Here is a 71,355-nt window from a genome sequence, read left to right as displayed (position 1 = left end):
TCCTGTGGCTGGAGCAGGACAGCTCTGTGCAAGGGCAATGTACTAGTTCCTGATTTTGTTCAGCAGTACATCTTACTGGCTTCTTTTTCTCACTGAGTGAGACTGAGCAGACAAGAAGAAGCTGGGGCATGGAGATGGGGACTGGTGTGGGAGGTAAAAGGCATTTCAGTCCTCTCTGATCAAGAAAATCCAAACTTTGCCTCACTCGTGCAAGTTACTGCCTCTGGTTTGAAGAAATCGTTGAACCAATGTGTATTGGTTTGGCTTGGTTTGGGGGTTGTTTTTTGTTTGGTTGGTTGGTTTGGTTTTGTCTGATTGTTGGGTTTCTTTGGGGGGTGGGGCTGTTTATACTTTTGAGAAGGTATTTTTAATGCTGATTGCCCAGAGTCTACATGCTGTCACATACTAAAGCTGATGTGGTTTCTTTAATACCCTGCACTCCTGCAAATAGAGAATTATTTGCTCTCCAGCTTTTGAATAGAACAGTAGTATGTATATATATATGTGTAGATGTGTTCACCTACAGTAAATGTGGAAATAGGGGAGACCTGAGAAAGATAAATGAAGAGTCAAAAGTGAATCTCAGAGGGGATAAGTGGTGAAAATGGATAAACAGAAAACTCCACTTCTGTGGGAAAACATGGAGGAACCAAACCGCAAACAGGAGAGGAAATGGCCAAATCTAAACAATTAACTGCAGCAGCGAGCTGCAGCAAATGTGATTTTAAAGAACAGAGTGTTTGCAACAGACATGCGTCACTGCTGAAGATGAAGCATGTGAGCACTGCTTTCCTGCTTCCCCATCCCCAGTACCTCCATGGAAAGCCCAGCCTCTCCTGTCCACCTTATTTGTTCAGTAGTGGACTTCATACGACTGATTCCGTTCTCATTAAACTGATTTACTGGGCTCGCTGGCTCTGCTCAGCTTCAGTTTATTCCTACTTTGTTTAAAATTCGGGAAGTGCTGGGGGAGGGGACAGGACACTAATGGCCGTTCTCGTGCAAGTGGAGTGGTAGCTGATTTATTGCAAAGGTTATAAAGGAAAAGTATTAAGTGTGTTCCATTCTGCTTGGCAAAGCCATCCTGCACAATGTCCAACAAAACCCTGAGAGCGCTGGTTTGTACCAAAAAAAAAAGGGGGAAAGAAAAAGGAGGAGGGCTTATGCGTGTGTGTGGAGGGGAGCGGGGGGGGGGGAACGCTCCACCAAAGATGTGCTCTTCTTCTTTTGAGCATTAATTAAGACTGTAAATCACAAGCAACATGAAACAACTGTATTCGACAAAACGTGGACAGTTCTGGAGCTCTGCTGTGCTTGCGCGATCAGTTCGAATACCTCCACCGAAACGCTAATGGGAGAGCAAACTTCAAAGAGAAATTTTGGCATGAAGAAGCGGTCTGCAGGACCATTACATGGATAAAGTTGTAAAATAGACTCCTCCGTGCAAACTGGGAAGGGAGGTGGAATGAAAGCTTGAAAGGTTTATAGGAACTCAGGCTTCTTTTCCTTTCATGCACAGTCAGTCTCGCATTAATTTGGTCTCGGCTTGAAATAGGTTTTGTGTGTTCGTGTTTTGAATAACAGGGGGGAGAAGAGGGAGACAGCAAAAAAAAAATCTACTTGGGTAATGAAAAGCTCAGTTAATACTCTTTAAAATTAGTTTTCCTTTTCTAAGAAATAGTTGAGGGAGCTCTTTTGTCACCTTATAAGCAATGGTGGGTCACATTCCCAGTTTTATAGAATTTAAAGTCTAAATTTGTTGTGATTGGGTAGTTTTATCTCCAGGAGAACATCAGCTGTAGAAATTCACACACTATTTCCTGCACATGTCCTAAATGAATGTGCTAAAGCTCGTTTTTAGGATGCCATCTAATTTTGACTTAAAGGCATTACATAATCAAGAAACACCACACACACACACACTCATGTCAGGTTGTTCACTTCGTTATTTATTTATTTAAAATAAAAATCCTTAACATATCACTTTATTTCTCCATGACTTAATCTAGTTTTGGTTTCTTGCTAACGTGTCTGCACCAGGCTGCAGTGGAGCTCTAGTGTAGTTGAGAAGATGATTTTCACCCATTGTAGAAGAATGTGGTCCATTTGTTCCTCATTTTACTTTGGTGTAAAGCTACTGGATGGAAGTAACATCTTGATGAAAAATGGTCTGCCCTTAATAGTTACTTCACAAGCAACTTATTTCCCAGCACAGCATATTTACGTAATTATAAGTAGACTTCTGGCCAACTACTTGTCCGGGATTCCTCAAAGCATTTTTTTGTTTGCAAAGTGTGGTTTGAGATGTAATTCATAATGTGGGGGATTCCAGAATGGCTGATGAGGTTAATTTCCCTTCTTGTGGAATATGGTATTGTTACAGATATCTTCTCCTTAAATATGCAAGATGACCAAAAAACCCCCCAATATAAAAACCAGAATAACTTTGAAACAAATCTGGAGTTATTTATATTTAGTATATAGAAATCAGGAGCCTTGTTTGCAGCAGTAGTCCAAATTCTTTGCATAAATCTGCTCCTTCCACTGACCTTACTAATTTTATGCCATCAAAAGATAACCACCTGATGTCATGATACTGCTCTGAAGCCTATCCATTAATATAGATACATTATTTCTATATCTAAATATAGTATAAATGTTTTTGCGATAAGCAGGGAAAAGGAATTTTCCCTATTACAGGAATGTGCATGCTACAGGTTTTATGGAATAAGAATTTGAGTGCCTTAAACCAAAGGTAGGGTTCAGAGTAGTTGGGCTTGTCCTAACTTGCAGAACGAGCCAATTGATCTGTATGCTGCCTGTGTTGCCAAGGGAAATACTTGATGTAAAGCGCAGTGTGTCCACTGCTTTGCCACTGTACCAGTACTTCAAATCCGTACCCCTCCTTAATGATAGAAAATGCACATTAACTGACTTTATAGTACATTTAAGACAGCATCTTTTTTTTTTTTCTTAATTGGGAGCCTGGATTGTACTGGCTTAGCACACGGTGCCTTTCAGAGGTGGTCTTGAACAAGAGTAAGCACATGCTGTTTGCGAAAAAGGGTTGAACCATGGCACAGTCATGTGTTTGAAAAGGCTTACACTTGCATGTAAGACACATGCTTGCCTGTCCAGATGTAAATAGTTGAAAGGGTGCACGGTGTTGAACTGTACCTAGGCTGGAAAAACAAATAGTCTTGTCAAGAAGCTTGAGATAACCATAGACACCTCTGTTAGTTCCCTGCTGCGCTCCCTCTCTACTAAAAAAGGGGGCACAGCGCAAATGAGCGCTGTATTAGTAATTCTTCCTTTGAAAGAGAATTATTAATTCCTTTAGAAAGAGATTTTTCAGCATTATTACAGAAGTTCATACAAAAGGCACGTTCTCAGCTTCTCAGTGCATTGCTGCTGATTTCCAGGGACCTAAACCAGTGTTTCTCACATCCAGCCAGCGTGGCTGCGTTCAGTGTGTCATATGCAGCCAGCATGCAAAGACACACTTCTACTATTCAGCTGACTTTCTGGCAATGCTAGTGGCCAGTTTAGATTGGCTGTGGCTAAATACGTGGTCACAGGGAAAACATACTTAAAAACTTCTGACCTGCAATGGTTGGTAGATGCAAGGGATCCAGCCCAGGTTCTTAAAAAAAAAAGCATACTATACCCTTGATCCTTAGTTGCCCTGGTGTGCATGCATGCATGCACGTGCACATGTGTGTGTGTGTGTGTGTATATATTCCTGTCAATTCTTGGACTTTCCAGGAAGAATACCTATAGACCATGAAATCCAGAGACCAGGGATTTATGTCAGTTCACGGGCACTTTGTTATAATGTATGGGAAACAGGCAAACCATTTCTGAGCGAGAGGTGATGAAGGGAAGTGAAACCCAAGGAAAGTGCTGGGTTTTCAATTTGTTGACTTCAGATCAAGACCCGGTGCATTCCTGGGAAACACACTCCATGCAAATGAAGTGCATGGGATTACTGGCCGAGTGAAAAACATCCTGAGTGCTATGTAAATGAATGGGCTTTCTGCCCGATGGCTGAATCTGGACAGCACAACAATTGAGCCCTTCAACAGCTTCTGTTACCAATGTGTTTGCTGCTCTGCAGTGATCTTCTATCCATCTACACACACAGGTAAGCGTGCTGTAAGTCTCATCTTGTGGCAAGCATGTTGACTCGGAAGAGAGAACATCCAAACTGAATTTCATGGTCTTCCTTTGTCTCTAGTGTGATTCTGGGCAGGGAGCTGGGTGGCCTATTTTTCACCCAGCTTCACATGCCTGAGTTTCAGTCAGTTCTCCCAGAGCTCCCTTTACCATCCAGTGAGAAAACCAGCCCACATTTACAACACGTGGATCAATCTCATTCAGACATCTGCAACAGAGAAGTTTCCATTTAGTCAGATGAAGCTGCTAGCACCAGGCTTTAAAATGCATAAAGATGTCTCATGATGCAGATGGATACACACTGGACATACCAAAAGATGGTCGAGATTTCACTCTAGGCTGCTCTCTGTTCCCCAGTGATTTAAATAGCTTTAAAACCCAGCCTCTGAGTTAGTGGAGGTAGCCTACTGGTCAAAGGAGCCCTCGGTACATGAAATCTGTCCTGCTGACTGTTTGAGATGTTTGAGATGATTGCTAGCAGTTTTGCCCTGACTCATACAGCACTCATTTGGACAATTCCTGGGCACAGTTCAAGTGTTAAAAGACAGACCAGGGTTCACTGCTGGTAGGTGACTTGGATGCTGCCCCATCGCAGATGCTAAAAGATGCTGGTAGGGTGGGCACAGTTCCTTGTGGGCAAGCCGTCTGCAGTGCTGGACCATGGCTGCAGCTGTGGCTGTAGCCTGTGTGTGTCCTTGGGCCTTGTTTATTAAGTGGTGGCCATAGTGTTCCCTGCCTCAGAGTTGTTTATGAGCGCGAGTGAAAGCTTGTGGGAGAGCCCCATCCAGGGTAGTTTACAGCCGGAGCAGTTCCATTCTGCACACAGCTGTACAAACGCTGGTGTCTTTATGGCTGGGGAAGACCATGGTGGGGGGAGGTAAAGACCTCTGCAGGTAGGAAGAAGGGGGTGGCAGCAACTGCTTTAAACCACCTTTGCTGCCAGAAACTTGTTCTTCAAATGACCCCCGTCTACTTCACCTGCCAATCCATGATCGTTTGCATAGCTTGGTGTATTGGCTTCAGGGAGCCCCAGAACAAAGGCTCTCCTTAAAAAAACTCAGACCTTACTCAGATAAAACTCCCACTCACGCCCCAGGGAGTTTTGCATGACGAAGGATTACGGGATGGTGTCTCAGCTTTGCAGCATGTACTGCTTGTAGATGGGTTTTAGTTCTGTGGATGAGTAAGGCTCTCCCCATCTAGAGGGAAACCCGGTTTCCGTTTGCTCCTGCTCAGTTTGCTAGAAACATTTTTTTAGCATCCTTTTTGTAGGATAGAGGTGGGGCTTGTGAGAAACCTTCAGGTGAAGAGGAAGGGCACCCACCAGAAGGAGGGGCCTTGGGTAAATGTGGGCTCTGAAGAAAGCAACCAGTTGCATTTAAGTTTCCTAAATTGCCTGTAGTCTCACCCACACCGGCATCGAGGTTTCAGAGGTGACAAGTCAGTTACTAGCTCCAGCTGTGAAGCCCAAACTCAGACTGTGCATCTCTTCAGTGTTCTGGGATGCAGAGATCCTTTTTCCCCCTCCTTTCCTGGAGTGGCAGGTATACTGTGTCATGTCTTTAGTTTCTCTTATTCTGCAATTACTCATTGTTATTTTGTGTGAGCAAAGCAGGCAGATGTTACAATACCTTCATCAGCATGTCCTGCAGTTTCTGCTTCCTTGGAAGCAGTCACTGTGGGGACAGAGAGCTGGGCTGCGTTTCGTCAGCTGGAAGGTGACTAGTTAAAATCTAACTAGCAGTCTCACACCCAGCGCCTGACAGGAACAGTCTTTGAAGACTATTAAGAAAATAAAAATTCCCTGCTCTGTCATATAATGGAAATGAGTATACTTCAAACAGCCATCCCCTCTAATCTGTTAGCCAGCCCTTAGCAGCTTACCAAGCCTGTATTTAACCTATTTCCCTAATGGCAATTAAGAAATGTTTTCATTTCCCAGGGAGAGGATTGCCAATGAAATCCCCCTCTCCTCCCCAATCTCCCATCCTGTGGCTTCTCTCTCTCTCTCTCTCTCCCCCCCTCCTCTTCCCCACACCCCAGCTCCTTCTTCCTTAGCCCAAGGCATCCAAAGCATTCCCCCTATGTTTGGGTAGCATGCAGTGAGGAAGAAATGATTAAGCAGCTGAATGTTTGAAATCCAGCTAAATGCACCGATTATTATCTGCTTAGGGCTTTCTTATCTCGAACTGTGTGGTGCTTAATGGCAGGGCCATTGTTTTCAGCTCAAAGGTATTAATGAAGGAATCAGGGCAGCAGGCTGATGTCATAGGTGGCTGAAAGGTGACTTGCTGCACTGATTTCCCTTGCTCCACCCCTTCGTGGGTCCCTTCCAACTAGTTCAGGAGAAGGGTTAGTATTTTTAGAGTGGAGAGGGGGGGAGAAAAAAAACCCAAGAAGAAAAAGCAGCCAGGTTGCATTTGTGTGTCTGGTAAAAGGATTGCCGAGGCTCCTAAATATCCTGCTTAAAAGATGTACTCTCTGAGCTTCTGCTCTACTTTCTCACTTGATAAAGAAGCTGAGCTGCTGGCGAGGGTCTCAGTGTGAAAGCGGCCGGCCGGCCTTCTTCACACCTGCCCCAGGCACTGGCCAGCAGACTACGCTTTATGTTCTGACCTATATCCAAGGTGAGATTTCCACTTTGTGTTTTCCATGGAAAGAAAGCGCTGTGAGTAAGTAGCTGCCACCAAGGGTTACCTCTTCTGCCCCCGAGATGATGTGCAACTTAAGGAAGTGCTGATGTAGTCAAGAATCGGTTGTACTTTTTGTCCCTCTTGTGGGTTAAACGACTTTTTGTTGTTTCCCCCTTAAAATGTGCATAGTTATTAGATGCAGAGCAGTGTCTGATGTGTGAGGAGAGACTCGTCTCTGGGGTGGGATGTTGTGAGTGGGATCAGTTTTCGATTACAGGGCACAAGCAGAGAAGAGGTGAAGATTCAGAGTAGATGAGATTTTGTTGTTGTCGTTTGTATTTCAATCATCCATTGTTATTTCTGTAATTCTTCTTGTGACAGACTTAATCTGATAGTCCCTTATTTTTCTATCACAGACTTGAAAACCACGCTGCTTTCTGTGATTTAAAGCTTTAGAATTAATAATACTGCTCTGCACTGTAGAACTTGGCATCGCACTGCCCACGGAGATTGTAAACTCAAATAAAACTCCAGCCAGTTGTGGGGTTCTTTTTTGTGGACCCAGCTAAGAATTTGGAGAAGGACGTGTTACCAGAAAATAACATGTGGAGCTTTTGGGATTTATGGAGCAGTGAAAGAAAAATAGCTTTTACACAGTGGTATCATAAGGTAGCAGGTAAAGAGTTCTTGTGGACATGCACATCCAAACAGGTCCCAGACAAGAATAAGAAATAATGTGGGTTTTGATTGTTGTTGTTTGGGTTTTCTTTAATTGGATGATCTTTTGGTGTAATACGTTATTTAATCAGAGTCTGACTACAGTTAAAATTAATGTCTTTGCTGGCATGTCATTAAGAAGTCAGGATTTCTGTCTTACCTAAACAAATGAGTGAAGAGTTTACTAATTTTTTTTTGTAATTATTCTTGTTTATTTTCCTCCACTTGAGTTTAGTTTTGGTCTGGTGAACACATAGTGGCTTTCAGTGGTCACTGGAGTATTTTGTGCCTGTTGAAGCTGTCTGAATAGTCCACTAGAAAAGGCTAGACCTCAGAAGAGAAAGCAGAGGCAGGAGTGGCACTAAATACCCATATATGCATCAAAGCCAGCTGCTGTTCTGATGAATAAGATTTGCTTAACAGCAAATCATCAAACATGGAAATGTTACCTTGAAGTTTGGGGGTTTTTCCTTCGGGGAAAAAAGTAAATTAAATTATATACCAGTACGTTTTTGTTTTCCTTTTGACTTACTCATGGTTTGGTTTGTTTGCTTTGGAGGTTTTTTTTTGGGGGGGAGGTTTGTTTCATTTTGTTTGTGGGTGGGTTTTTTGGCCACTGGAAATGAAGTCAGGTAACATTCTAAAGGAAAAACTCGAACTTTGAAAAAAATGCTAGCTGAGCTTAACTGAAAGAGTGAACTGACTGGCACTTCCAGCCCCATCCTCTCCATCCCTCCTCCCTGTTTCTGTAGGTTCAGCAGTAAAAGCCCGCTGAAATGTGAGATTACCAAACTGAAGCAATCAGTCTGAAATGATTATGGAGGACGACTATTCTCTTCTTCAGATGACCAAAAGTTATCTTGTTCAGAGTTCCTTATCTTCGAGCTGCTATTTCACAACTGGCTCTGTCTCTAAGTTTGTATTTCCTGTTAAAATCTAAGAGAGCTTTGCCTCCTGTGGAAGCTTGTTTGTATAAATGGTCACTAGTCGTTATAAGAAATGGGGTCTGCCTTTCTCCTAGAGTTCTCTTGAGTTGTTGCGTTTTTTTAAAGAAAAAATTGTTTGTTTATTTCTTGAGTAATTTAGCAGATTATTGTGTCAAACCCAGGGTGAAATCTCGTTTGCTGAACTTATCTTAAACCTCAGGAGGGGAGGAAGGTTCCGTTTAAAGGTCAAAGTGTTTCAGGATTTCAACTCGGTATATTTTTTACCCTTAAAAGTTTTCCCTTACACACACACACACACACACACACAGAGAGCAGCTTTTCAGGTGCCCTGCACGCATTTCATCTTGCCTGGAAATTTTTGAAACGGCTCTAAATTGAATCCCAGAATACTCCATTCTGTATGTACTCATCATCATCCGCTGGGCACAAACATCGCTCCAGGAAGAAATCGGGTGTTTGAGGTTAGGGGAGAGCGCTGGAGCTGACAACATTCAGATGCTGATGATAATTAATTTATGTAGTGGCAAAGATAGGTGCGCTGCCAGGTGCTGCACAGGCAGATAAGATCTGGTTTCTGCTTCAGTGAGTTTGCAATCTGAGGCCCTGGTTTTGCAAATAGTTATGCACATGAGTTATGCCACGGAGGGCAGCGACACTACTCATGCGTGTAAAGTTACTCACCTGGAGTGAGCGTGCCTGGGTACAGTTTCATCTGCGTTAGCTTTTCGATTGATTCCGCCCTGAGTCAGTAATTGTTTAGGGTGATAATTGATGTTGTTTAATAAGCTCTGCCAGTCAGAAAGAAAATACAGGAGTCACCTTTCCCTTAAGGGAACTGAAACCCAGTGCTTTTCTGGGAAGTATTTTGGGATGCAAGTGCTCCACGTGAGATCTGGTGCCTTCCTGTCAAGAGGGCCTTAAAAAAATAATGAAATCATCCGATGAGTGGAAGGGAAAAGTGTTACTCCCCATCCTCATTTGTCGTGATGCTGATCTTGGGGGCCACATTAAGAGTGTTGCCAGTGAAATTACTTTCAAGTCTGGGAAAATTTAATCAGCAGAGGCCTTGGTAGCTGTAAATTTGTGGCAACAGTCCCTAATTCATCTTGTAATTCTATGACAGGCTCTGAATTGCCCGTATTTGGCCAGGGATCACCTCTGTGGACAGTTAATGAAAGAGTAGAGGGAACTTGAAGGTCAGTTGCACCAAATTCTTCTTTTTCTTTTTTTTTTTTCCTTCCTGGATCTGTCTCTCTTTTTTTTTTTTTTTATTACAACCTGTCTTTCTTTGTATAATTTATTAAACAAAGCCCTTGTTTTCTGCAAAGGAAAAATCCATCCCTTTTTGTTTATCTGTCTTCTTTTCTTGAAGCATTTATAAAATAGCCCAGAAAGTCTCAAAATGTATGTTTCTGGTGAAACTGCTGGACAGAATTACACTCTAGCAAATTTGCACCTCTTGTCTGAGTGTGGTCGTGAGATTAAAGCTGTAACAGATGCTGCAACCAGGTAGGGTTTTGTGAGAGGAATTTGTACATCGATGTGTAAGTCTAATTTCAGTGTAATGAGAAGACTTTGGTTACTGGCTCAAGCTCAGAATAAATTAATTTGAACTTCAGAAAACTGTGAGACTCTCATCACCATAGCACCAGAAAACACATTTGGATCTGCTGGATTCTGACTAAACCAGCAGATAAACCGAAACAGCTTTTGTTTATTGAAACACTATAGTAAATGGGTGCTGACTTAGCAAAACACAGGATTTTCTTGTGGTGGATATCTTGAAAATATGATTGAAAAAAAGTGAAAACAAAGAGAGTGGCATGGAATAAAAGTTATAATGACCTTGGGGTTTTTTTCATTCCTGTTTCTTATTTAATAAAGTAAGTGCCTGTTGACACCATTTTCTCTTTCAGGATCTTTTCTTTCTTTGGAGGACATCAGCCTTACCTCTTGTTTTATCTCATTTGTTCTGTCCCTCAGAATACCTTGTGTCTTAATCTTCTCCCTCTAATTTACCACTCCATCCTTTTTGCCTCCCATTTCTATCCTTTTCCTCTTGCTTATGTTTTTCCTCCTTCATTTTGACTTCCATTCCAAATGCAGCATCTTCCCACCTCAGAGTTCCCTTCCCCTCTTCAGCCTGTGTCAGAAAAAAAATTTGTAGGGCTCACCATCACTTGACACTTCAAGATCAAGTGTTTTGAATGGCTACTCTGGCTTCAGAGGAAAAGGAAGTGTTGGTAGATGAAGCAGTGATTTTTCAGCACCTGAGCAATTAGCATCCTTTCAGTCACAAACAGATGACTTCTTCTTCCTCTGAGGTTGAATTCCAAATCCTTTGCAACTCTTGGGAAGTTTCAATTAAACCTATAAAGTGGGGAGAAAGGGGTGATGTGCAAATGCAGGTAGAGAATTCCACTTTCTGTCTGGTAGACAAGGAAATGGGGGGTAAAAAAAAGATTTAGAGGTGAGTACATTTTTCAAAGTACTTTTAATTTAAACTAGCCATAAGAATTACCTGCAATTTTACAGGTTGTAATCTAGTGAAGGGTGCCCTTATCGTAAATACAGTATAATGAGCTCTACTATTTGTAAACTTAGGATTTCATGTCACTTTTTAATAGGCTTCTGAAGCACATGTCCACTTGACTAGCTCTGATACCTCAGTGGTCATTACTAGCTGCAGGTCCTGCTATTTGGCATCCATGTGCAGTGCCCAACTGGGGTGGTGGGACAGCTCTTGTGGATGGTGTGACTGTTAGCACTACTTGTCATTTACCAGCACCAGGGGATTTCTAGCTTCAGTGCTTTTGCAGTTCACAAGTGCGGTATGGGAAGAAAAATGATACCTTTTCACTTGGTTGTGCAGTTATGTCTGCGTGGACAAGAGGGGATTTTGCCCATATTGAACCTTTCAAAATTATGCCAATGCCATCTTGGTCAGGTCTTGTGGAAAAAAACCCTCTTTGTTCTTGTACAAACCAATGTGGGGAAGCTTAAGGTGGCCTCTCACAGCGTCAGCAGCACTGTATTTCTACGCATGCTGAGTTTCCGATATCTGTACAAGAGGGCATTGGAAGGGAGTCGACTGGAAGTGAGGTGGATTCTTTTGCATCTTTAATTTGCTTATTTCTGTTTCAATCAGAATAAGTGGTCACATTTGAAAAGCTGGAGTTGGCAGTAACCGCAGAGTAACAAAATTGCTTGAAGGACCACATGAAATTCTTCTGTTTCTTTGAAGAAGGCTATTGTTAATATAATTGGGTGTCGAGCTTCAAAAAACATCATATGCTTTGTGTTTTATAAAGTACCTTTTATTAATGGTGTAAAAAACCCCAGTAACAACCCAAGAAACTTCTCATTGTGAGAGGAGAAATATCTTAGTGCCTTTCCTGACAGGGTGTCTTTTCACAAGGGATTCCTCTATGGAACACTAATCAAGTCCATTCAGAAAGGCCTTAATTAATTTAATTAAAATCTGTCAGATCAAACTGATTAGCCTGACATCCAGCCTGGCAGGAGGAAGGAGGCCGCTACGCGCGTCGCAACTGTGTTGAGGTGGGCATGCGGTCTGCAGTCAGAGAGGTACGGCCGCTGCGGTGATCAAAGCCGTCTTTCATTGTCATCAGAACAAATGTTACTGCTCCCCCAGGCAAGTGATCCAGTTTCTTTTTGTTAGGAAATATTTTATACCTCCACAGCCCTGGACGGCAGGTAGCTGGCTCTGCCTGTGATTGAAAGGGAGCACCGGGTGACCTTTCCTACCCTTCTGACAACGGGGAATACAGATTAAACGTTTTTCATCCCTTCCCCATCCTCTGTCTTAGCCGTTGGCCATGACCACTGCCCCACCGGCAGGAGAGAGACAAAGGCCACGTTGACAGGGGCGGCTGGGTGAGCACGGGTAGTGCTGCAGCTGAGCCTCCCAGGGAATCGTGGGTCCGTGTGGGGCATCTTTTCTTTCGAGGTCTGAACTGAGGGTGGAAGCTGAGGAACTGCACCCTCTGCTATCTGTTTGTGCTCATCCAAAATATGAGGAACCTCCTCAACCACATAGGCTTCTTAATCCGACAGCTGCTAATAATGATGTGTGGTTTCTATGGCAAACATCAGGATGGCCAATGCAATCTGGGTCTCTAGCCCTTTCCACTTCCCCTACCCCACACATGTACTTACAGAGCATCTCTCATCTTCAAAGCTTTCTTTATAAACACTTTTATCCATCGTTATTGTGGGATGGATCCATCAAAAGGGTAATAGCTAGTAAATGCTCAGGTTTTTAGGCCCCCAATCCTGCAGGCGCTTAGGCATATGTTTTAGCTTTGTGTACCATAATTCAGGCTTCAGTGGAACCATTCGCAGGGCATGAAGTTCAGCATATGTGTAAGTGAGGAACTGCAAAGATTAAATAGCATTCCTGGTTGCTAAAAATCAAAAGGTAGATGAAAACAGTGACCCCAGCTACAGAGGAACAGCAGTTCCTGAAGGAAGAGCAGCAGCGGCAGCTGACATCAAAGACTTGCCAACAGAAGACCTGCCAGGGACACGTGTTTGGTCTTTATTTGTGAGAAGGATCCTTCTTCTGGCAGAATGCTAATGGGCCAGTTTCTCCAAGGGTGGAAGTCATCTGAGGCATCCAGTTCCAGTTGCATAGGCACAGTAAAACATCTTTCTACAGCTTAGCAGCGTGATTTTTGTACTTGGGCTTGACCAAACTTTTTGCAAGTGAGATGCTGGAAGGAATAGAACATAAATTTAATCTGTGGGTATTTCTTGACTTGCAGCATTCCAGTGTTTCCTTGCTGTGTCAGCTGAATTGATACTGATATCCTTGAAACAGGCAAGGTGGCTTTGGTTCGAAGAGTGATCCTGAAGAAGAGAGGGTATGTTTGGTCAGTGTAGGATCTTAACACTGGAGGAGCATGCTTTATGGAATGATGCAGGGTCATGAGGGTAGGGCAGTCAAATACGTAAGGAAATAAGCCACTAGCCAATATTATTTCTGAAATAAAATAACATTTTGCCTTCTCTGCTCTCTTAAGCCTAAATTTAGGTGTGTAGACATGTTTTCCCTTACCTGCTTTCCCTTACTGGCTCCTTTGATCCTAATCATGTATTAGGTCCGTGCTGACCCAAGGATCTGCCTACGATGAGACCTTTTAGCATTGGAATATATTACACAGTGTTTGCATTCACGTGGCCTCTCTTGCTGATGACTAAACCCGCAGTTTTTTTTCCTAGTGGAGCACCAGAGTCTATATTTTCTCCCCCTCTCCCCTCCCCTTTTATTTTTTCTTGCTCTTACCATGAGGTTTCTTCCCTGGTATCTTTCCTTTTTTTTTTTTCTTAAGATAATACCAAGCTGAATTCTCTTTAACTGAGGTCACTGAATTGGATTCTGATCTAACTTTTATTTTGTACTTAATCATTGGGTAAAACAGCTCAAAAAACTTCAAGGTTCCATTCAGTAACTGCGAGTGAGCAGTCGGTTCAATGCACTGCTATAATGAATGTTTGCAGATACAATTGGGCAGTGAGAAGGAATTTTAAAAGAGATGTTTCTTAACAGGATTTTATAACATTTGTCTCTTCCCATAAAACAGCTGTACTACCTGTATGTACTGCTTGGATCAAAGTGATTTTTATTTATTATTATTTTTTCTTCTTCTTTTCCTTCCAGCTAGCCTAATATTTGTGAGGAAATAACACTGGACATTATTGATCTATTTTTTTTTCTTTTTTTCCTGGCTCCTAGGTCACAGTTTAGGCCCTAGTTCAGCAAAGTACTTAAGAAGAGGCTTATCTTTAAGCACATGTTCAAGTCTCAGCGAGTAAATGAGAATTAAGCAAATACTTAAGTACTTTACTGAATAGGGATAGAATTAAGCACGTAGTTGAATGTTTTGCTGAATCAGGGCCTTAAAATTAAAAATTAATCTTATTTGTGCCACAAAGATTGAAAAGCTAGGCACTAGATTTGGATCTTGAATTAATGCAAACCAGGAACAGGGTAGCACCAACTGTCACAAGAAGTGTGTGCAAGTGTAAAAACGGGGTGAAGCTGGGTTTGTTTAAGTCCTGGGTAGGAGAGATGTGCATTTAGTTCCTCCGTCTGTTTGAGGCTAAATTTCTGGAGATTGACAGTCCCTTGTGCTGCAGTCCTAGCACTGGTGAGCCCTGGCATGCATAAAAAGCCCTATAATGTTAATAGCTTCTGTGCTGAGTCTAAAGTTGCAGGAGAGGGGGCTTAATCTGCCTAAGCCTCAATACATACTCTTATTTGTCCTGTGAAGTGAAGGTAATGCCACTTCCCCTCTTTCACTTTGTGTCTCTTCTCTATCTGATTGCAAACTCTTTGAGGTGGTGAGGTTTCTTCCTATGCCTTCAACGTGATGCCTGGCACGGTGCTATGGGCTGTGGCTTTTAGATGGTTTTGTAATAAAAATCTGTAAGAATAAATGCTGTGGTTTGGGCTTGACAAAGTAGTTTGTGTGATGTGAATCGCTGAAGCTCAAGTTTTTGTCCAGATTTAGGTTAATGCAAATAGTGGCAGCACCAAGTAGTTTTCTGACCAGCGTAACTTGTGAAGATCTCAAGAAGAAAAAAAAGACCTGAAGGAGCATGGTAACTTTCCACTGGTTTTTAGGAAGACAAGCTTCTGTTTTCAGCCTCTTAGTCAAGTAGTTTATGGGTGAGTGTAGGGGAACACTTGCACAGACTGGTTTTAGGGATGTTCATTGTATTTGCAAAGATCTACTATGAGTTTTTAGTGCCGGTGAGTTCCTTCTGAGTAGTTTTTGGTATTGGGAATAAGCATTTGAGTTGCATATGTGAAGTATTTGACAACCAAAGTATTTGACAGCCATGGTTTCTACAAATGTGGAGCTCATGCCCAAGGCTGGCTCAGCATGTGCACCACGATGTTCTGTGCTGAGCCCTACGGCAGAGCTTTCAGAGGAGACTGAGTGACCCAAGAGCTGGTCTTAAAACTAAGCTTCGTGTAAGGATACCTTAACAAGTGAGTGTAATACGATCAGTGTGGGCGCTAGCTAATGGTTAACCTGCTCCCTCCGAGCTGTGCTCCTTAAACAAACGCTATCGGTGTGGGATGAGTTGTCGCATTTCTGCAGGCATAGCCCAGGTTGGAGACTTAAGGCTTTCTTCTTAGGAGTAGAAGACAGCAGGAGGGCTTTCACTGCCTGCTCCAAGGGGGGCGGAGGGGGCTGGAGGGCATCGCCTTACTAGAGCTGCTATTTTCAAATAAAGACAGGAGGGATGACAGTAGCGGGGTCTCTGAGTATGTCCTGAAGTTCGTAGGGTGGCTGACCTCAAATCAGCTGTTACTTTGATTTTTTAACTGACTGTTGCCTGAACAGGTGCTTGATGGAGTATAAAGCTGCTCAGGATAGTTGGCGTAACTCTGCTTTCATGCTTGGAGAAAGGGGAGAGAAATAGGCGAGATCGTGCTTTATGTGGGAGGTTACTGTGTGGAGATAATCTCTGTACGGAATGAAGGGGCAAGAGTAGTGCTGAAGCTCTGAGCTTTCTGTGCAAGGCAAAAAACCTGATAGATCAGGTGAGTCAAAACTCTGTGGAACTTGCTTGTATGCGGGGGGGGCTTTGAAAACTCTGTAGAAATTGCTCGTCGTAAGGCATATGGGAGGGGCAACAGTCTTGTCTTCTGAACTTCTACCAAAGGAAAAATTTACATTTTCTATATGGGGGAGGCCTATCACCCAAGCACAGTTCTTCTGCTGATAGTTTTGATGCTCAACTTGATTCATCATCTTGTCTTATAATTGGGTTCAGACAGTATCTTTAATCTGAACAGTTCCTGAACTGTTAGAAAAGCTGGAGTTCTGGACAAGTCGTAAATGCCTCGTGTTTATTAAATGGAAACACAAATCCCCTCTATGCATCTGAAGTAAAATTAGACTTTTGTTGAGCGTGAACAAATTATTCATTCCTATGGGTAGAAACCCAGAAGCATGGAAGGCTTCAAAAATATATCTAGAGCAAAACACGGGGGGTGGTGGGGGTGGCACTGGTGTGTGTGTGGGGGGTTTCATAGTTATGAACTGTGAGTAAGGTGGTATTTCAGGCTTTTGTTACCATGTCTAGCAGAAGATGTATTAAGTTCTTCAGAAATTCTCTTTGTGGTTATTTTTTCAGACTGTTTTCCCCCCTTGATTAATTAACTGACAAACAAGCAAGACTTAGCTTTGAACAAAGGAATTGATTTAAAACTTTATAGCATCTACTGCTCACACTAGAAGCCCATAATCAGGATACTTTAGAATTTGATGCATTCAAGGTATTTTTATTGACCAGATAAAAATTCTTGGGTAGAACATTATTAGGCATCAACCCCCTCTTCAATTAAGGTATCCTTGCGCTAGTGTAGGTACATCTAATTCTGTGAAGTTCCCTGTAACTTAGAGCATTAAACGTGTGACAGAATGATGAGAGAATTAAAAAATAACTTTCTCTTTTATTTTTGTGTTGTTTATTAACAGTACCCTTCATTTGGCTTTGGTTGCACAAAGGCTCTGTCAATTAAGTTAATAGTAAATGTCACTTTCTAGTTACCATGTCATGAAGGCCTCTAGAGTTCATAATGATTATTTTAAGAATCTTTCATTCAATAAATAAAATGTATAGCCATAAATATTTTCTTTTTTAGTCTTTTAAAATGACTATCAAAGAACAAAACTTTAAATTGTAGAAATTGTAGCCTGAAGGCTTTTGGCTAATTATTTTGTTTTGACAGACTTGTTAATGTATGAGTACAATTTGGTATAAGAGAATTGATTTATAATAGAGAATGAAGTAAAAATGAAGGTACGTTTTAAACAGATCAATTAAACATTGGCAGGACTGAAACATGGATTTGTGAATTCTCCAGGTTTTTTTTTTTTTTTTTTTAGGCAGAAAAATAACATACGGGCCATTTCTACGAATTATTTTGTTAAACTCAGCTTGGGGTGCAGATGGGTTAAGACTATAAATAAAAATTTTTGAAGTGAATCTGAAATTAGAAATCTGGATCGAGAGGCTGGTTTTGGACTCTGTGCCTGTTAAACAAAAATGTGCCAGCTAATTTGCTGGGAAATTCCTCTTTTAAGCATAGCAAAATTATAAATATTTAGTCTCTGTAATACCTTTTTGGGTTAAAGTCATAAAGTCTAAAATGACTTCATTAATGTAAATTTCAGGGTTGGGATTTTTTTGTTGTTGCTGTTTTTGTTGGTTTGTTTGGGATTTGTTTTGTTTCACTCACATCCTTCTTAGGGCAACTTTAGGAGTTCAGTGCACCTTCCAAATATTAGCAGTGCCGGGGCTGGATGGAAAGTTCAGACCAAATCTTGAACCTCCTCCTCTTGTTGGTTCTCCAGACTGTCTGGAGTCCAAAGGTTACGAACTGCTTGTAAACTATCTCCAGAATAAAAGCCCGTGTGCCAGGACATCAGTGCTGCTATTGTGTTCTCCATTCTTTTCCTAATTTGCAGTTTCTCCCCCACCCTGCCCCCGTGGGTTCTCAATGGCCTGAATGGCTTCAGTGTGTTTAATTCGGGGAGGCTATGCTAATCGGTGTCAACTGAAAGCCTGTCCTGAGACCCTGAGACTTTTCAGAGATGTTAATTCGCTTAGTACTACAGAGCTACCAACCACACTCCACCCCACCCCACCCCCCCCCCCCCCCCCAAGCTAAACTTAATTGTCCGGTCCTGAGGCTGGAATATTAAACCCCTGGATTCAGCAAGCTGTGAGCTTGTGAGCAGACCCCCTTTTATTGGTTCTGATAAATCAGGTCCAATGAATCATGAAGCACCATGTAAAAACATGAAATAACTGATGTAATTTGTTAGCAGGAAAGCATCTCTGTGCAGTATTTTTCTGTCTTGGGTCTGGAATCATAAAGACCAACAAAATAGTCTGTGTAAGATGGACCCAGTGACTACTGAAGTCAATAGAAGTCTTCCAATGAATACAAATTTGTGAGCTTCGATTAACTACACGAGGTGTGTGTGCTGAATCAAGTAAGACCATTTATGCCCTTAAACAGGAGACAGTGCTGCCTTACAGGCTTCCCAGAGTGGATGTGGACCCTTGGGGTAGGCACCTGGAGGAGAACCTTCAAACTTGAGTTAGGTGCTGAGGCTCTGCAGGCTCACTGGGAGAAGGCAGTGCTCAGGAAAAGGCTTCCAGGAAGCTCAGCCAGAAGCATCCTGAACTCAGTTCAGCAGCTTTTTTGCAAAGTGGAGGATGGGACATTGTATAACTCCATCCTCCCCCAATAAACTGAGTTGCCTTTCTGTGCTTTGGATATCCTTTGAGGATCCAGGCTCAGCCTCTCAAGCAGAAGTGCTAAGTGGTAGATTTCGTTGATGTTATTAAAAAAAAAAAAAAAGTTCTAAATGCACTTTTCTGCCTAAAGTCCTTTTCCAGAGAAATCCTTTGGCTAGAGACACAGGGAGCAATCACTTACAGCTTTCCACAGGCAAACACTGTAGGTATTTTTGCTCCCAACTGTGATAAATTTACCTCTGTTGTAGTTCATTAAGAAAACATCAGCAGGGAAGTGCAATTTCTCCTCATTGTATAAACATAACAAATAGTACTCTCCTCCTTTCACTGGTTGTTTTTTCAGATGTGAAATTCCCGGTAAATATATTGAATTGATATAAAAAAATTTAAAACTTCTGCATGTTTTCCTCTGCATCAGTGTGTGTGGTTTTAGTTAATAACAGAGTACGTGGTCAGTGGTTCATCAAAGTGATCAAAGGCCAGTGAAGGCAACTTAATGTGAGTCTTTTAACTCAATTGAACCTCAGTGATCAACTTGTTGCTTAATTTACCAGAAATAACTTTTTGGGGTGGTTTTGTTGGGTTTTTTAAATACCTTTTAGCAAAACCTTTTTTTTTGTATCAGAATTTTTTAACATTATGGTGGCATATGCCTCATGGGTATACTCTGAATACCCTTGGTAGCCCGGGGGGGGGATCTCACTGATATTGACGAGGCTTTGAATGTTCTTAACTCTTAGTGAGCTAATCCCAAATTTAGCGTGTTAAATATTTTGGAGAAATAGTCCTGCTGATTTTTGCTCTGCAGGTCTGTTCTGAACAGCATACGGTTGCCAGGTACTCTGTAACTCCCGTGCTGCGTAGCCTGTATCGCTCAGGCAGCTATCTAATCTGGCAGCAGGTGAGAAGCTGTAATTTGTGGGGCGCCTTATCCACATGCAGAAAACTGATGGGGAAAGAATGGTGATTGAGCCGTATTTGGCCCCTATAGTCTTAAATCTGTTTTGAAAAATCGGTGAATGAATCGTCTTCAGGGCTGTTGAAAGCCTTGTGGGTTGCGTGGTGCAGAGGTGAGCCCTGCAAAGGCAAGCTGCACGGGGCACCAGCGCCTCTTGTTCTCCAAGGCCTGAGCGTCGTCCCCCCCAGTGCTCGCCAAGATCTGTTTGTCCAGTGATGCAAGAGTTTGCTAATTAAACAGTTCACAGCGGTGTTTGGGGCAGAACCTGTGGACATTTAACCAATTGAACAATTTATTGCTGTAATTGAAGGGGTTAGCTGGTGTTTATTAACTAGCCTTCCTGTCACGTTCGAATGGCTGGACTAACCCTTGGTCCCTGACTTGTTTTCAAGTGTCCCACCGGTGGTGTTGGCGCTGCGGTTGTTACTGTACAGGCTGCTGCTTCAAGGCCAGAACTTTACTTACCACCACCACCCCCCACCTTTCGCAAATTCAGCAATGTTACTGGGATTTATTGGGGATTTTTCCTCTTCTTTCCCTTGCAGGAGCATGTGTTTTATTACAAAAGAAGTGTTAGCCCTTTAGAGCAAAAAAAGTAGGTGTTACCCACTTCTGGCCTGAAAATGGGTGTCAGGCTTTGTAATCTCAGCACAGCACCAGTTTAGTTTCCTTTTATGATCGTGGTCACCTCTGCTGTCTCCATGGTCATTAAAGTGGGTCGGGGGCTTGGCTAAAGGCCCATTGCAGTGGTGGTGCAGCAGGGCTTCCAGTCAAATCGCTGAGGCACAACCCGGTTTGGGGGACAAATCTATTCAGGGGAACAATGAGGCCTGATGGACAGGCCGCTTCTCCCCCTTACCCACGAAGGCTTCTATAACTAGAACTAATTGGCCGTTCCTAAAGTGCAATTAGGAGGGATATTAATCTAGGCCTGACAGGTGTGAAAATGTGTTTCTTTGAGCCCATTCAAAAGACACCCGATCTGACCCACCGTAGGGGGAGCCTGAAGCAATTGTGTCTATAAACTCCCAAGGTTTTAGTTTGTCGGAACTGAGCAGCCCGGCTTTTATTAATCGCGCTTGAGTCAGAGGATGTTAACTCAACAGAAATGGATGGGAGGAAGTTCACTTAATACTAACATAATACTTGGTATCACTTCCATCGTCGGGAAAGGAAATGCTTGCTTTCGCCTTCATTTGGAGAGGGAAAGAAAAGGGAAGAGCTTTGTTTTTGTTTTGGGTTTTTTGGGTTTTTTTAATATTTCAATTAGAAAGGTCTGAATTATTTCGTGTTAAAGATGATTCAGTGTGTTGTTCCCCACCCCATCCCCAGTTCGCCTGTAGTCCACTTTGATAATCTCCATGTGCAGTGTTTGCTACTTTTCTCATTTAGTCGCTCATCATCCCACTGGGCACAGCACATACCAGTGACCTGAAGAGGTGGTGCCCCCAAGGGTGGCATTCTCATCAGCTGTATGGCTATTAAATAGCACAAATAGAACAGTCTGCAATGGGGCTTCAGACCTTGTTTGAGGAACCTGGGCCAAGTACATAGCTACTAGTCCAGCTTCTTTACAGCTGATGTAAACGGGCAAAGCTCAGTGGAGCTGCACTGATTTATACATGCCTGAGGATCCTGAATTCAACCAGCAGACTTACAGTGGGATGCTGAAAAGGTTCCAGCTGAATCTGCAGATGGCTGCTTGTGCTGGTGGGCATCAGGCTTGGAACTAGTTGAGGAAATTTGTATTTCCTGTTTTAATTAAAAGGAACAGTTACAATATAAGACCAAATGAGAAAGCCTACCCCAAAGACCTGCATCTATTTTACAGAAAGTAAACGCGTTATCGGAGTGATATGCTTGAAGGTGGTCTTGATACTGAAAATAGCGTGTGTTCATGGGCATGCATATGCATGTATACTGCTCAGTCAGGTAGAGTTTTCTTCAGAGGTGGAAAATTCTGGTTTATTTTATTATGTAGGGTCATGAGAAATGCATGCATAATGCTTTACTAGTTCATCTCTCTGGAAGCATCCAAATGTCTAGACCACTGTGATATTTCTTAGAAAACTCTTAGAAGAGTTCCTAGAAAAGATTAGTCTAGAAAAGATGACTCCCTGATCATTCAGCCCAGTCTCCTGGTAGGAGAGGCAACTTCATTAAAAAAAAAAAAATCACTAATGGACAAGGGTTATCTTTCCAAGGCTATGAATTTTTTGCTCCAATGCTATGACAAAAGAGCTCCTCTCGGACTAATGAACTTCTGGCTTGAACGTGCTCAGGTCTGTTTTGTTCTTGTGTGAAAATCTTCAGCTGAAATAGCTCAGGAAACCCCATGACGTATTTATAGAGCACAGGCATATCCTTTCCCAACCTTGGCAAAGCCAGAAAGCAACAAAGCTCATGCTTGTGTTGCATAACAGAACAAGCGGCCTTCGAGAGCGTGAGCAGCGATTGAGGTAACCTTAGAAATGAGGCTGTAAGAAGGCCAGTGGGCCCCTGGACTTAACAAATTGTGTGCCCTCCTGCGCAGAAAGGCTTCTCAGCTGCTAAGTTAGCCGTGCTGCTGTCTTGATGCAGCAATGCCCCTCACAACACCGCAGTCTTCCACAGCCAATAGGCCTCTGCGGGCGTGCTGCATGGCACAGATGTGCCCCTTTGCATCTTTTCTACAAAAGGCTCTGCATTTTCCAACCTATTGCCATCTGAATTGATCTTGATTCAATATGGATGACCAGCATAGGAAATGACACCTTTCTTCTGCAGCAAGGTTTGACATTTCTTTGGAACCCTTCCATCAAGACATCTGAATTTTCTAGGTGATTTATAGGCTTAGTATTCAATTCCTGATTTAGGAGGGCAAGGCAGAATTTTCTTGATTACCGTAGGTAGTGCAAAACCTAACAAGAGGAAGGAGGGTCTTGTGATTGAGACGAAGGGCTGTGATTCAGGACGCGTGGGTTCAGCTCCTGTCTGCTTTCAGTGAAACCTTGGGGAAGTCATTCGTTCTCTTCCTCTTATGCAAAATCTCTGACTCTTTCTGTCTTTTCTATTGAGCAGAGAGATTGTTGCCACCAGCTATGCCTTCCCCACCGTTGTTGTCTGCTAATGCAAGCTGGGCAGCCTGCCTTCTCATGTTTGGGGAGGGGAGGGCTCACCTATGAGAGTTTTGAGGTCCATTCTTAGAATGGAGAACGTGATCCCACACCCAAATCTACCAGGACTCCTGCTTGTTTTTCTGTTTTGCTCACAACTCTCACAACCCCACCCCCTCTGTTTTGTCCCCCACCCCTTCCAAACCACCCAGAAGTGGAGAGGAAGAGAAGGGCTAGCTCTCCCTGTCCCCAGTGTGAATATATTATCACTCTCCTCTTAACCAGACGTGGGAACAAGATTACTCAAATGGATGTCAGCGGAGTACGAGTTACGCAGTTTTGCAAGCTGCTGACTAAAATTAGTGGAATTGCCCAGAGCTAAATGATTTGCTAGAAATTGGAGAGCCTCTGGTGTTTACACCATTTTTCGTGGTGGGAAAGGATAAGTCCCCGCTGTTCACCTCTTCACCCTTTTTACAGCCAAAAAAGGTGCACAGTGAAGATGTTTGTTCATACTTGCTTAACCTCAAATGGTTTGGGCAGTTACTTTCTTCATACCTCAGTTGTATTTTCACTCATCCTCAGAGTTTTCATTAGCAAATTATTTTGCGGCTCCCCAGAGTGGCATTTAATAATTGCACTGAGATGTTTCTCTCTTAGAAACCTAAACTGAAATAACGCAGTGAAACCTGCTTTTGCTCGAGAGATGCCTGGGCAGAAACAAAATCAGTGCTTAAAATAATGGCTAAGTAAGCACTGATGTGGCATTTATCCGTAGAAAACCACAGCTCTTTCCTGCACGGACGGTAAGAAACAGGAGAATGACTAATAGCTACCAGTGTCCCAAGTTTGAAAAGTCAGAGGAAATGGCAGCAAGAAAAAGCAAATGAAGATGGATGAAACCCCAGGAGGGTGAAGGGAGACGTCCTCCACGCTGGACGGGCTGGGGCGGTTGACTCCTGGGTCACCTCGGCCGTTGCTTTTCAGGGCGGTGTTTTGAAAGGGTGCTGTTTGGGAGAAGTGCTTCCTGGCTGCCACCGCTGCGCACTGCTCACAGATGCTGCCTGTGGGTCAGTGGGAGGTCATCGCCAGTTAACTCAACACCTCCAGCGAGGAGAAAGCTCTTGGGGATAAACTGCCTTACGGTTGCTGTCTAACCTGACCCAAGAGAACTTGCAGATGCTTAATGTTCCCCTTCGTTTTGTCCTGAAATACATTTCCGTGGCATCCTCGGTGCTGCCAACTAATACCTCTCCCCTCGCAGGTTCAGCATTACTTTCTTGAGCCTGCTGGTTGGCTTTTCTCCTGGCAGAACCCTCTCCCCGTGCTGTGGCCAGGGCCAAGCTGCCCCACTCAGTGAAGCTGCCAGGGTCCGAGCGAGACCTCGTGTTCTGCAGAGGCAGCAGTGTCCCCCGCATGTATGGGTGCTCCTGGGGCTTGCTGTGGGTGTTGGGGCATGTCTCACGGTCCCGTGGGGCTTAAAACAAGGCCAGCTCCTCACTCGCAGCTCCACGGCTTCATCGCCAAAGGGAAGAGGCAGCTCTTACACCTCCTCTGCCTGTACTCTAAGTGCTGTCAGTGGTGACATCCAGAGGGGATAGGCCGAGTGTGAAGGTGAATGGTGTTTGTGTATGTAAACGTAAAGTCAGTATGGCCAGCAAACTGCATCAAGTCCTGTAGCTCTCCAGAAGCTCAGCAGTCACATTGAAATCGTCCTGTTTTGAAAAAAAGAAAAAATTAGAGATGAAAATACATGGTGAGAGAAGTGTGGGGTGGCATTTCTTAGAGATACATAGAAGCACGTGAGAAATTGGTGTTTTACATTGCTGCTACATTTGTGTTTCTGCGAGCTCACAGGTGAGTCTGGGTGCAGATGCTCCCCTGTTGTTACATCCTCGGGCAGCACTTTCCCTGGGGGGTGGAGGGTGAGAATTGGTGGGTTTCTCCCAAGGATCCACACAGCTCCTGGGCTAAAGTCTGGAAAAGGTAAAACACTGAGGCAGGAGAGACTGAACTCTGCAAAACCTCTCACAGGTTGCAGACTGCTCTGTTCTTGTCCGTAAAAGAATTTAGTAGGCATATATTTTACGTGTGTGGGTACATCAGTAGATGCGTAAAAATACATATGTCTGTTTTCAATAAAGTATTCCGTGATCTAAACGTCTTCCAGATAACATCTTAAAAATCTTAGGCTTCACATTTTCTCCAACAGGCTTGTTCAGGGAAACGAAAGAGGGTGCTTGACAAGATTATGGTGTTGCTTCTATACATTTCCTTTATTCTTGTGGCTAAAAGGAAATTACAATGTGTTGTTAAGTCAGAGCGTGGTCTGTGGAACTGAACCAAAAAAACCTTTAAATGGACTAAAATTCCCCTTCTGATAAAAGGGAAAACTACACAGCAGAGAGACAGGATATCTTTAATTTAAATAGTGGGTTTAGGTATATTAATTTGAGTTCAAAGCATCTTTCAAAGGGTATGATGCCCACATTTTTAATTTTACCTAATACCGAGCATCTGGTGCGGACTGGTTTGTGGTACTGAGAGCAAAAGGAAATACATTACTCATAGATGAAAGGAATGAAGGGGAATCACTGTCCTGACTAAAAATAGCCTTTTTTTCACCAGTTAATATCAGCTGGAGGTTTGATTAAATAGTAATTGTCTAGAAAAGGACAATAATTGAGTGTGACTGTTTCCTTTCAGGGGCCAGGCCCAGGTGGTGAAAGTTAAGTATTGTCCTTCAGATAAGGTCCTGAAAGCAGTTTTCGTGGATGTCCACCGAGCCCTTCTGCAAAATGTCCTTTCTGGGTGCTGAGCTGCAGACAGACAAAATCCAGGCCTTTTTGCAGGGCAGCAGCAGCTTTCGGGGATGTAGCGCTGGAAGATTTTATGGCTGCATTGCAGATACAGGCTGGCTCACCTCTTTGGCTGGAACTCTTAACCCAGAGGCGCAGAGATCACAAGAGACAAATGGCTTGAATTAAGAAATGGGGTTGACATCTATAAAAGTCAGAGCCCGTCTAGTAGGCAACATGTGTAATAAGACTATAACATTGTATCTAATAGGGAGATTGGAAAGCTGTCTAAAAAACGTGGCTTCCGTTCAGATCTGCGTGTTCAAAACCAAAACACCCCAGATGAATGCCTTTTGGGTCGTGTCCCCCCTGCCCTTAATTGGTTAATCTGAGTCCCTAGGGTCTTTTCGTAAAAATCAGTTTGTCTTTTTCAGTACAAGGTTGGTGATGATGCCAAAGCCCTGCCTAGCTTTGTTGGTGTCCATTGCGATGAGACGTGTGTTTCTGTATAGCTTAATGATATTTTCCTCTAGATTTCTGCAAAGTTACTCTCTCTGAACGATCCTTTTATGCTTATTGCTTGCCTGGGACTTTATGTATTATGAATGTCTAAGCGTTACTTAATTAACCTTTGCAAGTGTCCAGTGAGCCAGAGAGCCACAAGAGACAGCCAGGCAGGAAATGCTTTCTCGGCCTCATGAAAGTCTTCAAATTGCTACTTATCCCAAGTGGAATGGACTGAAAACTTTGGGGAGTTTTTCATGGAGGAAAAGTGGAGGAGGAGAGGGCGTGAGAGACCAACTGGTCTGCTGCAAAATAGCCCAAATTGACAGAGTGCTCCCCGGGGAAGGGGAAAGCTATCGTCTCAGCCCTTTGTCCCGCTTGGTGAAGGTTTGGGACTTCAGCCTTACGCCTCCACATGCTGAATTAGGACTGTAATGGCCAGGCCAGAGTCAAGCCCACTCTGCTGGGTGGCCTCAGGACAGGCTCTTGGAGAGGCGTAGCCTGTGAGGGAGAGCAGCTTCTGAGAGCTTTGCCTGGCCGTGTAGCTCAGACCATCTTTCCTCTTTGCGCTCCAGGTGAGAGGCCTCACTGCAAGGCAAGGCTGAGCTCTGGCCCAGCCAGAGATACCACTCACTTGAAAAGCAGCACACGTACTCTACCAGGAAGCCTGGGGTTTGGCCATGCAACATTTTCCAGGGGAAGCTCACCCCTTGGGTAGGTAAGGGTAGCAGCATCAAAGCCACAGCAGAAATTGATACCATATTCAGTTTGAGAATTCGGATGTCTTAATTCTGTGGTTTAAACCACTAGACCACACTCTTTCTGAAATAGGTAGGAATATTTGCATTTTTATATAAGGAAACCGAGGCACGGAGGGGGTAGGTACAAGGCATGCCAGAAGCCACGTAAGAAGCCAGCGGCAGGGCTAAGAACAGAACGCATGTTTCCTGATACTAGCACCTGTGATCAGCTCCAGCACGCTGCGAGGGCAGGACAGGAAGGAACGGAGAGATAAAAGCTGAATTTCTTCTGAAAGTGAAGACTCTTCTTGTGCTTCATCTCGCGTTTCCCATTACGCCTAGTGCAAAGATAAAGCCAGACTCATCGCTGCATCCCTGTAATCTAATCTTTCTTCTATCAGTTGGGTTCAACAACGAATGCTATCTCTTTGGCACCTACCTCGGGAAACCGCTGGCCTTCTGCTAGCCCACAGATTGGTGGGCTAAAGCTAGAGGCTGCCCATTGAGAATATAATCCATGTCTGCAGGGGGGCACAGAGATTTCTTCACGTCTGGGAGGCAGCCTGTAGTTTAACCAGAGCCAGGAGCTCCTTGTTCAGGTACAGCCCAGCGAGCTGAACATTAACATGATCTTTAAAGAGCGGGAGAAGGGTCTTCAGCTGATGGGAAGAGCGATGAGTTTCCTTGCGACGATTCTAAATACGTAGAGAACACGTAGGAAATTTCAAAGGTCATGTTAACCATGAGCATGGGAAAGCAGGTATTTTCCTGCCTTCCTTCATTGCAAATATAGTGGGAAACCCAATATATTTCTGTCTACATTTATCAGTGTGTTCTAATAGGAGAAAAATGGGGTCAGTGAGTCCTCTGAAAAGAGGCTAAAATGAAGGAAGATTGAGAGTTCATCGCTTTCATATTTTGAGCCTGCGACTTCCAAAATCAAAGGCCTAGTAATCCTAATGGATTGACTTCCAAAATTCCTTGGATTTGTATTGCTGGACTTGTCTCTCTCCAGGGCTTAGCTGGATCCCTGCAGATAGATTTTCAGGTTTTTATGCTGTAATTCCACTTAGCCCAGCTGTAAACTTGTGGTGGCTGAATTAATACATTATAGGGGGGAAAAAAAAAGGGGATGGGGGTGGGGTGGGGGGAAGAGTATACCTACAAAACCCGGAGCTTGTGTATCAAATCCTGAGAGGGGGAAAACTGGGCATTTCAATTAGTTGGTTGTGTGGCCTGATTGAAGAACAGCCCCGTGGCTAACAAAGCTTTGTCTGTAGTATCAGCTTGCTCCTCATCCACCAGGACAAATAGAGTGGTTGGTCATTAACGGGCTAGCCATCGGGTAGGGGTTTTGTTCTTAAATGGGGGCTTTGTCTTATCCCTGCTGTTTAAGCCCTCTCCAAGCACTCCTCACCTGTCATATCTGTCATACATTTAATTCATCACGCTCTCTGGTCAAAAGCTACACTGATAGTATCAAAAGAAGAGGAGGGGGCTTCTTATAACTTTAGCGATCAAAGGAGATTACCAAGCAAATAAGATTTTAATGAAGACGGCAGGTTTGGAAAGGAGAATTTACTGCATTGCGAATCGCTAACACATAAAGGTTCGCTTTAACCGCATTGTATTTGAGAGAGGAATCCCAGAAGGAAGGCAGGATACAAGTGTTGGCTCGTGGTTTTAATTAAAAACACAGGAGGAGGAGGAGGAGATGGCGGGGGGGAGCACGGGGAAGAGAGCTCTTTTATTTCACTTATAAAGGTCACATTTTTAATCTGTAAATATGGTAAGTGTAGCAGGCTGTGTTTAAACACAAGTTTGTTGCACCAATGACAAACACATCAGGCGATTCGCTGCCGAACTGATGTTGTCAGGCCAGTGCTCTCAGTATTTGACCTGAGTTTCAAAGTACCAATCACAATACTGAAAAAAACCCTGCGTGGCCTCACTGTCACCACGGGAGAGGCCAGAGAGGCAAAGCAAGCAGGCGGTTCCCCGTCACGGACACCCGCGTGTTGCTCTGATCGCAGATGACGGAAGCCAGGGATACCAGAAACGCACCACTCGTGCCAGCAGCCGTTTTCCAGGAGGGCAGCCAGGTGCTTGGGGAGCACTGAGCGCCTCTTCTCACGGGACTGCAGGGAAGAGCGCGTGCTGCTCCATGGCACTCTGTCTGGCAACGCGAGCCTGCAGCACCCACACCTTTAGTCACAGTTATTTGCTGTTAAACCTGCCAGCTTTCTGCAGAGGAATTATCCCATTGGGGACTGTCAGTCCGGAACACTTAACTCTGTTTTCTGATAAAGTGGGAACAACCGATGGGGAATTATCTGTCACAGTTCCCACCGCTGATGACGGGCAGCACTCGAGTGCTGCGCCGCCAGCGGTTCAGTTACTGGCGAAGATGCTGGGCTGGAGACACAGAGCAGTGCTTCAGCCGCCCCGGCTGGCATCAGTACCATGTGTCGAGCCAGGCCTGTCCTGTTAGCAGCAGAACCAGGCAGCTTTATTTTCACAGGGTTTTTTTTCTGTGTGATGAAAAGAAAGCCTCTGCGATTGCTGAAGCGTCCAGTAAAAGAAGGGGTAGTTGTATTATTAGCGCAGATGTTAGCATCTTTACTTAAAAGACGGTGGGGTGGGGGGAAGTGGCTGTCTAGCTTGCTTTAAATTGAATTAAAAAACGCAGGGTCCAGGAAGGAGATCACAAAAACATGTCTGAGCTTGTCAGCCTTTACGGGTCTGGGTGGAAAACTCCAGTTCTCACTTTCCGCTGAGTAATACTGAGAGCTCATTATTTATGGTTTTCAACCTGGCTATGAATTGTCAATGATTTATTCAAGAAGTGATAAACTATGCGCCTGCCCTTCAGCTATGAGGAGGTCCCTACAGCTGAGGTGTTTTGCATTCAGCAAGCAGATGGACCTCGGCATCCTTCTGACACTGGAGCTAATTTCTCGCATTTTCAGTTTATTTCAGCCCATATCCATCCCTTCAGTTGCTTGGCTGCAGTTCCCCCCCGGGCTCTCCTGATTCGCAACACACAATGAGGTAGCTTTACTGAAAGAGAAATGAAAAATCACGTGTTGTCATCTGGTGACATGAGTTTAGCTGAACCCAAGTCAGACCCAGATTTATTTGCAAGTGAAGACGGGATAAAGATACAGCCAGCACTGGTTCAGAAACTCAGCCTGAGCCCTGCTGTGAGTAAGCGTGTCAACAAATAGCTTCTCAACTGATTTGCTTGAACCAGTAACGATAAAACCCAGGTGTGAACGGGACCTGCACTTACCTGGTGCTGCGGTGGGGCTCTCCCGACACTGACACCGGTTTGGTGGATGGGTGTCCATGGCACTGGGACTTGTTCTGCAAAACTCTGCCCTGTAAACAGGGCTGGCATGTGAGCCAAACACAAACATTTGCCTTTACTGTTGGTTTAAGGACCTCCATGCTTTTATTCAGCTGGAAAACAATTTTTCTTTTTTTTTTTTCTTCTTTTTTTCCCTTTCTGTAAGTTAAAGGGGGGCAGAGGCTGACTTACAATACCGTCTTTCCCTTCCCAGTTAACCAGCTCTGGGAAGGTGCACAGGTTACTTGAGCTACAGACCAGCCATCTCGACTAATGCGTTCTGGTTATAGATCTTAGAAGGTATTTGCAGGACCAAAGTACTTATGTAAGGAAGTGTTTTTTAAAAGAACATAAGTCCAGATGACAGCATATAAAAGTCAAATGACAGAGCAATTCGTGGGTTATTGTTGCAAAACTAACCTTTCAAACGAGCTCCTAAAATACTGTGTGGTTGGGGTTTCACTGAAGGAATTTACTTTTAAGCCACTTTCTCCTGGTTTAAATCGGTCTACAGAGAACTTCAAAAACTTCTGGGTTTTGATTTTAGGAAAAGGGAGGAAGAAAAATAGCATGCTTTTCTTCTGCATTAACACGAATGCTTTTGAAACATATCGCCCTGTACCCGACCGGAATAATAATAATAATAATAAAAAACTTTTTAAAATCAATCATTTACCTTCAGAAACTGGGCATCGGTTTTCTTCGACAGAACAAAAGCCACCGTGCCAACACTTGGAAATTCAACCCATCAGCTGCTCTTATAGCTCATTCTTTATTCTCTGCATCAAAGCTCTGGTGGGAGTAAAGGGAGGGGGGGGAGAGAAAAAGACAGAGAGTGAGAGAGCGAAAGAGCCAAGCTCCTCAGCGCCTCTAATGACGCGTGCCAAACACGTGGAAGGTAAATCCCCTAATTCAGACTATTCTTTCAGCATTCCCTGGCGGGTGGCCAAGCTAAATATTTCTGTGGGATAAAAAATGCGCCCTCCTATGCGGCACTTTCTTAACAGGATGGCTCTCCAGCTTTGGCGGAGGGGGCTTCTCTGGGGGAAAGCCAACATGTGTGTTCTCTTATCTATTTATTTATTTTATTAAAAAGGGGCTTTATGGGCTGTGATTGGATTAACTTGGTGAACCCTGGAGGAAGAGGAAAAACAAATTGGGAAGCTGGTTTAGCACCCCCACCTTTTTGTCATCTTCTTTTGGGATTTCCTGGCTGGCTGCCACCTTGAGCCTGTTGAATGTTCTTTAGATCAATCAATTAAAAAGGCTTTAATATTTGGGTGATTGGAACGCAACATATGGGCTGCTGGTGCGGATGTCATGTGGTGCGTGGAGTTAATTGAAATGATTAATAGAGGTGTTAGTTTCTTCAAGACTAATTGAAGAAAGAATATAATTGGAAGCATGGACCAACCATTGCTGTTGAGTTTTTTTAAAGCATATTGTGTCCCTTAAACACTCTTATGTGTTTATAAGCATGCAGATGGGGTTTGTTTAGAAGTCTTCCACAGGGTGATTTCCAAAATCCCATCTACTGTAAGTCTGAAAGTCAGGTCTATTTTCATGTAAATTATCCTGAAAAAAATATTTCCACATGTCTCATCCATTTCAGTAACCAGGACATACGCTTAATTTCTGGTACCTCTTCATCTTTAGATCCTTTACCATCCTCACCACTATCTGTAGGGTTACAGCATCCACATTAGAGCACTGCTCCCTGCCCAGTGGGTTGTGATAATTTACACTCCCGTGGTGTCCTAGCACACTGCAAATGTGCCAGCTATTTCAGGGAAATAGCATCTCAGTCGTACCGCCCCACACATCAGCTCAACCGTATTTCAGTGGGATCCAGCTGTCCGTGCACGGGACTGGCAAAAGCCTGGCTTGGACAGTCAGAAAGAAACTTAGAATGAGAGAAATTCAGAGGATCTAACCCAGTTCAGATCTTTTGGCCATCCACTTTTCTTTAAGAATAACACATAACTTTTTTCAGTAGTAGCAGCCTGTGAATTTTTACCAAAATCGTCAAGCCCTCGCAACATACAAAGTGTAAGCCATGAACTGTTGGCAGAGGACATCTGGCAGCAAGGAGAAGGTACAAAGAATGTGTCTTCTGAAAGTCATCTTGCAGCACAGGGTAGCTCTCAGGTTAGAAATGGGGAAATGGAGAAAACATGACAATTTCTTGTCTGTAGTTAGCAAGCACGGGCTGGCCACCCGGGCGCCGGCTGAGGAAGAGCACTGTCTTGACCTGGTCACTGCTGGGCTGTGGTTGCGAGTGCCATAGCAAACTTTCAGAAGGGGATTTCTTAAGACTGAAGAGCATGGCTTCAGTAACTTGTGAATCTGCTTGAGGGTAAGCAGGAGAGAAGGAAAGGGGAAAGGACAGAAGGAAATCAGGCAAGACGGTAATGGAGTGTTGATCCAAAAGGTAAGTCAGTTCGGATTTAGGATACATAGACTACATTTTGAAGCACAGTATTTTCACACCAGCCTTCCTTTTGCCTACTTTTGGTAACAGAGGAAAAAAATTGTATGTTAATGTTCTGGAAGAGACCTGTCTTTCTGGAAAGGACATACAGATCTTCCCTCTTGCTTTCCTTTGCACGTGTGGTGCAGCTTATGTATTTGTGTATCTTTTTCAGTAGTCAGAAAGCTTATTCTGAAGCCCAGAACCAACTGAACGGAGAAGCAACATAGATAAGTTTAGAGGGGGGTTGTTGTTGGCTTAGAAGAAAAGAGTTATAGGATGGTTTTAATATTTTAGAGTCTTCCCACACAGATTTCCAGTGATACTTTGAAGGCAGCTGTGCGTCTGCAAAGACTTTAAGCCTCCCCGGAAGATGTGGCCTGTCTTGTGTACAGACCTGAGCGAACGAAGCGTTTGTAGAAAGGAAGTGGCTGTCCTGTACCGGGGGCTGAGAGGAAGGGAAGACATCAGGTCTGATCACAAGCTTCCCTTACTCCCTGCTGCCTGCTGATTTGCGTGCACGTAGAGCTAATCATTTTAGATGAGGGGTGTGCCACGGCAGGCTGGTGTAAATTAATCTTTAAAAAACAAATTTATTATTATTATTATTGTTTGGTGATGAGATTAGTCAGTTAAGGATCTTGTTTTATTACAGCCAACGACTGCAATTATAGAGTCACTTGTTTATTTTTTTAATCTTAGCAGCGATGAAAAATAGTACCATCAGCATTTTTGTTGTCTCCATTGCCCTTCAGGATTTAGTATGTGAAAAAGAGCACTTTTTGTGAACTTGGTGGAACAGAAGCATCCTCTCTGTCTTTATCAAGCCTTGCCACGTTGTGTAATTAATACAACTCTAGTGCATTGGCCTGGGCCACTGAAAGAGGAATAGCAAGCCAGGGAAATAGGGTTTAAACCTTTACATGCACTTTATATATGATTTGTGCAAGATGGCAATATTCTCATTCTCATAAAAGGAGAATATTCAATAACAGCCCCCCCCCTAAAATTAATCTCGGAAAACTGAGCTGTAGTATAAAAAGGGCTGGTATCTCCATCTGTTGCTCAGACAGATCATTTTCACTAGGCAATCCCCCTTTTTAGGTGCTCATAAATGTACCAGACTCCAAATGTGTGACTGAGTTGTTTCTTACATTTTACTTTCCACAGGCTGGTGTTTTTCCCCAATATCTATTCAGCCATTTCCAAGAACTTGGCTATGTCAAAAACTGTGTTGGTAACATTAAGACTGTGATGACTTCAAAAGTAACCTCCACCCTGATAGTCCCATTTTTTGGAGTAGAGGTTTGAATGGCAGGTTTGGTGGCCTGGGAAAGGACAGTGTATGTGTCAAGGATGCTTGAATACCATCCCTCTGCTGGGAGCATGTCCCGATTCCTGGATCTGCACGTGTGCTTCACTTAGGTCGTGTGGCTGTTGAAGCAAGACCAAGACACACACCAGTTCCATCCCCACCTCTATCCCTGACTCCCATGCCTAGGAGTAAGCATAAGGGTGACAGAGAACTGGAACAAGCTACCCAGGGGGGTCGTGGAGTCTTCCTCTCTGGAGATATTCAAGACCTGTCTGGATGCTTACCTGTGTGATCTGTCCTAGGGAACCTGCTTTGTCAGGGGGGTTGGATCCGATGATCTCTGGAGGTTCCATCCAACCCCTACAATTCTGTGAATCTGTGAATTGCTTTTGGGCTAGATGATCAGCAGAGCAGCCCCTCCAAGAGCTGTTAGGAAGGCATCACGGCTTGCTTCAATGAGTGAACTCTGTTAGGTCTAGAACTGAGCACCTGAACTCAGAGCAGAAAAATACATGTTTGGTGTGTTCTTACTGCATGCCATCCTGAGGCCAAAGAGTCATCAAAATGAGCTGTTTTTAAAAGCCTGTGGACAAGAGCTGAACCTGGAGGGGATTATGAAAGAGGAGAGACCATGTCTGGAGATCAGCAGTGTCAGGGAGGAGGGAAACCGAGAGTAAGGTTGGTACAAGATGGAGGGATTTATCTTTATGGGTTATTGTACACGAAGACGAGCAAGCTTGGTGTTAAAAGCGGGTGGGATGTAAGCCAGCTCTGATCCAAAAGCTGCCTGACTGCATTAGCACGGTGCTAAGCCCAAGCTAATATATCCGGCTTCTCACCAGGGCTTATTAGCTCGGGCTCAGTGCCATACTAACATAGTCACAGGACTTCCAGTTGGCTTGACACCATGTCTGCTCAACGTGTGAACAGAGCTTGCCGCTACGTGCCTGCAGAGGAACACCAGGAGATGCCTGGAGACTTGACTACACCACGCTGCTGTTCAGGCTGGGGAGGCCAGGCCTGCTTGTCAGTGGGAAGGGGCATGTGGGGATGGACAGTGTACTGTGTTTGCTTAGATCAGGAGGGGAAAGAAGTGGAAGAACCAGGAGGAACTGAAACTGGCTCGATGAGAAGACCTGGCACAAGGAACCTGGGTGTGGGAGAGAAAAATGGGAGTGACTGGAAAGGGAAACTACAAGAGGGGTCAGGAGAACAGGGTGAGGACTTGCTAGGCAAGGAAACAGATCAGAATTCTGAGGCAAGGTCCGGGGGTTGAGAGGAGAGAGACAGAGGAGAGAGGAACAAACTCAACACTAAGCCTGACATGAAACCGAGATACCTGAAAGCAGTCATTCCTCTGCTTTCCGCACGTCACCTGGGGAAACCCACCAGCAGAAGTGTCTTATCCCTTCCAGTGCTTATGCTGGCCTTGCCAAAAACAACCGTATGGTCGCTGTGAGCCAGGTCTGCTACCTTCCCTGCAGAGGTCTGTCTGTGGCAGATCAGCATATCCCAGCTTTGCTGATGGTCCATGTGGGCGTTGGTGTGATGCCAGGTCATGGGATCTCTGCGTTTTCTAAAAACAGCACAAAAACTGTTGAAGAATGCTGCTAAAATTGCAACCTAAAGTTCTCCAGAGTTGAGGTTGTTTGCCTAACCCCAATTTGATCCTCTTATGCATTATGATACCGTCCTTAATTACTCATTTAATTACTGTTTTTTCTACTGGTTACTTGCCTCATTGAGGCATCAGACGAGCTTGCTAGGGGAGATGTATTGGGGTGGTGTAAGAAAATGTCATCTTGAAGACACCTCTTCCCCTCTCCATCTCATTTGCAGCAGCGTGAGGAAGTAAGACGGCTGTGGTAGGAAGAAGTGTTGCTCTTCCCGGGGCAGGTGAGCTCTGCTCTCAGGAACCAGGTATTATTTCTGCCTGTGATTTTTGAGTAAACTTCATGCCAGTTCATTTCAACAAAGGCTTTAGCAGGTGGTCATTAATTTTGACATCTTCTGAGTGCCTGATGTGAAGCCCTGCAAAACAGCCATCACAGATGCCAGGAAGAGAAATGCTTTGAATGTAAAAAGTAATAGGCCGTGCTGAGCAGATCGGCTGCGTTGCATCGTGAAATTAATGTTCACTTTTGATGTTAATGTCACTGTATCTCCATACCCCTTCTGCAGAGCGAGAACAGCAATAATGCCTTCATCAGCAGACGGGGGAGGTATTGTGAAAATCAGATTAGTCATTATTTGATATTTGTGAGGCATTCAGGTGCTGCTGTTGTGATGAGCAAAGTGGAAAAATACGACAAAATTGATTTGTCTTCCATATGAATGGGCTGTGGTAAAAGTAAGGCACTGGGACTTTCAAGGTGTAAGAAGAGAGAAAAAAAATCCACAAAGATTACTTTTTTTTTTAGTCATCACTCTTCTTTCTAAACACTGAAGGAGGAAGAGATTTGGTGGAAAAAAATTGGGGGTGAGTGGTATGCCAGGAGTGCAGAACTGAGTTTCTGTAGGCAGCTCTGTATCTGGCATCTCCTACCTATCTCTTCAAAGAGCACCCAGTTCTGCACCGCAGCACTCTCGGCTTTCCGTGGGGTTTGAGTGTGTCTCTCGCTGCGGAGCCTGGCTTCTTACACGAGGCTGTTGTCTTGCGGATCGGATGGCTGGCCGTAGGTTTTTACAGAACTTTGACTCAGCTTCAGGGAAGGAGGAATGAAGAAGCAGAAGAGCCAACTTCTGGAAGCTGAAACCCTCCTTTCCCTGTGTTTGAGCAATCTGCGCTCTTATGAAACCTCTTGAAATCTCATTTGCTGATGTCTTTCTGACCCCCAAAATTATTCTTGTGCAAATGTTGACACCCAGCAGAGATGAAATCACTGGCTTAGGAAAACATCTAGCTTATCAGAAACTGCAGGATTCCAACAATGCACTAATAATGCCAGCCTTTCTTTTTTTTTTTTTTTCTTTTTTTCTTTAATTGTTTGTGGTTAAGTTGGCAGATGGCACTGTGAATCAGGTTATACGTATCTCAGGGAGCGGAATGTTTTTTCTGTTCATACGAACCTGAATCCATGTCACATACCAAACTCTTCTTCTTTTCTCCTCTCCTGTTCATGAATTTTCTTTGTGCTTATGGATTTTGATATGTTTCCTAATTTTATGTTGACAGTTTTAATTACACACTCCCAGAGTGCGTGAACAGAACAAGAACTAGGTATGTTTTCCAACTGAATTCAGGCTATGTGTAAAATGTCTGTGTGGGCTGGACCCACAGCTCACTGACATCTGAGTTTCTTCACTGACCACCTGAAATCAGTTAGTCATCAGTTGTTGTGTTTTTAATGATTTCAACACTAAATTTTGTTGATTTGATCGCTGAAGGAAAGTGATCTGAAAGTGGATGGCCAAAACATAAGAAAAATATGGATGCTTTGGCCTCCTATATCATGCCATTAGACACCAGGCAGGGCAAAAGGAATGATTACAATCCATTTATTTGTGGACCGTAGCCAGAAGATACATTTAAACTTGCCTTTACATAGTGGATTTTCAGAGTCACAAAGTAATCCCAAAAAGAAAAATAAGTTTCTATGGAGTTTGCTGTGCACAGGAGGAGGGAGCAGCCCTCGAAGAAAGGAGCAAAAAACCAAAGTAGTCTCACTGGTCCAAAAGTGACCATTTTGAGTTGTGCTGCTCAGACCTGAGTTTTGGGGTTTGTGCTTTAAATTAAAGGTGTGGCTGAATGTTCATTAGCCCTATGATAAAAGCAGTAAAAATAGGTGCAAAATGGGTCTTGTGCAATGTTGTAATTTACCTTTATTTTAAACTGGCTTACACATCTTAATACATTATGACAATCAGAATTATCAGGCCACCAGGCGGAGAGGAGTTTGTTTTGTTAATTGCTCTTGTTAAGCCTAATTACAGAACGGGGTGGAGTGGATGCGAGGGGAGGGAGGAATCTGCTAGCAAGAGGAAATTCTAAAATCCTCGGAGCGGTTCCAGGCAGTGTGCGTTGGGAGAGCGAGAGCACGGGTGTGTGTACGGGTGCGTGAGTGTGTGTACGGGTGTGAGCGTGAGTGACAGACTTTCCTATGGACTAAAACCCTGAGATGCATGAGCCGGAGGTGGGGGACCTGTGCTGTGAGGACACACGAAGGTACAGCTGAACAAAGAAACGTGCTGTGTTCTTGCCTTATGAGTTAATGCCTTTTTCTTTCTCCTCTTTCTTTCTTCCTGGGTGGCGTGATGTGGCTGACTTAATTTGCTTGTTAATTTGTGAATTTCGTGCTGGGTTGAGCGCTAGGATGGTGTGCTGATGTGGTGTTCCATCCTTTGATATTATGGGGTTGCAAACACAAGGTGCACGCGTACATACGTAGCTGTGGGTTGGCGTCTGAGATCCCTTTGGACCGTTTTCCTTCTTCCCAGTGGCCGCAGCGGAGTAGTGCTGCCCACAAACTGTGTGAGCCGTTCAGATTTTCCGATGGAAAGCGGACATCCAAAGAGCCCTCCTGCATCATTCCTGTTTGTTTGTGTGCCCCACATTACGCTGCGGGCGACTTACTGTGCCTGACCTGCATTGTCAGCCCCCTCCGTTGCCTCCGGGACAGAAGTTTTTCTGATAAGGCAGTTTTGAAGGAGCCAGGCGTAAAGGGAATGATTCTATAACAAACCTGTGCTCTTCTCCGGGGTATGTTACCTGACTTGTTTGCTGCTGAGGTGGTTTTATTGTTTTGGCTGCTGGGTGGAGGGAGGAGACTAGAACAGCAGAGGAGTCACGCTTTTGTTTTGCTTAATTACAATGTACGCTTTTCATAAAACCTTTTAGCACCGCAAATTAAATGGCTCTGCAGCCCCGCACAAGAGGACAAAAATGCTACTGCTGCTGTAGCTGACAGCTGAGGGGTTAGGTGGCCAGCGTGGCTCTGAGGCTCAGGAGCCCTTTCTGTGCTGGCTGGAGATACCGCTGGGCAAATGTGTTTACTTTTTCCGTAGTATTTATACTAGTTAATGTGTCGCGCTAGATAAATCTACTTCCTGAGTCCATCTTTCAGCTTGCTCTCTTCCCTCCCGATTGACAAATGGTTTGAGTTTGACACCGTTTTATCAGTCGAGCCCCCGCTGGGTGCCGCATGCCTGCTCCTTTCTGCTTTATCGTGGAAAGTGAATTATCTGCAATATTTTGTTACCATCTAACTAGCAGTTGGCAGGCTTTCCTGTATGATCTGATTTAGATTTCGGTGGCGAGGGGGAGGCTGTCGTCTTTCTCTGCAGAAGCCCTGTTGTTGCTTTCCAGGAAAACAAAAGATCCCAGGGCTTTCCGCACCGCAATCTGCTGCTGTCCCACTTTCAAGGAGGTGTTTTGTTTGTTGCGGCAGCTTCCTATCTTAAAATGATAAATTGAGCGGACATGTGCGCTGTTTTAAACCTCTGTCTCCAGGGCTTTGTGTTCACTTAGGATAAAATACGTTATTTTGTGGGAGGCTGGGGTACGATTTACACTTGGTTTAAAGATTACAAAGCAAAAGGGAAAGCATCAACATCTTTAGCAGCGGTAGTTTGATGAGGAATAGCTGTCAGAAGAACTCTACTGACTTACCTCAAGTGGGTTGCAAATGCATTAGGGATTCATTAATATTAATAGTAGAATAGACATTTCCTGCATTCGTTTGACATCTTCCACACACTTCCCCCCCCCCCCCCCGCCAAGAGCAACTTGGAGTGCAGTTTTAACACTTATTCAAGTTAATACAAGGTTGATAAGCTAAAGTTAAACAGAAGGAGACCCCTGAGTGTGTGGGGTCGGTCTCTAGGAGTCCTGGAATTTGGTGCTGTGCTTTAAAGATTGTGGTAAACTCCTGGGTGAGGCTTTCAGGGCAGTTTGCAAAACGGGTCCGCTAGGTACGATTGTAACCAGAAGAAACTGTTGTCAGAAGAAATTGTTCTATGAGGGTGACGGGAAGGTCACTGTCAAAATGGCATGCAAGGGTTAATAACGTTGTGGATTTCTAAAGTGGACACAGCAGTGGCTTGTTCACCTACTGGCAAAAAAAAAAAAAAAAAGAAAAAAAAAAGAAAATCCAAACCATTCTTCAGTCTTCAGATGTTTTGTGAGGTTGGCTGAACAGTTCAGTTTGAAAAGTAAATAGAAGCAAGGTGATTTTACTTACTTTATCTTTTAAGTCTTGTGATGCACATTTTGATACTTGTGCACGGTCAATACTAGGCTTCCAAGCTTTAAAAAGCAAAAAAAAAAAAATATTGAGAAACCCACCAAATATATTTGAGACATAAAATAAAACCAAGGATGTTGCCAGCACCAGAAGGGGACATGAAACTGTATTTCAGCTTCCTGCCCGGCACATCACGATTTCACACACTGAGCCCTTTGGCTAGGAGAACTCACAGTAGTAAGGTGAGGCAGGGGCTTGCTTTTGTGATAAAAAACCCAGCTAAGAACCACAGTCCGCAGAGCATCGAAGGAGAAAGAAAAGCCCCCACCAAAGCTCCTAGTCTGGCAAGACCAGTGATGCAGCAGCTACACACACAGAAGCGTGCAGGAGTTTGGCAGCTCGTACTGATCGGGCAATTTGAATTGTCAGTGTGCGTCTGCTCTACTTGTTGAGCCTAATGAAAAGTACAGTTTAATCACTGGTGTGCCAAATTGACCATGATTAGCTGTTATTGCAGATTAGTGCATTGTCTGGGGCTCCAGAATTATTGATCCGGGTGCTGTGCTCTGGTGTTTTCTGTGCCCTCTATCGTAACCTCTTCTTAATGCCTAGGGGAGGGAAGCAGGAAAGGAGAGTAGGAGGGAAGAAGTCCAGATGGGAAGAAAACAGGTCCTGAAAAGACCACATAGGAACTAGGTCAGGTACTCTGGAGATTAAAGAAGCATGCTTCATCCCTGGACGCAGGAGGCAGGGACAAGTAGCATACAATTACGAGGAATTAGAACGGCAACAAGTAGTGCAGATTTATCAGCTTTAATTGTCTATTGTCAGGACAGAGCCCTTCTTGTAGATCAGGCGCTGCCAATGCTTTAATACCTCTAATGGACTCTCTATTGTGGGATTATCTCTCCTAAGGACAATGTCTTTCTTAAAACTAGTTGTTTTGGGGGAGAGGGGAGGAAAGGGGGGGGTAAGAAAAAGAAGAAATAGCTGCCGCCCTCGTTTTTCTTCTCCCTGGTTTGTCAGATTCTGCAGGAAGCAGCCGAGATCCCAGTGTCGCTCTTCTGTCAGCAGCGCTATTCCTTCAGGGGGACTGATAGATACCTATTGAACATTAACACCCCCCTCTTGCTCCACCTTCCCCAACGAGCTCCTCCAGAAACAATAGCTGGTTGATAAAGAGCAGATAAGCAAGGACACCCGGCTTAAGAATCTCTCTGCTATCTTTATTTTAAAAGCTTTCCTGGGTTTTGCAAAGTAAACATTACAACATTTAAAGAAGGATAAGGTGTCAACTATTTAATGAGAACTTGTGTTTAATAGCAGAGGAATTCTTCCCTCCCCCAGCCGACACACAGGTATGAAAAGACTGTTATTTCACCACCGGTGGGGTAGGAAAGGTGGAGAAATGACAGCTGTACCCTCAGAAGCTTAAAAAAAGGTGGTTCTTCAGCCCACCCCTGCCAGATTCCCTAATCGGCTCTCAACATGCAGTCACTATTTCGAATACTTTGGTCCCAGGCACACGGTAGTCGCGTTGCTGGATCTGTGATAATCTGTGGGTAAATATTTTTGTTTCCACCATATGCGCTTTGTCACGGCGTGTAGCTGTTGTTTTTGTTAATCTGTTTTGAAACTCTGTGGCCAGTTCTTTGTCTGAGAAAAGTAGCGTGGTTCCACCCATGGAACCTCCTTCTGCTGTGTTCATCAGCTCCACCAGGCCCGGCAGCCTGCACGGTATCTGAAAGGAAGTCCAAATAGTGCAGGAGCGGAGTCCAAAGCTTCGCCGGGGTTTATGTCAGTATATCTTACCAGGCAGGGTGAGGAGACAATGCCCCAAAAAACACTGTGACCTCCAGTTGGGAAGAGACATGAACATTAAATTAATGCAGCTAATTCCAAGGTGGCTTCATTATTTGAGATTGTGGCCTTGTTGCAGGACTGATGTCTTCAAAATACCCACAGGAGTGAGCCTGCTAACTTTCACTGTCCCCTCCCTCCTCCATAGCAATCTGGAAATCAGCCTATTTTAAAGGAGAGTTCCCCAAAGCACACCCCTTTTTCAGTCCTTTGTCACCAGTAAGGTTAGAAAGTGGTTGGAATGGGTTGGCCTGTTTTCATTCATTTTTCCTTAGACTCGGTTGCTATGGACAGAATACTCAAAAGTCCGTGTTTGAGATGTGGAGAGTTGATTTTTGTGCAGAGGTTTTTGTGTCCAGTATAGACTTGGGTTGGTAGAAACATACAAAGACCATACAAGTGTTGCTGTATGGACTTCTGGCTGTCATCCCTCCCTTTCCCAAGACCATCACTCGGAAGTGTGATGGGAAGGCTGATGGCAACCAAGGGGGAAACACCTACACTCTTTGCTGGGAGGCATTTCCCTTCTTGTAAGGGACAAGGAGATGGTTCCTTACGTTTAGTCCAGACCCTGAAGCCTGCTGCCTTTTCCCACAATGAAAAAGAAAAAAAGAAGTGCAGTGACAAAGCTGCTTTCTCAATACTTTCACCCCAGCTTGCTTCCTGGGAAACAAGAGCAAGTGGCTTCGGACTGTTTCGTTGTTGCTGCTCAGCTGTGTTCACAGCGAAGACAACCCCAGCTTCTCACGGTGACTTCTTGCCCTCCTGATAGCAAGCCCAGACAGCATTGGCTCATTCTTCTCAAAGCCAAGCCTCCACAAGAGGAAATGGCTGAAGCTTAGTTCTCGCTTCTGTGAGCTGCAAGAGTGTTTTTTCCATTGGAGGAGGGTTGTTTTGTCTTTATTTATAAGCCACCTGTGCAGTATTTTAATAAGGCCTAGCTGGAAACAAAAAGGGATACAGTAGTTTTTGTTTGATACCTTTTTTCTCTTTTTAAGGAAAGCTTCCTGAGAGGATAAACCACAGAAATCAGAAGGAGATGTTAAGGCTTGTGCTAGGCAGTAGCTGAGTGTGGCCAGAAGGTCTGCCCTTGGTATGCACAACCAAGACAAAAAAAACCCCAACCAACCCGTAAAGGCATTTGGAAGTGCTACAAGGCAATGACCAGGGTGCTCTGTAATTAAAGGCAGTCCCTGAAAGCTGCATGTGTTAATTCAGAAGCCTCCTGGCTACAATATACACCACCCCAAATGCCCTTGCAAAAACCTTCATGTAGATTCAAGTGCAATTTTAATTTCTCACCTTATAGGCAATACCATGCTGAAGAGGTCTAGGGCACACAAAGCCTCTGAGATGGTATCTGAAGCCTATAGGCTGTGTTTTGCAAAGGTCAGGCCAGCCTGTGAGAAGAAGGCTGTAACTTTTCCTGTTGCACAGTCACTGCTGTGTGTGCTGGGTCCCTCTCTTTCCCTTGAATCTGACGGCAACCACGTTTCCAGAAACGTGCCCCCAGAACACAAGTGTATCTCAGCAGAACTTGAAAGCAAGTTCTTCTTTGAGTTTGATTTCTCAGTTGGCTTTTAAAAGATGTGCAGTCGTGCGACTACATCATGTACCTTCTCCGAGTAATGACCACAACTGGTCCCCAAATGTTTACCAGCACAAGGATGCCTACATCAGGAAGTGGGAAATGGGGGTGGGTCTGGTAGTTACTCTTGATGTGGTCAATCTGCCACTGACCTTGTTTGGGTAAGGGGAAGGGGAGGATGTGAAAATGAGACTCTGCTTTAATCTCTTGTGTGCATTTTATCTCCCCTCCAACTTTCTAAAGAAGTTTCATCTATTAGAGCCAGCTCCCTTCCCTCCTTCTTCCCCTTACAATTAGAGCTCTCCCAGGCGTAGGGAGAACAGCAGTGGCAGCAGCTGAGGCCGAGTCGAGTCGTGCAGGCTTGTTGTTGAGCTGAAGTGATGATAGCATCAAAGGAAATGGATGGGGATTTCTGAGATCAGAGCTGCTAGGGCCATTCATGATTTGTTGCCAGGCTGAAAGCTTGCTGCAGAGAGAGCTGCCTGAGAAATGCTGATTAATATGGTAATTGAGGTTTTCTATGAGCGAGAAGGAAAAAATGAAAATATGACTAAAAATGATCTTTTTGAAATGAACAACATTTAAGATTGCACATTCCAGACAATAGCAGCTACTGGTATGAAAGATTTCTATAAAAGAGCAGCAAACTGCTGGTTGAACAGGGCGTCTTTTTATGTTTCTCTATTAAGGAGGAAGGTCAGAAGGTCAGTCTATATATTTCTTTTATGGCAGAGTTTCCTTTGTGACTCTTACTTTAGTACACAATCTTAACAATTTGTTTCTGTGTCTTCTTTCTTGATAAACTTAGGTTTTATTCCGGATCAGGCATCATTAGGCTAGACCTGCAGGCCAGTGAAATCCCTTCTGTGCTACAGTAGTTCTGGGCTCAGCTTCACTGAGACACCTGGAGCTAATTTCAGGATAGCTTCAGAGTGTGCCACGCAGTTATTTGAAGTCCGAGGGCTTCACAGCCTGTACTCGCCCCCCTCCAGGCTCCAGGGAAAGAGCCACGCTGACCTGGAATATTGGCATCCTCCTGATGTCCTCAGGAATATTTCGCTTCATCTGATCTGATCTAATCTCTGCCGCTGCTTCTTCTCCAGCTCAAAAGCATTCTCGGTTCCTTGAAAGATGGATTTGCTTTTCTACTGCTCCCCTTCATGTTAAGATCATCTCCTGAAGGACACACATCAACCCTTTACCCCCCCCCCCTTTTTTTTTTTCTCTTTCAAGCTAACAGGGAAGTGAAAAGCTCTGAAACAGATGCCTCTCAGAGTGAGACTATTTTTCGGTAAAATAATCACCTTCAGTATGACTACATTGTTTTTCTGTTCTGTGCGGTGTGACTCAGCATCAGTTAATTAACCCAATCAAGTAGGCCGGATTTCTCTCCTTTAATGAATGGTTCTTCCTACATCAGAGCCTTCCTAGACCTCATTTTGGATGTGCCTCGGTTTTACCGGGTATATCCAATTACATTTATATCCTTCAGCCCAGCGCTCAGGCCACCTCTTTTGTGGAATTACGCTGTGGTGGAAGTTAAGCCGGGACACTCACTTGCAAGCAGTTGCCCTACTTAACGTCTGCTGCCACGAGCCCTCCTGTGTTAGCGCGTATGGAAGGTCATTACGCAGATACACTATTCTCAGCATCGCAGACCAAAAATGGCAAGTAATCCTTTCCACGCATCTTTTTATCAGGGGGAGGAGGAGCAGGTTAAGGGAAAGGGATGTGTGTACACCTGTCAGAGAGACAGGCAGGCACCTGATTGCATAAAACACATTTTTCTTCCCTCCTTCTCCCTTTTTACTGTGAATAAGTACGTAACACCCAAATCACACCAAAACATAAGCGCGTGTGTGTGTGTTCAGAAGAAGAATGTGAAACTAGCTCCCACATAAAGTGTCGGGAAAGTGATGAGAAATAGGCTTGCAGGCGTGTGAGAAGAAGGAAGAGTAGTAGAGTTGCCTCACAGTGAAGCAGTTAGCATTCACAGTGGGCTGTAGATGGCTATAAATGGAATTGTGCATCACTGTTCCTCTGAGCCTGAGGACGCCTTGCTGAAGAGACAGGACCACTGAAGGAAGTAAGGCATCTGGTTGTTTTGTAATGAGAAGCAGGAATGCTCTTAATAATAAACAAACAGGACATTGTATGCCATCATCACAGGATGTCCTTCCTTCAGCCAGCACGCTGACTTGGATTGGGGTGGGGTGGGGGGGTTAGAAAAAAAATGGGGTGCAGAGTCTGCTGATTGCTATAGTAGCTGATTGCTGTAGACCGTCCTCCCGTCACCAGCAGGCTCCCGGACTGACAGGCGCTTACGTATTGCCCTGCGCAAGATCAGTGCTCATTTTCTTAACCGTGCTGCGAAAGCACTGTCGGGTTTGGAAATGTTGCCTGCCTTGTCCTGCTCCTGCGAGCGGCCCTGCTGTTAACTGGGGAGAGGGAGATTTTATTTAATGGAAATGTGAGGGTTTTTTTTTTTTTCCTAATTTCTTTTACAAGGGCTGATTGGAAAGAGACTCTGGGAAGAGGTACAATACAAGCTCCGAAACTTCCGAGCGGGTCGTGCCGCGCCGGGTATTGCCAATTGTTCGGGTGTGGGAGTCGGCGCTTCACATCGATGTTCTGGGACCTGGGAGTCACTTCAGTTGCTATTTTTATAATACCATAGGCAAATTAAGGCAGAACGAAAGCGGGTACGTGTTGACCTCTGCAGCTTAAAATAGCACGAAAGACAGATTTCGAGTAAAATCTGCCCCGCACGCACACCCCGCCAGGGCTGAGGTGTCCGCCAGACGCAGGGCCCTGGGCCGCGCTCCCCGCTGACGCAGAGTCCGTCCCCGGCCGTCGCGTCTTGATCGGAAGGGGAGGAGGGGGGGTGCGCCTGTGTGTGTGGGGCGGGGGGGGGGGGGAAGAGAAGTAGCGACAGTAATACTTGAAAACCCCCACGGACCTATGCCGGTGGGTTGGGGCCCGGCGCAGGGCAGGGGCGGCAGGTAGAGCCCCACCTCTCGCGCTGTGAGGGAGAGGGGCGGAGGGGTGGGGCTGGAGCGTGAGCGCCCGCGGCGCGCGGGCCGCTCGTGAGCCGCGGGCGGGCCGGGCCGGGCCGGGCTGGGCTGAGCCGAGCGGAGCGGAGCCGGGCGCAGCGCGCGGCTGTGGCAGGCGGCCCCCCAGCGTTTCCCAGAGGCAAGAGCAGGGCGCGCGCGGCAGCACCTGTCTGACAGCGGGGGAGGAGCGGGCGGGGAGCGGCGGCGGCTGGAGGTGTGAGTCAGTCTCCCGGGGACCCAGCCGCTGGAAGGAAGGAGAAATGTTTACTCTGTAGAGATGAGCCAGGTTTGCCGCCGACGGTGGGCTTCGGTGTGGAAACGAGCGCGGACTCTGCCCCGGTAAGGAGCGCGGTGCCCGTCCCCACCTCGTACTCACCCCCCTCTTCCACCTCCCCGGCTCCTTCTGCACTCCCTCCCCGGCCGCGCCGGCCCCGGCGCCCGGAGGACGGAGCAGAAGTTTCCTCGCCGCGTCTCCCGGCTCGGGAGCGCTCCCCGGAGCAGCGGGTAACCCTTTCGCTCCGCCGCTCAACTGTCACCCCCGCCACCCGCCTTCCCCTCGAGTTTCGCTCTTAGTCTCCTCTCCCCCCCCCCCCTTTAACGCCGAGAGCCGGTAACTATCGCACCGCTCGCCCCGACATGCAGTCGCGACGGGGCGCGGGGGCTGGTCCCCGGGCGGCCGTCAGGGAGCTGCGCGCCGGGACTCCCCGCCTCAGCCTCGGCGGGCAGTTGCCGGCTGCTGCGGGCGGCCCGGCCCGGCCGTGCCGTGCCGCTCCGGCGCGGGAGAGGCGGCCCCCGGGGCGGGGGTCGCCGGGGATCTCCTGTTAACCCGGAGTCAGTCCGCCCAGCTTAACCCCTTCCTCGGACGGACGGGCTCTTTTCAGCCTGGGGGTTTCGTTTTGTGTGTTTTTGTTTGGGTTTTTTTTTTGTTTGTTTTCTCCCCCCTTCCTCCCCCGGAGGAGGGGTGTGAGCTGCAGTATCCGTATCTCCGAAAAGGAAAAAACATGGGATTTTACACCGGGCTGGCGCGTCATTCCCAGCTACCGGCACAGCCGCAGGATTTTGTCCCTAACGAACCTTATGGGAAGAGCCCGACCTAGTGCCCGTTTGGGGATCGCTTTGATAACAGTGCCTCTGTCCTGAATAGACACAAGGACGGAGGGACTCGGGGACTTGACCCGCGAGGCTTCTATCCGGTGCTTTGAGACAGTAATTCTTGGAGGTATCACCACGACCAAGAGGGATAATAGAAAACTTTTTTTTTTAAATTATTATTATTATTATTATTTATTTCCCCCGCTCCTTTCCTTCTCTTTTATTTTGGCCTCCGAGAACGTGTTGCAGTGCTTTGTGCAGGGCTTCTGCTGCTGCAGTGATGCTGGCAGGATGTCGGCTTTCTCAGCCTTCCATGCCAAAGGATAAGGGGACGTCAGGAGGAGGCGGGGGGGGGGGGGGGGGGGGGGAGTGTGGGGGGGCCCAGGTTGTTTTGAAAGTTGTTTGTGTGTTGAAAGCCGGTGGGAAAGTTCAGGCTTCCCCATTTGGAAGAGGCAAGGCTGGGTTCCGCTCTTCCAACATGCGCTTTCCATTTTTAGCTTCATTCAGACGCAGACAGCAGCTCCTTTCCTCTTCCTCTCCTTGTTTGTGACACTTTTCTGAGGCAGCTTTTCCATAGGCGACTAAGTGGTCTCACGGCCATGACCCCGTGCTCTCTTCAGCATGGAATACTCTTTTTCTCTCTGAAGCATTAAGGAAAAGGGTCTCAAAAAAAGGTAAAGCGGTTGTCAGCCTAGGGATTTTTTTTTCCTTTTTGTTTTTGTTCCTTCCTCATGATTACTGAGGCTGGCGTTTTAAGGTGCTGCTTCAGTCGGAGCAGCTTCGTTTACACTGCTTTTTTGGCTCTTACTCAACTGTACCAACTATCCTGCATACACTTTTAAAGTGTCACAGACTACTGTATTAGTCACGCTGTCTCAACGGAAACCACAACACTGAAGGACAATGAGGATTAAAGGCTGTTTTCTTATTTTCCAGGCTGCTACACGGTGTAGCTCGGACGCTGTGAGTTTCAAGAATCTGGTGAAAGGGAGAGAGTGGACAATGAAAATGGACATGGAGGATGCTGACATGACTCTGTGGACAGAAGCTGATTTTGAAGAGAAGTGCACATATATTGTAAATGATCACCCGTTGGATCCCAGTGCCGACGGAGGCACCCTAACTCAGGCAGAGGCTTCCTTGCCAAGGAACTTGACTTTCAAATACGCATCTAACTGCAAAGAGGTAAGCGGCAATGCTCTGGGGAAGGTTGGAGTCAGACAAGCCAAATCACAGCGTTTTGGAAAGTGAGTGCCTACCCTGGCTTCCATTCTTTAACACAGACACACACCCCCCACCTCCCCCAACAGCAAATACTGATTGCTGGCTTTTGAGATGGGACCCTAATTTAAGAAACTGTGAGCTGGTCATCTGTTGGGCAGTATTTTCACTGGAAATCGCAGCCAGCCTGTCCCTGAAACTGGTTCTGTACCAATTTGCAAACAGTTAAATTTTCACACAATTTGAACAGCATCTGAATAAGCATATTTAAACTGTGGGGTAGTTCTCTGTGCCAATTTCTAGACTGCTCTTTGCCAGGACCATTCATTGCCTCTGGCTCAGAGATTAAAGTGCCTCGGTTGTCCAATAAATAGCTTTTAAAAAAAGTAGAAGAAAAAAAAATATTCCTGGAAATGTGTTTAATTATTTCTTTTTGTTTTCCCTTTGGTTATAAAATCGCTTTATTCTTTTTGTGAGCTTGCTATATTCCCGACTTCCTAAATCCTTAAAAAACTCCAGCGTATCGGTTCAGGGGGTGATGGTGGAACTGTAGCAAGCTTGACAGAAGGGTGGCCATCGCTTTAAATTAACTTTTGTTTATCTGGGACAGTATCTTCACTGGTAGCTAGCCGTGCGAGTCTGTCCTATCCTTGTCCCTGGAGTGGGTACATTCTTTGTTGTTGTTTCAGAAGGGCTGGAAAGAAATGAGCCCGGATGAGCAATTTGGTTTTGTGTTTACTCCTTCATATAGAGTAGCTATTATAGCTAGGTGTGATGTTCGGCGGGGTAATAACCCAAGGGACAACCCTTCATTTCTCCTTGTGCTGAGACCTGTGGTATAGCAGCTATTACCTGTGCTTCTACTTTGGCTAAATACACTGACCACAGATCTGAAAAGAAGAGGCACACTCATCCGTGCCTATCAAATATTTCCTTCCAGAGTAGGTACTTGTTTAGTCCTGTGTACAGCAGTAGGGCCGGACCCCCACCTGGAGGGTATTGGCATGGTGGAATTTAGCTTGGCAGTGCCTTACAGAGTGCCTAGTAGGTTTGGTAGGAGGTTAAAGCTAAATTCTCCTGTAAAATCACTCTTCTCTTCCCATCTGCCCTGCCCTGCCCTGCAGAACTTTGGCAGGGAAAGGACACACTCCAGAAAAGAAGAGCAGAACCTTGTTTTGTGTTACTCCATTGCTAGATCGGTCTTTGGCAGGGCGAGGTGTGCGCGGGGCAGACAAAGCTGTGACTCCCCTGTGTGATACGGGAGGATTTCTTGTTTGAAGGATGAGTTTGCAGTGCGACAACTCAGGCAGATCCTCTGCAGCCGGCCAGTGACTGATTGGCTCTCTCTGCCCTTGTTCAGTCCTGCTGCCGTGGCAGGAGACGTCTGAGGAGCTTTCAAAATTCCCAGTGCTGTGTTTGGAAACACAGAGGTGTAATTTCCTTACGCTGTAGCTCAGATCAGTGAATCAGGCTAGGAGGATTGCTGCCATCTCTGTATAAGAGGAGAGGGGGGGGGGTGGGGAGGGAAGAGAGAAGTCATTGAAAGATTCCTGGTTCTTCCTTGTAAAATGTGACCTGTGCAACTCCCTGCTAGTGGGAGTCTGAATATAGGACATCCTCCTTTTGTTCTTCAGAGTTCCCCTGGTCTTTTATTTGCGCTGAATAGCACCTACCGTCAGGAGCAATAGGAACTTCCAAACCCTGACTATTTCTAAGGTAGCTCTGAAAGAAAGGGCTGGCGTGATCCTTTCCCCCCCTTCTCCTTCTGTGAAAGCTACAGACTTGTGAGTGTAAGGACAGGTCACTTATTTGCTACTTGTCTGTGGGGTGAAATAGTTGCAAGTGGTGTAATTGACTTGCATTCTAGCACCTTCTGACGTGAAACTTTTTTCTGTCAGCCTTCTGAGTTTGATTTTTGTTTAGTGGGGTCAGGACTGAGCGTGTGTTGCTCTTGCACATCGGTGTTTGTGGGGTCAGCAGGGGAGCCTGATTTTTGGGTTTTACCTCATGGAAAACCACTGGAGTCCTGACAGCTTGATAGGGTGGGTTTTTTTCACTTGCGAAAGGATGAGGTAAGACTTCGGGGGATGCATGCGTGCGTGTTTGCCAGTGAGTTTCAGATGTGAGCTGTCTTCATTGTTAACTTTCGGGAGAGCTGTGGCTTCATCTGGTTGAGAGTTTTAAATGCTGAGTCAGTTTATTGACAAACACATACATAATACATCGCTTGTGAAACTCTTAATACTGTCATGATTAGATCATGAAATCCTGGTGCTGTCATGATTAGTAGTATATCTCCGTTTGGAGCAGGAAAAGTACTGTGTGCCTGCTCAGGAGAGGGAGGAAGTGCAACTGTTGTTGTTTAGGGAGTGTTGTTTTTTTGTATTTCTTTTCCTTGCATGCTTTGTGAAGCGAGCAGCTTCTCTTTTAAAGGTTTATTGAATTTGCAAGGGAGTCCGTGACACGTCATATTCTTGTTTATTCTTGGATCTTGATCGGGGATTTTTCTGAAGGACACTTTTCATTATGAGTTCACGGTATGTGTCAGCATTTGAAAAAAAAAAGAATTACTACTGCTCGTAACATTTTACGCCGCTAGATTTACGTGAAGTAATTTATTTATTTATATGCCTGGATTCCTTATCCTTTCCTCCAGTTTTAGCAATAGACAAAAAAAATGATGAAGGGCAGTGCCAGAATCACACTCTAAAAGGCCATATGTGAATAATCTTTTTCATGCAGGCATTTAAACCCATTTTTTTCCAACACTTCTTCCCCTTGGTCTCAGTTCTTAAAGCCCAAGCAGCCCTTCTTGCTGTAAAGGGACAATTATTCTGCTGCCTTGATGAGCTTGACAGAAACCTATCGTAGCAAACCCATTACTTGTTGCATTTCTCTGATAAGGCCGTTCCTTAGAGACAGACCCTGAATCAGTGATTTTGATGAAAGCAGTGATTTTGAGCTGTTACAAAGTGTGCCTCGCTGACCTCAGCCACGTGCTCTCCCCTACTGCTTTTACTTCTTTTATATACAATCACCGAGGAAGCCATTGGAAAGCATTTTATTTCGTGGCCTCTCCTTTAGAGAGCTGGTCACTGAACAAAGGGGTAACATTTCTGTTACATAGCTTCTGAGGCTGGGAGCTAGTAGCTAAAAGAGAGATAAATCAGTGTTATTCCAGGACACACAGTGGCCTTCCTTAACTGTGTTTGGAGAATACTGTCACTTCAGTGAAGCCAGTAAGAGTTTCTTTGGTGTTTCTTGTTTAGTTCTGTGGGGGGGTTTAAAAGCAGTTTAGTGGTCCCATTGCAAAATAGCCTCCTCTGGCAGAATTAACCGGGCTGGTTGTTGACTTCCAGTGCCCAAAGAAAGATGTAGGAGCGCTGGTCTTTCAAAGCGCCTTCTACTAATACCGAGTCGGGAACCCGAGCCCACCCGTCTCTTGTCCGGGGGCTGCGGGCAGAGCGGGATGTGCTCCGCCATCCGAACTGCTGATCAGGCCCGGTGGGCTCCGGGCGTGCCCGCCGCCCTGCTCCCGGCCCCCGGCGCCGCATTAGGACCCTGGTCAGTTCCAGGGCCGCCGCCGCCGCCCCGGGCTGCTCCCGGCCCCGGCCCCGGGCTCCCCCCGCCGGGCCAGCCCGCAGGCGGCCGGGCTCTACCCGCCAGCCCGGCTGGGCGCCGCTGCTGCAGCGCCTCCAGGTTGCAGTTGGCCCCCGCTCGCCAGCCGGCTCGTCTCGGCGCATCCCGTCCCGCTCGGAGTGAGGGGAGAGCCGGGTTAGCTCAGCCCGGCTTTGGCGGGAGTCGCAGCAGCCCGCGGGGCCGCGAACGGGGCCCTCAGGGCTTCGGGATAACGTTTGGCTTTGTCTTAGCGCTAGAAATGCTGTGTTACCGAAAGGACAGATGTGGCAGCGGCCCGTTTGCCGGAGTGTTGAAAGTTGGAGCTCTGAAGGGAGAGGGGATAAGCCTCTGTACAGAGGAAACTGGTCTCGAAACAGCGCGTTGCTCCCTGACGTGGTAGTTTAGACCCAGAAAGCTGCACAGGGGCCGTAGGCTTTATTTGTGGGGAGCGAGCTCAGGTCATGCTCCCCTGTGGTTCCCTGCCACGAGGCTGTTTCGGAAGGTCTCATCGCCGAGAGGCAGCAGCAGCAGCAGCAGCGTGCTGAAGGACACCTGGTGGACACAAGTCTGAAATGCCGCTCTGCCACAGCTTTCGGGCAGCCCGGGGACGGCTTCCCCTCGGCTCTCCGGACGTAGAGTTCCTTCGCCGTTTTGCTTACAAGCCCCCGGGAGGCTCCGTACTTCGTGGTCTCTTGTTCAGCCGCTCCCTCCTAAGCTGCGGCACGCAGGAGTCCCTTTCGGCTGCGGCCGGGGCTGGGGCGGGGGGAGCTGCCAGCAGCCTGGAGCCAGCCAGTCCTGGTGCTGCTGGCTGGCACCCCTCTCCCGGAGGGTACCCCTCCTTGACCACAGCAGCTGAGCTTGTTGGGGGCAGGAGGGAGGCCAAGAATGCTGACCAGAAAGCCACCCTCAGTTAAAAGTGGCCTGGACAGCTTTAGTCTGGTTTAGCAAAACTTCAGTGTTGGCACAGACGGATGTGCAGAACATCCTCTGCCAAAATTGCCTTCTGATGGGTACGGGGTGGGAAGTCGTCTTCGTGCTCAGCAGCGCCCGGGGAGAAGCAAGCGCTGCTCTGTAAGGTGGATATCAAAAAGTATCTGCTGTGTCAGAGACAGCAGTTCAGTGAGTGTTTCAAGTTGACTAGTTCGAGGAGTGATTTCTAGAGATTCTGAGAATTTCATTAAAGTCAGTTTAATAAAGGCCAAAATAATTTAGAACCCTGAAAAAACTCCTGCTGCCATGCAGTAAAACTGGTAGGGTGTGCTGCAGCTTGGTTGTGAACTTTTCTTGAGAGGGCAGATGGATGTAAATGAAGATATATGGGGAAGATGAGAAGAACATCTGCCTTTTTCAGCTCTCTATGAGAAATGTAGAAATGTACAAGCAAGACAAAAATAAACCTGAGCCACTGAGCTTGTTTCAGCTCGTGGTAGGTGTAGGAAAATTTCTGGAAGTCCCTTTTTTTCTCTCTTCAGTCTAGATGCACAGATCAATGGAGCATTTAACTACCTCTACTGTTGATGTTTAATTTAATTTTTTGTTTTGTTTTGTTTTGTTAGTGTGCTGAAACACATGTTGAAACACAGACAAGCACAAACAGCCACCATGTACACCCAGCAATCTGTTTCCGGGTGGATTACCTCCTTGATTCCATGGCTGTTATTTGTCCACTTTTATTTGGACATTTAACATGAAATGATGCTAGGTGTTAGTTGTTCAGTGGGATTTTTAATCTTGACCAATACTCGGGCAAGTATTTGTCTGTGTCTCTCCCTCTCTTACACCGAGGGTGATTCAACAGAAGAAAATGTAGCGTGAGAAAATCACAGGGCTTTAGCTAATTTGTGAAGTGGTGTCTACAGTCCGGGGTTTTTACTGTTCTTTGCTGTGAAGGACTGGTGGAAGAAAATGCTCACTGAAGAGAGCTATCCGCAGGGTCTCAGGAGTGCTAATCTGCTTTGGTAAAAAAAGTCGGTTCCTTGCAGGGTACAGACAGCTGTAATCCCAACTCTCAGTGTTTGTCAACCACTTCTGCAGTTCCTGTCTTGTTCTAAAATCCTGGCAAGGAGAAAGACAGCTGACAAGATGTGTGAAGGAGATACAGTTAATACGTTTTGCTGTGAAAGTTTGGTTACACCAAACTGACCTTTTCTCCCCGCTGTCTGAGTGGCAGGATCAATCTTGCAAAGGTTTGGGGTTTTCAGTTTAGAAAATCATTGGTTTTCTAATGTTGTATGGATACATTAAATTTAAGAAGATTGGTGAGGAACAGAGAGAGCCAAAACCAGTAACTCAGCAGTGTTTTGCAAAGGGTTACTCCAAGGCACGTTCTTCTGAATAATGATGAATTGCTTCCTGATTTGTGGTCAGTGACTTTTTTTGGTATAATTACTGTCAAGAAGGAAGCTGAACAACTAGAATACATTTCTTAGACCTAGCATAGTGGAGCATTTTCATCAAAACCTTTACGCCTTTGTGACCAAACCCACTTGACATATTTTACCGGAACTGCTGCCTCCTTTTTATAAAAGAGGGTGATCTGTGAGTACATGTCCCAAAGCCATTTCATATTCTCTTTTGTCTGCCACTGTATTCTGGTGAGAGAATTGTAGGTTGGTTTTTTTTTTTTCTGTTCTCTTTTTAGTGATCAGGAGGGTTATAGAGCAAAGAAGGTGGTGGTGGTGGTGGTAGCAGGTTTCATTTTGATCCGGAGCAGTCATTCCAGTTCCTAACTTATTAGAAAAGCGAGCTCTGTAGCAGTGAAGTGATTGATAGCTATTTTGAATAGTTTTGTTTGCTGGAGCTAGACTTTTGGGGGTTGCCTTAGCTAGGAGAAATAACTCTGAAGGTATTTGACAGGCTCTGTACATTTCACTTACTGTTTCTTCTTGTAAATGTATTTCCACAAAAAAACACCTTTTCCAGGCAGTGTTCATCTTTGGCTTCCACATGCCTTGGTAAGATGCTGGTACCTTAACAACGATGGTCGGGCCGTGGCCAACATGGTGGTTAATTTATTTCTGTTTTGCTGACCTGGCACAAAAAAATCTCTTACATCGGTTGCTTCACCTTGTTAAGCTCGAGGGACGGGGCGAGGAAGACTTCTCAATTTCTTCTGGCGATGGACTGATCCTGTGCTGCTCTTCTTGTAGGTCACTGGAGTTATAAGCAAAGAGTACATCCCAAAAGGAACGCGCTTTGGACCCCTGGTAGGAGAGATCTATACCAGCGATACGGTTCCCAAGAATGCGAACAGAAAATACTTTTGGCGGGTAAGCAGGAAAAAACAGCACCATGTTGTCACAGTAAGCAGATCACTAAATGAGTACAGCTGAGAAGCTGGGTCACTTCCTGCTTCAGACCTGTGTGAATGCAGGGGGCAACTTCTCTGTGCTGCCAGGCACGAACAGAGACAGTGGGGTGAACTAAGCTGAGTAAAAGCCTGGCTGTCTTGGATGTAGGGGCTGTGTGGGTGGAGAGAGCAGGGGAGATGCACAGCCTTTCCCAGCTCTGTCTTCTGGAAGGGATCGGTGCTTAGTTATGTAAAGAAATAGTTCTGCAGCTTGCTGTAGGGACAGGTTATTTTGCATTTCTTCACAGTGGAAAGTCATTCTTGTTTATGCAAATGCTGTGTATCCTTGATTTTTCCAGCTATGAAGAAGCTGTGAAATCACTGCATCATCTTTTACTCTGGAATTATGATACATATTGTGACATTTTTTCCTTGGGTCTTGAATATAACAGCTATACCACAGTCTTCAGCATGTGGCATTTAAGTCATAAGCTTTTCTTAGTCCACTTCAGAAAGTGTTAGAAGAGCAGCCCAGGGATCTTTGTGAAGAGAAAAATCCATTAATGCCAGACAAACACTAAAGCTGATGTGTAATTTGTACTCCGCAGTGTAAACTGGAAGGGAGCAGCAGCCAGTTTGTTTTGGCTTGGGAAGTCAGTGCTGGGGAACACGCTTCCAGTTTATCAGTAGACATAATCCTCAGTCTTCTCTACAGACCCATTATTAATTGTTAGAGAACATTCCTTCAGCCCCATCTCCTTCCATGGGTTTGTTTTGCTGCCTTCTAGCCGTTGAGGTTGTGTCTAAATTGGTGGATTAGGTCGTGTCTAAATTGGTGGATTTGGGAATATATCCAAGCCTCTGTGCCCAGGCGCCTGCCTGCCTCAGCAGTATCCCGACCTCATATCCAGGTGAAACCCAGGGCAAGCACTAGCTTTCCCCACACCCTTTTCTTCCTACCTAATTGCATCATTTTGGTTTTCTCAGTTTGCCTTCGTGCGATGTAATAGAGCATTGCACAGGCAGTTAACTTTGCATGAGTGTTTCTATAAAGCAGGCTGCTGCTTCCACATTCATAAGGCTATGGAATGTTTCTTTTAGCCCGTTTTTTCAGGAGCTGGTATCTGGCATAGGAAGAGACTGGCCTACCAGCCCTAGCCCTGCCAGTTGCTAATAAGGCAGCAGACATTGGGAAGAAGGGCTGCTAACCATCTTGCAGGACTTCATCTATTTCAGCGAGAAAGATGACATCATTCTCGTGATGTGATTTTAAGCCTTAATGCAGAGGGACCCTCGGAAATAATATCCTAGGATCCATCTAAGCATCGTTAAATTCCCTGTTATAATCTCTTGATTCGTTCAAGACATGCTGCTGCACCAAAAATGAATTCCTTCCGAGGGGTCTGAAACAGGCTTGCATATGCAAAGGAAATTGTGGGAGATAACTTCCCACATGTTATTAAAGGCATCCTGGGCTTGCTGGCAGGAGTGGGAACATCTGCTGCGCGTGCGGGGGGACACTGCCTGCGCCTTACCCGCACGAGGGCAGCGAGGCCACCCGGAGCCGACGTCATTTCTGGGAACCATGCCGTGACTCAGCACATCTGGTCTCGCCATCCCCAGAATAGGTGGGAGCCCGGTGGGGTGCCTTCGCCCTGCTGTTGGGGTATGGTGACCGGCAGCATCCCTGGCTCTGTCCTGGGAGCTGTGGAGGGTTAGGGAAGCGGCGGCAGGCATGGTGTGCCGAAGCCCCACGTTCCTGGAAGTTTGCGAAGCAGGGTGAGCAGAGAAACCCAAAGGCTCCTCTTGATGCAGCACAATTCGCCCAGCTCCCTTCCATTTTCTCATAACAAACACACCGCAAAATCTCTCGCAGGCTGCTTTGATGAGGCCACATGTATTTCCCCCTTCTCAGTTTACAGGAAGTTACTCTAAAGAAAGTGATTCTGGTGTTTACGGCCTGCGTTAAAGGGCCAGGCTGCCTTGCCCCTCGCCGCTGGTGGCTCTCTTAAGGAGAAGAGGAGAGGTCCCACCCGGCTGGCAGGCACTCACGGGGCGTGCTGTCCGGCCAGGTAGGTGTGAAGGACAGTGGTGTGAACACAAAGGCAGGAACACGCCATGGATTGCTTTCCCCCTGAAATAAGCTCTGTTGTCCCTTTGGAAAGGCATTTCCTGCTGAGTGAGGTGCCGCAGTGGCACAAGCTGCTCCCGCTTCAAGGTCTGGCTTTTGCCCAGTCGTCTGTTTTGTGAAACCCCAGAACCCCATTTTATCCAGTGCAGAGCTAGTTCCCTCCAAGAGTAAGGGATTTGTCTTTAACATACATGTCTCCTGGACTTTTCTTGATTTCTCCCCCCACCCCTTAAATATTTCTCCTATATTTAGCACTGCAACCAACAGTAGCTTCAGTGACTGGGGCTTCTTTCCCCCCAAGCTGCTGAGCAGTTTTATATTCATGTTTTCTTTCCCCTCTGTGGACAAGTCAGAACGTGTCCCTTGATAGGAAAAGTGACTTCTCATCGACTGGCCCCTCTCCAGGTCTTCGTTAAGTTATGGCAGGTGAAGTTCATCTTTGCCTCGCCCAGCCTTTCTACAAAAGGGCTACAGTCCAACTGTGAGCAAGTGTTGCTTTAGGACTCTGGGGGGGGGGTGGAGGATGTTTGCATAGTTTAAACCTTTGGGCGGAGGTGGTAGGAAACTGTAAGTACAGAGGCAATAGAAAAAAGGCGAGAAAGACTGACGTAGCACAACCAGTCAGTCTTATACACAGGTGACTCAAAGCATTAATGCAAGCATGCACTCAGACCTGCAGTCATTAGCATCACCCACTTGTTGATCATAGCACCAGGAAAAGGACTGTAAGGTAGAGTGTTTATGTGGGGAGAGTACTCTGCGTTTCAGATCTGGGGCTGATTTGGCCATGCTAGCAGAGGTGCAGCCTAAGCAGAAATGGAAAAGGTTATTGTGGATTTTACCTTTGAATAAGCATCTCTTTTCTTAACACAGAGAATATTGTACTTAAAAAAGGGGGGAACCAAGCTTGAATTTTTTTTTTCAGTAATTTCTTTTTATTTATTTATTAAAAAAACCCCCAAACCCAAGCTTATCATTTCTCCCCTCTGGACTCTGTGCGCACGTGCTGCGTATTCATGGGCACTTCCTCTCTATTCCAGATCTATTCAAGCGGTGAGCTTCACCACTTCATTGACGGATTTAACGAGGACAAGAGCAACTGGATGCGTTATGTAAACCCTGGCTACTCCATTCAGGAACAAAACTTGGCTGCTTGTCAGAATGGAATGAACATCTACTTCTACACCATCAAGCCCATCCCTGCCAACCAAGAGCTGCTTGTGTGGTATTGCCGGGACTTTGCAGAGAGACTGCACTATCCCTCCCCCAGAGAGCTGACAATGATGAACCTCAGTAAGTGGATTACAGTATAAACAAGGAATGCTAGTAATGTTTCTTCTGCCTGTGTGATCTAATAATAAGTTGTATAATTACACAGCTGCATCATCTGTTCTGTCACAGTAGGTAGCTTGGAGTGGAAAAGGGGAATTAAAAAACCCCAGCAACAGCCCAGCACAACAGCATGAGTTCCCTGTGCCCGTTCAGATGTAAACAGATTATTGCTCTTTTACAGTCTTGAGTTTTATCAGATGAAATTCTGGACGAGCAACCTGAATATATCCTCTGCCTTCAGAACCGTACATGTTGTTTCACTCTCAGACCTTCCAAGTCCAGATCTCAGAGTGCACTGAGCAAAAGTCTGCTTTGATAGTGTATACTGAAGGCTGTCCAGTCATGCTGCCAAAGGGCTGCCCTCACTGTACAAGGAAGTGGCTGTGTGCCATGACTCTGTCTAGGTGTCTGACAGAATGTATGTCAGAGCTCTTCGAGCCTTGTGTCTGTGCTTACTTACCTTACGGGAGCAAACCTCCTGTGGTCTTCTCATCTGGTTACTTGTTTTTTTAAGCTCGGTGTTAAGCTCTCCGTGTTTCTTGCCTGTGTATTGCAGCTTTCATTTTCTGTTCAAAAATAATAGCGCTGGTAGCAGGGGTGAGAGGTATTTCCAGGAGTTTATCTCTGCATTCCTCTGTGGTTTCTGACCATTTCCAGCCTCAGTGCTTTACTCATAGCTTAATCAGTGCCTAGCATGTCACCCAGAGCCCCTTGAAGAGAGGAGAGATTCTTGCTAGCTTCTCATTTGACTCCTAAGCTACCTCCCCTCCTGCTAGCTGCTCTGAGATAGAGCAGAGCATTCATTTGACCTCCTGCCAGTGCTCACACTGAAACTTGAAAGAAAAACTGCAAGTAAGATTGTTTTGTTTTGTTTTTAATAAGAAGGACTATTTGCTGTTGTTTGGCAGCAAATAATTGGTTATAAAATAGCAGTGTTACTCTGGGGATCATTAGAGCTAAAATGTAACATCGCATAATGAAAATGATGTCACACATTCAGATTAATCAAAGGTACCTCTGTCCTCCATGGATTTCACCCTTTCACCAGTTGTTTGGCCTTGCCCTACTAAAGGTAACAAATTATAGAAGAAAATTTGTTTTCACTTAGCGGCAGAGGGAAGAGAAGGTGGAGATGTCCTGTGCTGCTATACCCTGTATTCAGAAAGTATCTCACTGATCCTGTCAACTTTGCACATCTGTAATCTCACCACTTGCTGTGCAGTTTTATTTCCTGATATGATGGACTGTTGGCTTTTCAGTGGGACGAGACAGCAGTGTTAGGGGTTTCTGTGGATTAGAGGTTTGCAAAGATCCACCCAGACACATTTGGCCACTAGCTGGGAGGATACACAAGCGCAGCCTCAGTTTCCTGCACCTGCTGGTGGCACCTTAGGTTGCCTCACAGAAGTAGTGGGGAATGTGTTTGTAAAGTGTTAACTAATTACTCTTACTCAGGTCAAAACTAGGGGTGTCTGGACACATGTGGACTAATCCATTTTAGTAAACGTAGGCTCAATACCTGGATTTAAACAGACAGGCTCTCGAGCGACAATCATGTAGTTCAGCCTTAACACTTGAAAGAGCAATCTTTCCAGGTGCTGGGATCGAAATAACCCCTTCATCTTTTAGAGATAATTCAATTTAAACAACTGAGGAATTTTGTGTTAGCCTCCTCCACCTAAAGAAAACAGCAGTTCAAAAAATGAGAAGTTCTCACTTCTTTTTCCTCTTTTCCTCATCATCTTGACAAGCACATTCAAGCCTAAAGCCTGCAGCTAGGCCAGAAACCCTACAGGCACTGTAAGGATCAAGGTTTTTCTAAAGTTTCATTGCCTTTTCTTGAAAAGTGCATGACAAATCCAGAGGATTCCCAAAAATACTTACTTGCTGGAGGGCCTGTAGCAATAATGCAAGCAGGGATGTTTTTTTCCAGCGTGAGGGCTGGAACCAAATGAGTTAAAGCACCATTCAGTTTTCTTCTTCTACTTCTTCTCAGGCCACTTCTTCTAGTTAAATCTAAAAGTAGTGAACATCCTGCTGCCTCTCCAACCTTTCTCTCTGGCACAAGCCTGGCCAAGGTTCTCTCACACTGTGTTCATCTGTGAATAAAAAGTGCAGAAAGCTTGTCTCCACCCTCTGCCATCATGGGGCTTTGCCCCATCGAAACATCTTAACACCGGCTTGCTTGGGGGGGGGATACCCCCCTCCCCCCAATGGTCACCTCTTTCACCTGCTAGGAAGTCAGGAAACCCATCGCCAGCCAAATGGACCGCTAATAATTCAGTGTTAAAAGTGATATGGCTTCTGTCAGAGGAGCAGGCGAGCATTGCTGCCTCTCCCAACTCCTGGCTGCTGAATTTGGCACCCTCTGAGGAAGAGGGAGAGAAAGTTGAGGTCCACATCCCACCACAGACTGAAGTCAGGGCTCCCTCCCAGTGAGACACATAGCAGCATGAGCGCAGGGCAGTAGCATTGCCAGCCCACGGCTGTGGTGTGTTGTGCTCGACTCCCTCTCTCCAGCATGTCTTGGGAGCATGGCGCATGCTGGCGCCCGCGGGAGGCTTTGGAAGAGACGTGACTTGGCTGGTTGCCTGGCCCGGCACAGGAGAGGCCACCTGGGCCACACACTGATGGAGAGCCAACTCCAAATGTAGGCAGCTGCTTTAGGTGCCTCAGGGGTTTTGAGGATCACGGTCTTGGAGTTCAGCACCTCAGTTCCTCTTAAGCACCCAAGCGGGATGGGCCTCCAGGGAAAAATGTAGCCGAGAATTTCTCTGGCTTTATTTCCTGTAATTAGTGGCCTCAAAAATGAGAGAACTACCACTTTAGAGCATAAATGTATTTACACATCCACATACAACATCTACTTGCCTCTGTAACAGCAAACTTTCAAATTAAAGGTAACTTCTCCAGCGTTACTTCATTTGTGCCGTAGAAGGAAAGCATCCAGATTCAAGACAGCAATTAGGCATGTGCTTAGTTATGGGTTAAACCCTGTCCTCCGTGCCCTTGAATTGGGGCCTTTGACCCAGTCCTTCAGACGCTGAAGCACACACCTACCTTCATGGCCGTGATTAGCTCTGAGTGGAGCTACGTAACTTCAGTGGATGTTGAAGTGCCTGCAAGGTGTTGCACGGCAGTGGTAGAGGCAAGGCTCCCTGTTATCCCAGCGATGGAAGCTCAGTCTCATTTCAAATGACCCCCTTCTCCTTCCTGCCTGTTATGAGGCCATTGATGTTCTTTTCTGTCAAGATTGGCAATACATCACCTTCAGATGGTGCCATTGTCCAGTAAACAGCTTTAAATGCAACAGTGCAAGAGTTCTGTATTCTACTGGCCAAAAAAAATCAACTTTTGGTAATTTGCTAAATGTCCTTAACCTTACTTAACCAGGGTCTCAGATTGTCTCCTTAAGCTGTGATATCTTATTTTTGGACTAGCAAACAGACCAATGAAATTTGCTTCAGGGGTCCCACATAGTTCAGCATTTCGTTCTTACCTTGTTGTGGGAGGATTATTTTGGGACAGAGAGTGGAGATGGTGACATTTAAAAAAAAAAATCAAAATCTAACAGCCCCCCAAACAATCACATTGATGCAGGACGTGGCCATTTCATAATAAAGTTGATGTATTGCAATCCTATGATGCAACTTTCTACTGCTCATGTCATGGGTGTCTCCTTGGTCAGGCTCAGGCAGGTGACATCTTTTGGTCAAACTTCGGGACAGAAGTTTGAGTTGGGGGGGAACAATGGCATATTTACAAAACGTGTGGCAATCTTTTTGTTTCATTAACAGGTTTAATGAGGTATTATTTAAAATCTTCCAGATTCTATGAAGGTTAACTTCTTGATGCTGTTTCTTAAATGTGATTTATTCTTTGCTTCTTCCTGCTGGCCCTGACACTGGCCGTTAACTAAGCCCTGCCACTCGCTTTCCCTTTTGTTTATGGGCAGTTTCACTTTCTGGTTTTGAAGCTTTTCTGTTTGGGTTGAGAGGAAACATCTGCACTTGCTTAAAAAAAAAATGCCTCCTGGAATCTTCAAAAGGGCTCAGGAAAATGATTTTGAAATGATATGAAAGGTTGTCTTCACAGAACCAGAATTTGGGGGCTGAAGATGACTTAATGCTGCAGATTATTTGAAGGCTCCCTTAAAGACCTTCCCTGAGCAAAATGTTTTCAAAGGCGTATCGCCCTGCTTTGGACACATTTAGAAAACAGATCATCAAATTAGAGACTTCTAAATGTTAGTCGCTGTTCTCGTTTTGAGTGGAAACACTCTTTTGTTTTGCCTGCTTCACAACTTCGAGGTTCTCTTTCTACTAGCAGAGAGGTGCTTAATTTAGATCGAAAATATGAATCAGCATAATTAAGCTCCGCCACTCGAAGTGTTCAGTACTAACTCACTCCTGAAATTACTACTGAAATTACTGTCTGCCTACAACCGTTTTTCAAGTCTTTAGAAAAAAACAGATCGTTGTTTTCCTGAAGACTTTCTCAGCTACAGCTCAGATCCCAAGAAACAAGAGCAAAGCCTATGGCTGTGCAGCGGTCTGTAGCAGGAACACCCACACTGGAGGGACTGACTTCAGGCAGCCCCTCCACTCAAGTTTTATTAATACTTAAAAGTAACAGGAGTTTTGTCCCTTTTCCTCTTGCACGCACTTGCTAATCTCAGATCTGAGCAAATAATCTGTTGACCTCGGTGAGAAGTGGACCAGGCTCCTAAAGAGGCACGTCTGGGGTTTTTTTCTCTTTCTTTTTTGTTTCCCCCCTTCCCCTCAGATCAGTAACTTAAAAACGCAGCTGTGCTGTTCTTGTTTTGTCATGGACTTCTTTTCTGTGTGTCTCTGACCACAGAAACTAGACAGATCTTGGAAGAGTATGTGCCTATATTTAGTGTATATATATATATGCATATGGTGTCGGGAAGGAGAAATGCATTTGTAGAGCGAGAAGCAGACATTGTCATCAGTAAGAACTTCAGTGTAAAATCACAAGTTCAAAAGAAAAAAAAAACTTTTATAAGAAATATATCTCTCTAACTTTGACATAAGGCTCCTTTAAGAACAAGAAGAAAGGTTGTAAACCTCTCAATCAGTTCGGGCCCTGGTTTAAATCCAGGTTCAGTTTAAATCCAAGAGGCTCTCCTTGGCCCCTTCTCTTATTTTACAGAGTGCTGACACACTTGTTTATGTTTTGATCTCTCTGCTGTTCCCAAGCGTCCTTTGTGCTCAGGTAATAGGAGAAAAAGCCAGGAGGGGATTTATGGACCAAAGTTAGCTTGCAACCTAAAGAGGGCTGTCACAGTTAGACCTGAAAAATAATCTGCAAATATTACGACTTCTGCCTGTGCACGGAAATGATGAGGAGGAGGAGAGGCTTTACTGGGAGCTTTGAAGGGAAGGAAGGAACAATTATCTTTAGTGGGGACATGGGCCTCTTGCACAAAGAAAGTTACGTTCTCAGTCTGAGCTTCCTTTCTGTCACTCGTGGGCTTGCTCTGGTGCGTAAGGCACGTAGGTCCCCACCCTGGTGTTTAACCTTGTGACGGCAGGAGCCGTTCCTCCAGCTGACACAGCCCCAGTTTCTCTATGACTTTTCCAGCAGCACCAGCACTTCTTCCTCTTCCGTACCACCCCCCGCCCCTTTTTTTTTTTTTACTTTAAAAGAGAAAAGTGTCAATTCAAACTTCCTGCTCGGCAGACCCCACTGAGAGACTGATACGGGCCTGATAAGGTGGTATTTATTTATTTGTTCTGCTGTGAGGCTTCACAAGTCCTGCTTCCCGCCCCCCCCTCCCCCCCCCCAGCTTTCAATACTTCCTGGTCTCGATACTTCCCAGTGCTGATAGTGTCACCGGGAGTGTTTGCGCTGAGACACTGGTGTGCTGACAGGCAGCTGATAAGAAGATGTAGATAATAATAGTATCCACAGTGCCATTGCCGACCTTCTAGAACCTCGTAGGGCCTCTGTGTTATACCCAAAACTCTGTGTGGACATCTAGAAAATGGGGTACCAGTCCACAAGTACAGACAAAATGACAACGCAGATGGGGTTTAATGCCAGCTAGCGCAACAGGCTGTATGCCTTCTTGTGTGAAACTGCTCTGCATTAAACTTTATCATGGAGGGGAGTAATTGGGAAGCTGTCTGCACGCTTGCGTGTGTACAGGCTTGCTGTGCAGCACGCCCTGTGTTGTATCACAGATATTTTCATGGAACATGACTGTGTTCAGTCGCATTTCACTGCAGCTTGAACGTACACGAATCGCCCCCGTAGCTCACACTAAATTTGCTTGCTATTAGTCTAATCCTGCTTGGAAAAGGATGCTACTGCAGGAGCGGGTTGCTGTGAGTAGGTGCGTGCTTTGGAAACGGCTGTTTTCCTGGAGACATTTATGAAATGGCTGGTTCGTTGCCTTATAGGGTAATGTTGCCGAATGGTAGATTCCATCGGAGTGGTGAATAGTGAAGCAAGGAATCCATGTTCAAAGCGATGCGGTCATTGCCTGTTCCCATCTTCCTCGCCTGGTTCATCTGGTCCTCCAGAACTCATAAAAAGGCTGTTTTTCAGCCCAGTTAGCGATGCAAGAGAAGGCAGTCACAAGAGCAGAAATTTGGCTAAAGGGCTGCGATACTTCCGAGTCGCATACCCATCGGCGTTGGCTTGTACCTCCTGCTGGAAAACCTTGCGCATAACTAATCGCCAACACAAAACCTTCTTGTAGTTTTCCCCCGTAATAAAAAAATCCTGGAAGTCATAATTTCAGGATTATGTAACCATTAAGAGATGAGGCAAAAACAGGCTTCTTTTTCTGTTTTGGTGCAGTGTTTATATTACTGCATTATGTCCAGGTAACAAGGGAGAGTCTGTGAATACAACTAGTGCATGCACTGAACTGAGTCAAAGGGACACTAGCTTCTATTTGCTTCTGAATACATACTTATTTTTTCCTTTTTTTATTTCAAAAAAGGACATTTTGACTTAAGCTGGAGACAAGCAGTCTTGCTTTCTTTTGCTTTGCTTCAGCAGTTTTTTTATAAAGTACAGCTGTAAGCAGAGGAGTTTTGCATAGACTGAATGCCACAGAAATCTGCAGTAAATAGTCTGCTTTGTTGTAGATGTTCCTAAGCAGAATATATAATGAGTAATGATCTGTTTACTGATGGAGAATACCTTCTCTTTGAAGAAGGCTTTCATCCTAGCCAGCCGTGTTTTTTTGGTACTGTAAGTAATTGAACTGGCTGGTGAAGTGACTGCTGCGGTTTGGCAAAAGCCGATTTGTCATGCCTTGTTATTTTATTGAGGAACATTTCTGGGAGCTCGGTTCTGCAGAGCCCTTCTGTTAAACCTGTATTGTGAACAAATGCTTGTTACCACATTTAGTAGTACTGCTCAGATAGCCGTTCAGCAGTGAAGCTTGTCAGGTCTGAGGGGAAAGAACGGTGAAATCGGTTCGCAAAGTGGAGACGAGCAAATGAATCATCATCCAGCTCCGTACGTCCCCTAAATTAATGATGCTTTTGGTTAACATAGGGCATTTCTCCACACAGAAATGAGTTTTTTGTCGAGTTAAATGATGGTTTGTCTCTGAGAGTGATCCTTCCTTCCCATGAGACTTGTAAGAGTTGGACTGTGTTTTGAAAAGAGATAATGATGGTGTCGTATCTAAATAATCATTGCCTTGTCTTTGTATTTCAGCACAAACCCACGTTAATCCAAAGGAGCACAGTGCTGATAAAGATGAGCTCTGTCAGAAGAGCATCCCAAAGAAGGAGCACAGTGTGAAAGAAATCCTGAAAATGGAAACCAATCCTCCAAAAGGAAAAGACTTCTTCCAGAGCAACATTTCACCAGTTACTCCAGAAAAAGACTTGGATGACTTGCGTAAGAACTATAGCCCAGAGAGGTGTTTCTTCCCTCGAGTTGTCTACCCGATCCGACCTCACATTGCAGAAGACTATCTGAAAGCTTCCTTAGCATACGGGATGGACAGACCCAGCTATGTTACTCACTCGCCCATCCAAACGTCTACTACGCCGAGTCCTTCCGGGAGGAGCAGCCCAGACCAAAGTTTAAAAAGTTCAAGCCCTCACAGCAGTCCAGGGGTCACAGTTTCGCCTCTGGCACCTACTTCCCAAGAGCACAGAGAGCCATACCCTTACTTGAACGGGTCGTATGGCTCAGAAGGATTGGGGTCTTATCCTGGATACGCACCCCCTGGCCACCTCCCACCTACCTTTCTACCATCCTATACCCCTCACTACCCCAAATTCCTGTTACCTCCATTCAATATGAGCTGTAATAACCTGAGCGCTTTGAACAATATTAATGGCATCAACAATTTCAATCTCTTCCCAAGGGTGTATCCGCTTTATGGCAACCTGCTCAGTGGAGGTAGCCTTTCCCACCACATGTTGAACCCCACCACGCTCCCCAGTTCATTGCCCAGTGAAGGAGGCCGTCGATTGCTGCAGCCTGACCATCCGAGGGAATTCCTCATACCAGCCCCCAACAGTGCCTTCTCTATCACGGGCGCTGCCGCCAGCATGAAGGACAAGCCATGCAGCCCCACCAGCGGCTCACCCACAGCTGGTACAGCAGCCAGTTCAGAACACATAATGCAACCTAAACCTACCTCAGTGGTGTTGGCTGCCACCGGCGGCGAAGAAGCCATGAATCTCATTAAAAGTAAGAGGAATGTGACCGGTTACAAAACCCTCCCATACCCACTGAAGAAGCAGAACGGGAAGATCAAGTACGAATGCAACGTTTGCTCCAAGACCTTTGGCCAGCTCTCCAACCTGAAGGTAGGCAGTGGAGAAGAGGACATGAGCCTTCCCAGGAAGGCTCCGGTCCCTCCCTGTAGGTTACTTGGGAACAGCAGGGACAAGCCTGCCTTACTAGTCAGGCCGTTTATCCCTCTGGGCTTAATATGGCAGCCCCCCAGCAAGAAAGCGCGGCTGTAAAGATACCTAATGAACTAGATACCATTGTGTTCTGGCAATGGGAGTCTTCTGCTAACTTGGGGAACATCTGAAAGTACTTTGGCTGCAGTAGGGGAACTGCAAATTGTTAATTGCTCTGTTTCTCCCTAGGTGCACCTCCGAGTACACAGCGGAGAGAGACCGTTCAAATGCCAGACTTGCAATAAAGGCTTCACACAGCTGGCTCACCTCCAGAAGCACTATCTGGTACACACAGGAGAGAAGCCCCACGAGTGTCAGGTACGTAACGCTCCAGAGACAACCTCCCTGGGTGGCCGAAGGGACAGCTGGGCCTGCGTACACCCCTTGCGGTGCGTGGGGAGGGCTGTGCAACAAACCCGTGGCTGCCCAGAGCTGGCATTGGCATCACAGCTGTTTCCAGCCCCGGTGCGGCAGCGGCTGTGAGACAGCAGGGTGCCCTTTAGCCTGCCTGAGCAACACCTGCCTGATACAGTTTTGCCACTGGCCGTGCTCAAAATGCTGCGCAGCGATATTTAAATAAAAAAGGTGGCAATTTTCCCCCTTTGTGAGAAAGTGTGAAGACAGAAAAAGCTGCCTCTGCGTCCTGCTGTCTCCTCTTAGGTGTCTGTGATTTAAACCGTAAAACCCCCTCCCACTCACTCGCTGTTTCTCTGCCGCCCCCCCCACTAGGTTTGTCACAAGCGGTTCAGCAGCACCAGCAATCTCAAAACCCACCTGCGGCTCCACTCTGGAGAGAAGCCTTACCAGTGCAAGCTCTGCCCAGCCAAGTTCACCCAGTTTGTGCACCTGAAGCTGCACAAGCGTCTCCACACCCGGGAACGTCCCCATAAATGCATCCACTGCCACAAGAGCTACATTCACCTCTGCAGCCTCCAGGTTCACCTGAAGGGCAACTGCCCTGTCGCCCCTGCCTCCGGCCTCTCCATGGAGGACCTGAATCGAATCAATGAGGAGATCGAGAAGTTCGACATCAGTGACAATGCCGACAAGTTGGAAGAAGTGGAGGACAATATCGACCTTACATCGATTGTGGAGAAGGATATACTCACCATGCTCAGGAGGGAGATGGAAGGAGCCAATCTGAAAGTGTCTCTGCAGAGGAACCTGGGAAACGGACTTCTCTCCTCAGGATGCAACCTTTACGAGTCGTCAGATATGTCAATTATGAAGTTGCCTCACAGTCACCCGCTACCTCTGTTACCTGTAAAGGTCAAGCAAGAAACAGTTGAACCGATGGACCCTTAAGACTTTTTGGCAAAAAGTGATTTCTTTTTTTTTTTTTTTTTTTTCTTTTTTAATTTATGACTTGGCAAGTCAGGGTGCCTGTAGCAGTTGCTTGTACATAGTTTCGATGCTGCGAAGCAATCTTGGCTTACAGTAGTTCCCCTCGCTCTCCAGCTGAAAGAAGGAACTCCAAAGTTACTGTTTTCTCAGGGCATAAAAAGGGGCAAAGGACTATGCATTGCCTCGCCAGTTACTAAAAGACAATCACCTATCCATAATTATTTTTTCAATGATAGTACTTCATAATTTATTATGCAATTAATCATTCTAAAAGCAATAATTAGGAAAATGTTTACAATGACTGGAAAATTCATTGTAATTTTTACGTTAAATGTTTTTATTTTTCGTTTTACAGACATTGTTTGTAGATACGTTTTTCTGCACATCTGTTTTAAGAACCTAAGATGGGGGTTTCAGTAAATGTGTTTTATGTACCGATGTCTTTTAAACAAATGCGGTTTTTCGTATTGCCAAAGTTGGACATTTGACATACAGAATCCTTGATCCCTTGGTTTGAAAAAAAAAAAAAAACAAAAAAGCTCTGTACTTTTATGTGCAAATCACCCCACTCGGAATTGAAAAGGAAAAAAAAGAAACCAAACACCCGGAGCAGCAGCAAGCGGGGAAGAAACTGCTTCCCCCTGTCTCTCTGAGGATAGGAGAGAGATTCTTCTACCTGCAGCTCTGCCCGGACCAGCTGTGGCACAGCAAACCCCTACCCGCCACGGACGATACGACAGGTTATTAGAAAATAGCTATAGGCCCCACACGTCGTCACGTAACTTTATGACCAAAGGAATGCATCAGCTTGAAGTGGCTCTTCCAAAACAAAACAAAACCAAACAAAAAAAATCTCACTTCCATTCTTTTGTTTCCAAAAGCAGTTGAAAAGCAAACACACAAATATTCTTAATATTCTGCCTAAAAGGAGGGGTTTTTTGGCAGACTTCTTTCTTCTCTCTCCCTCTCTCTCTCTTTTCTTTTTTTAATTATTTTTTATCTTTATTTTTTAGGCCAGAGCCTTCCAGGGATTTAAAAAAAAAAAAAAAGATGGTCAGATTCCCTGTGAAAGAAGGGGGTTCGATTTTATTTGTATTTTCCTCCTCTGTTTTGCCTGGGTACAAGTGGGGAACAAAGTCCTTTCCTGGCACATACCTTTTTTTTTTTCTCCTCTTTTTTTTCCCCCCTTTTTTCCTTCCTTCCTGTACGACTCAGATTTTTCTCAGTATTTGTGTTTGTACATTTTGTGGTTAATTTAATTAAAGAAGAAAAGGGCATTGCAAAGTTGTTGAACAACAATTACCTCAGTGCTTGTGTCCAGTGGTGCAGACAATGCTGTTTTATCTAAATGCTTTGCTACTTTAGAGAAGAAACCAAAATGTGCACAGGGAAAGATAGAATGCACGTCCTTTTATCTTTTTTGTTTTGCTAAGCCCAAAGATGATATGGTGACGTTTGAGGTGTAGCAAAGAATACATGTATATTTATAGATATATTTATACCACTATACTATATATGTATATGTATATATATTTATACCACTTAAGTTGTGAGCCAAACCATGTAATAAAACCTATTTTTCATCTAAGTGTGAAAATCAGATGTTATCCAGTTTTGCATGTTACCCATGACCTCAAAGCCAGAAGGTTGCAGGAAGGCATTTATCGCTCGCTGCCGTGCGGGCGCAGCTGTCCCGGCGACACCTGAACTCCCAAACGCC

The 71,355-nt window shown here is 45.4% G+C and overlaps 1 protein-coding gene across 1 annotated transcript; it reads left to right on the top strand.

The window, feature by feature from the left end:
* Positions 1–48,691: 48,691 nt before the first annotated feature.
* Positions 48,692–69,596, top strand: PRDM1 (PR/SET domain 1; the record flags this gene model as incomplete). Its single annotated transcript, XM_084261773.1, has 6 exons — positions 48,692–48,973; positions 55,777–55,896; positions 59,088–59,340; positions 67,084–68,192; positions 68,481–68,609; positions 69,021–69,596. The coding sequence occupies 6 exons, from the start codon at positions 48,692–48,694 to the stop codon at positions 69,594–69,596; spliced, it is 2,469 nt and encodes an 822-aa protein (XP_084117899.1).
* Between the last annotated feature and the right edge of the window lie 1,759 nt (positions 69,597–71,355).

This window comes from Gallinula chloropus (genome assembly GCF_964237585.1).
Source record: "Gallinula chloropus genome assembly, chromosome: 3".
NCBI classification, from domain to species: domain Eukaryota; kingdom Metazoa; phylum Chordata; class Aves; order Gruiformes; family Rallidae; genus Gallinula; species Gallinula chloropus.
Note: the sequence above shows the minus strand (reverse complement) of the source record. Positions and strands in the feature narration are given on the sequence as shown.